The sequence below is a fragment of the Uloborus diversus genome, chromosome 6 (genome assembly GCF_026930045.1).
Source record: "Uloborus diversus isolate 005 chromosome 6, Udiv.v.3.1, whole genome shotgun sequence".
NCBI classification, from domain to species: domain Eukaryota; kingdom Metazoa; phylum Arthropoda; class Arachnida; order Araneae; family Uloboridae; genus Uloborus; species Uloborus diversus.
Genome location: NC_072736.1, coordinates 134,617,631 through 134,689,719, shown reverse-complemented (window position 1 = coordinate 134,689,719; position 72,089 = coordinate 134,617,631). Strand labels below are relative to the sequence as shown.

The 72,089-nt window shown below is 34.6% G+C and overlaps 1 protein-coding gene and 1 non-coding gene across 2 annotated transcripts; both read left to right on the top strand.

The window, feature by feature from the left end:
* The first annotated feature begins 11,608 nt into the window (after positions 1 to 11,608).
* LOC129224994 (uncharacterized) lies at positions 11,609 to 61,257 on the top strand. The gene is made up of 3 exons (XM_054859542.1): positions 11,609 to 11,622; positions 58,567 to 58,644; positions 60,924 to 61,257. The coding sequence occupies exons 2-3, from the start codon at positions 58,571 to 58,573 to the stop codon at positions 61,255 to 61,257; spliced, it is 408 nt and encodes a 135-aa protein (XP_054715517.1). The 5' UTR covers positions 11,609 to 11,622; positions 58,567 to 58,570.
* Positions 39,648 to 39,726, top strand: LOC129225328 (small nucleolar RNA SNORD82). Its single transcript, XR_008580737.1, has one exon. It is a non-coding gene; the product is annotated as a small nucleolar RNA SNORD82 (small nucleolar RNA).
* Positions 61,258 to 72,089: the final 10,832 nt, after the last annotated feature.

Sequence of the window (72,089 nt, the reverse complement as noted above, 5' to 3'; positions counted from 1 at the left end):
ATAACCAATATCATTTCAAGGTCATCAGAGGCAACCATTTCTGTCACAAGTTTCAAGAGAATCATTCAACTTCTAGAGATTTAGATCGAATCGAGTACGATTAACTGCATCTACTAATCGCGCAGCCAGAAATTTCTTTTGTCCTTCTCAAAAGGAGAATTCTCGCTACACTACTGGTGGATAGAATTCGATCTAATCGAGCAAAATTCAGTTGAATTTGTTGTTGCGTAATAAGACCATGATTGGCTTCATTAGGAGTTTTTCCTCTTATTAAGACTTTAAAAGATGGAGTGGAGGATATAATCCTGTGTTTCATAACCTTCCTCTATGTGCACGAACTGTGCACAAGAGCGACCAAAAAACATAAAATAACGCCTTATCAGTTCTTCAAACTAGACTATTGATCTTTCTCCTACCCATTCAAGTACATATGGAATTTTCGATCATGCTTTTGAGCTTATCAAATCTAGTTTAATGTGTTTTTATTATTGACAATAGAGATCTTTTCAATTTTTTTCAGTTTGATTGTATTCTTTGCCATTTTTTCAGAGCTGGTCTTAATGGGAACCCATGTTCTAAATAAAGACAAAATCGCCTTTTTGTTTTGTTTTTAAACTGCTGAAAAGCATAATAGAAACTTAGTTTTTCCCATAGAATATTTTGTTCTCATTTTATACGAGTCATGTAATAAATTTGCAAAATTGGAAGTCAATTGAGTAATAAATGAGGGAGATACTAGGTGATGAATTTAGGGTGACCTTATTTGGCGCACACTTACCTTAGTGTAAATCCTAGCAAGTATGCAAAGTAAAAAGTCATAATTTCAATCATTATAATAAACAAATTTTCAATTTAAAACACCATAAATGCCAATCTATTGAATAAATTATCACAGAAAAATGCTTCAAACATATCTTGGATAATTTTGTTTTGGCGACATCTACCCTTTATCTCCTAGGTACTAATGTATGGATATATACAAGGATAGAAGAATGGGTGAGCATAGCTCTCGATCAAGTAAGAGAGTTCCCCCTTCCCCTACCCTAGTTGGAGTGGCATGGGTACTTCTCGACTAATTAATAGAAAGCGAATGGTTTCAATGAGCAGAAAAATTATTCCAGAAAGTTCAAGACAAAAACTTAAGAAGAAAACTACAGTCAGAAGTTTAAGACCACTCATAGAAAAATCAGATTTTATGGTATTGCAGGTTTATAGGATAATAAACCAAATGCTTATTTAAACGTCGTGAAAGAGTACCCAAACTGATGATAGTACCTTTTGCTGACAGAGCAACTCTAATTCTACTACAGGAGGACGTTGACATTGAATGGCCATCTTCTAATCATACGATCACCACGTGACTAGTTTTTCTTGGACAACCACTTCTCTTAAGATCCTTATAATATCCCGAAGTTTTGAATTTACAGATAAATTGATGGATAGCTGTGTTGTTGAAACTTAATTTCTAACTTTTTTTACGTTCAGAAAATCCAACTTCATGCAGGGTTACTATTTTTACCCTTTTTTCTACAGTTAAGTAAAGATTTTTTACTCATTACAACAACTATACAACAGCCCTGTGCATGAAAAATCTGATAACCAACTGATAAACTAGATGGGCACGTTTATTTAGAGCAGTAGAAAGTGTCTGATGCAATTACGCATGAGGTAACGCAATCACGAGTGAAAATGATGATATCTGTTAAAATACAGGAAAACACAGTGACTATAGTCACTTTCGAAAGCCGGGCTGATGAGTGCTAATAAGCACGAAACTTCAGTCCTCGGTTGGAAATGACTGAGCTGGCGGTGTATTTCATGTATTTCTGCTTTAGCCCTGGCTAACGGGCCCGGTAATTTACTGAATATACCATGCCTTGTCTTCAATCTTCGAGTTGAACCGAAGCATTGTTTCGGTCACTTGTATGGGCTGTGCTAATTCTATATTAGCTCCCTGTTTGTTATGCACTCTTGGCTTCCTTAAGTTATTTTCCATCTCCAGCTCAGTCACTTTCCTATGCCGGACTGATGAGTGCTAATAAGCACGGAACTGCAGTCCTCGGTTGGAAATGACTGAGCTGGCGGTGTATTTCATGACTACTGGTCTTAAACTTTTGAAGGCGACTGTACAGTGCTGTTTGTCAGCTAATGAATTTGATTTTACATTGAATTAAGTAGGAAAAAAAAACACCAGATTCATTGCTTGTGTTTTAGGGGCAATTTTGGATGTTATAGTTACACTTTATCACTGCTTTAAATATTATTTCAGCATGAAGTGATTTGGGTCTACTCGGGAGACATATTGTCTCGATGATTTAAATAATCACAGAGTACGTTTAACTAAATTAGGTATTTTATTAGCTTGCCGCAACTCGCAGCATGGAAGAACTAGAGAACTGCCCACAACTCGTGAGGTTCCCGCTTTTATATAACGTAGAACATTCTAGAACATTCCGTTAGAAAGTGAAAGAAACTTACAGAACATTTTGGACACGGCTTAAATAAAAGCAATTTAAAAGTCCAAACACTGGAATGTCACAGCCGGGACCAGATCCTGGCTCCTACCAGCTCGAAGCCCCGCGCGCTGCCAACCGAGCCACACTGATTAACGTTTGCGCGGCATTACTCTCCTCTTAAAAAGACTGCGCCTCGCTGTCTAGCTGTTCTGGTTGACGAATCTTAGTTCTGGAACGGGTCAGAGGTCCTTTGGATGCATCTCTTTTGTCCGAAGGAGGAACATCTTGGTTGCTGTTTTCAATTTGCTGGTCTGGGTCCTGAAATTGTTTCATCCGTAGTACATGAACGACATCTCTTTTTTTCTTCTCCGCGATGCAGGATCAAAATCTTGCACTTCGTAAGTCACATCTGATAAGCGGCGTAAAACTTGATAGGGACCAAAGTACCTTCTTAAGAGCTTTTCGGAAAGACCAACTTTTCTAATTGGAGTATAAACCCACACGAGATCTCCTGGGGAATACATTACCATTCGATGTTTAGAGTCGTAACGTCGACGGTCTTTATCTTGAGCTTTCAGAGTTCGTATTCTAGCTAACTGTCTTGCTTCTTCAGCCCTGACAATCATTTCAGAAAGGTAGTTGTCGTCCACTTCATCTGGACAGAATGGTAACATTGTATCCAGCGTTGTCTCAGCTTCACGACCATGAAGTAAGTAAAAAGGGGTAAAACCTGACGTCTCCTGTTTAGCCGTGTTGTAAGCAAATGTCACGAATGGTAAGATTTCGTCCCAGTTCTTCTGCTCTATATCAACATACATGGATAACATGTCGGCCAATGTTTTATTGAAGCGTTCGGTCAATCCATTAGTTTGAGGATGATATGCTGTTGTCATACGATGATCGATGTTACACAGTTTGGCTAGAGATGAAACAAGTTTGGATTGAAAGACTTTTCCCCGATCAGTGATAATTACTCGAGGAGCTCCATGCCGCAAAAGAATTTCTTCGAGCACGAATTTTGCTATTTCCTCTGCTTCAGCAGTTGGTAAAGATTTAGTTACTGCAAAACGTGTCAAGTAATCCGTACAGACTATAATCCACTTGTTTCCGTTAGCGGATTTTGGAAATTGTCCCAGAAGGTCAAACCCAATGCGATGGAATAGGGCTATTGCTGGGGGAATGGAAATAAGGCGTCCAAGTGGTTGTTGAGGCACGGCTTTTCTCCGTTGGCATTCTCTGCAATGCATGACATATCGTACTATGCTTCGGTACATCCCTGGCCAATAAAATCTTTTGCGAATTCTGTCTACGTTTTTGCAAAACCAAGATGTCCGGCAGTAGGAGCGTCATGAAAATGACTAAGTATATCCGTCCGCAGATGCTTGGGAATGACTGGTAACCACTTCTTTCCAGTAGAATCAAAATTCTTTCTACACAAAACTCCGTCGACTAAAGCGAATTCGTTGTTATCCATAGAGAGGCGGGTCTTGGAAAGATTTATTTTTGCAAGGTTTTGGGTCTTTTTTCTGTTCGATGGCAAGGTTCATACTCGAAGTAACAGCCAAAAAATTTTCTGTCCCCTCAATTCTATCTTCAACTGGATTTCTCGAAAGAGCGTCGGCGTCTCTATGCTTCTGACCGCTTTTGTATTTTACAGAAAAATCATGTTCTTGCAATCGAAGCGCCCATCTTGCCAGTCTTCCTGAAGGATCCTTGAGGCTCATGAGCCAACACAGTGAATGATGGTCCATTACCACAGAAAAATGCTTTCCGAATAGGTAGAGTCAGAATTTGTTAATTGCCCACACAATGGCCAGGCATTCTCTTTCTGTTGTAGAGTAATTCCTTTCCGCTTTTGTCAAGGTTCGAGAAGCGTATGCTTTAACTTTTTCGACTGCATCCTGAACCTGTACCAGAACTGCTCCAAGGTCATAACCACTGGCATCGGTATGAATCTCCGTAGAACATTTTTCATCGTACAGTCCCAATACTGGATTAGAAGTAAGCGCTTTCTTAAGGTTATCAAAAGCTTCACTCTCTTTAGAACCCCCAACGAAATTTCACGTTGCCTTTTAACAGTAACTGCAAGGGCTCGGCGACGTAACAAAATCCTTTAATAAATCTACGGAAGTATGAGCAAAGTCCAAGGAAACTGCGTACGTCATGAACATTCTTTGGAACTGGAAAATTGTTTACAGCTTTCACTTTATCAGGGTCTGGTCTGAAGCCGGCACTAGATACCAGATGGCCCAGTATTTTTACTTCTTTAGCAGCAAAGAGGCATTTTTTTGGATTTAGTACAAGACCAGCTTCTTGAATACATTTCAGAACAGTACTTAACCGGTTAATGTGGTCTTCAAAAGTCTCCGAGAACACTATTATGTCGTCCAGGTAACAAAGACACACAGTCCATTTCAAATGGCGCAACAAATTATCCATCATTCTTTCGAAGGTCGCAGGCGCATTACAGAGTCCAAACGGCATAACTTTAAATTCGTACAAGCCTTCTGGAGTAATGAATGCCGTCTTTTCACGATCCGCTTCATCGATTTCTATCTACCAGTATCCAGAACAAAGGTCCATGGAAGAGAAAAACGTTGCGCCCCTCAGACAGTCCAGTGTATCATCTATCCGAGGCAGCGGATAGACGTCTTTTTTTGTAATGTTATTCAGTTTGCGATAATCGACACAAAAACGCCAGCTCAAATCTTTTTTTCTTACGAGTACGACGGGTGACGACCAGGGGCTTTCAGAAGGCTGGATGATGCCTTTATCAAGCATTTTGCCAACTTCTTCTCGAATAATGCTTCTTTCGGTCGGAGAGAGGCGGTAAGCTCTTTGTTTGATAGGTACGTGTTCACCAGTGTTAATCCTGTGCTTTACATTCGTGCGTGTGGCTGTTGACTTGTTAGATTTCAAGAAAACTTCAGAAAATGTTCGGAGCAATTCTGCCAGCTTTTGTTTTCGGTCGACGCTTAAATCGGGCGATATCATTGCTGAAGAGTCTACGAGGGGTTCCGATATTAAATTAAGGTCAACCATTTTTTCCGAAGCGGAAGCAATCGAACACAAATTTTCTTCATTTAGGAACTCGGCTCGACCTATGCACATTCCTTGGAGGATTATTCGTTTTTCGGACTGCATGATGGCAACCCAAATTTCACCTCTGCCATTATGGTGTAAAGTTATCATTGACGGTATAGCAATATCACGGTCGAAGAGCAAATTTTTATTGCCTTCTACTATTATGCTTAGATTTCTTTCAACTTGATAGCCTGATACTGGTATTTTAGTCATAGAATGGGATTGAAGTATACAGTCTTCTAAAGCACACAATTTCCACGTATCCCGTGCGCAGAGTTCGTGGTAAGCGTCGTCCAAAAATAACTCACTTCGACCACAGTCAATCACGGCTTGGGAGGTTTCTAGAAAGTCCCATCCAAGGATAAGGTCATGACTACAATGTCGTAACACCGTAAAATCAAACGGTATCAGTTGGTCTTCTACGCCTCGATCCGGAGAATACAATTACCTAACGGATAAACATAATCTCCATTAGCGACTTTTAAAACGACGTTCTGTTTTACAGGCAGCATAACTTTTCTTAGTTGACGGCGAAATTTCTCTGAGATGATGGAGAATGAAACCCCGGAATCAATAAGAGCACATACTGGGTGGTTGTCAACAGTTACTTTCAAATGATTACCTGACATTTTGGCGGCTGTTGAAGGATTTTTCGAGCAAGCGGCCTCACCCCCAACGAAGGACGCATGATCTAGTTTTCCTCATTTCTACGGCTAGGAGATTGACTGGATCGGCGATATGGGGACGGTGATCTGTAACGGCGTGTTGGGGATCGGCCTCGGGTTGGACTAGGCGTTGATCGGCGTGGGAAGTTTACACGTGGGAGATTGTCGGCGTTCAATTCGTTATCGTGTTGTCGGCGTGTTCTATAGTTGTCAAAAGCAGCTTTTCTCTCTCGGCAATAGCGCACAACATGTCCAGGTCTTCCACAATGGAAACACACTGGTCTGTTGTCGCTTGTTCTCCAAACATCAGTTTTTCTTGGCTGCACTGCCGGGCGTTGGTCAGAAACTCCAGATCTACTTGCCACCGTATAAGTTGGTCGGCGTCGGGTTTCCGTCCGTTTCTCCGATATAGGTGCCAAAGCCTTTTCAACTTCATCTTGGACTATTTCCTCCAGAGATTGAGAGTAGACCTTTATAGGCTCTTCAGTTCCATCAATCAACCGTCGAACTTCTTCTTGGACAATTCTGCGTATACGGGACTCCAGGTCTAACTCGTCCTCTATAGATGCAACCGGTACGACATTTGGAAGTCTTTCAAATTTTCGTCTTCCAACCCTCTTCTGCTTCATATCCTCGATGTAGCTGCACCATTTAATGAAATCCTCAGTCGTGGAAATTTCTTTTGTTAATAAGCTCTGATAAATGTCCTCTGCTATTCCCTTCATTAGATATGACACTTTTTCACTGTCGAGCATCGAGGGATTAACTTCCTGGCAAAGTCCGAGAACACTCTGTATGTAAGATTGTGTAGCTTCTCCTGAGTGCTGCGCTCTGTTCTTCAGTTGCTCTTCCGCCTTCCTGGCATATTTTTGCTTATCACCAAAGAGACCAGTTAATCCTGTTTGAAATCCCTGCCACGAATTTAAAGCATCTTCGTTGTTTATAAACCATTGCTTTGCTGTACCATCGAGAAAGAAATAAACATTGGCTAAACACATCATATCATCCCATCTGTTAAACTTAGCTACCCTATCGTATTCTTTAAGCCACTTCATAGGGTCTTCTCCAGCCTCTCCTCGGAAGGTCGACGGATTCCTTTGTTGCTGGAAATTAGGCGACACGATGACTGGTGTAGTGGTCTCTCCCGCCATTTTGCTTTCCGCCATTTTCTTTCTTTTAGGCAAGTGGAGTTCAAATTCAGGAGGTATTCCTTTTAAACGAAGGCTTCTGCGAAGGGCGTTGTTGGTATCCACGTTTATCAAACCGTTACCCGGCACTTCCACCAAATCTGTCACGATGATTTAAATAATCACAGAGGACGTTTAACTAAATTAGGTATTTTATTAGCTTGCCGCAACTCGCAGCATGGAAGAACTAGAGAACTGCCCACAACTCGTGAGGATCCCGCTTTTATATGAACGTAGAACATTCTAGAACATTCCGTTAGAAAGTGAAAGAAACTTACAGAACATTTTGGACACGGTGTAAATAAAAGCAATTTAAAAGTCCAAACATTGGAATGTCACAGCCGGGACCAGATCCTGGCTCCTACCTGCTCGAAGCCCCGCGCGCTGCCAACCGAGCCACACTGATTAACGTTTGCGCGGCAATATTATCGTGGTATCACAGACAGCAAAGCACCGCTATTTAGAATTTAAACAAATTCATGACCTTTATAAAGAAAAAAATTTTAAATATTAAAACGGTTTTAAGTTTGCAGTATCTGAAACTTTGATAAAAGTTTAATTTTACCATTTCAGCACTTATATTTTTACACCATAGTATTTCTCCTATCCACCTGGTATTCCTGGAAAAAATGGGCTGGAGTGGAGACGCTTACACTTTCTAGCACAAAGTTTATTGAAATTTAAAAGACATTGATATAAAAATAGAGAGCTGTTCAAATGTAAGACTAGTAATAGATCTCGAACTTAAAAACGGATTTTCTTCAAACAGACTTGTTTCGAAAAAGCTTTGAACGAACAACATATTCAAAAACGAACGTTCGAGAAGATTTACGATAAATATGGATCCTGAACTTAAAGGCATACTTGCTCGAAACAAAATTTGTTGGAAAACGCTTTTGACAAAGAATTCAATCGGCCCACTTGAATAAAAATGTAAGTCCCTCCGCGTTCTTTCTCGATTAAACCTGATTTTAAGCACCAATAAGAGATAGCTTAAATGGAGTAGAACTCTACAATCTTACTTATAAAAAGACTTCTTTGAATCAAAAGTCTTTATGTTCTCTACTTTGTGTTGTAAAAATATAACTTTTATGTCATCAGCAAGTTTTTTTTTCTGTTAATCGTTTTTTTTTTTTTTTTTTTTTTACTTTGACTAAAAAATAAATGATCCATATCATCAATATTTCCATTTTTGTGAATAATATTCATAGATTAAATCGGTTATTTCCATTACCCCATACTACCGTTTTTCAAAATTAGTTGAACTGGTGATTAATTCCCTTAGACTAGTTTAACTTAAACGTGCTTTCTCCTAAAACAGTAAGTTTAACAATGCGTCTCTACTTTAATCTTTCCATAGTCATATCATCCATCTTCAAGTCTTATTTTCAGGGTCGAATTACGAGTCATGAAAATGAACACTCACAAGCCCAAGTAATCATTTATTTTCCCACAATTTGGTTTCTTGCCAACAAATGTCTATCTGAGAACGCCTTTTGCTCACAGGTTTCGGTAATTATTATCTCGAATAAAGAATTGTGGGGGACAAATTTGCAGGCTTGTCGGATTGAATGAAATATCACTCTAAGGAAGCAGTTCTTATCTTTCTAAAGGCAAAATATATTCTCATTTCTGCAAAAACAAATACAAAAGTAACTGCAGTCTGACAATATCGGGAATTATACAACCATGTAAGAGCCATTATACTCCTGTATAGGACGTGAAGCATAATTCCCGCTCCTCTTGTTCACACTTGTCATCAATCAAATTTTGGGAGATTTTTGGATCATGTTCATAAAAAACAAACTATTTTATTGTTCTGCACAATGACACATTTTTACAGTATGGGCAGCAAATTTTATCTTTCTCCCGAATAGCAATCACAAAATTTTACTAAAAATGTTATCCCGCTATTCGGTCAGAATTTTTCGTAAAATAAATTTTTATTTTTGTGAAATCACTTTAAAAATTATTCACACGGCCAATTTTGCTTTTCTTAATGACTTTAAATCAAGTGCTTCAGCTACGTCTCGTAGCAGAAAGGTTCTGTCAGATCCCGATTCAGAAATATTTTTATATGTATTAGTTTATCTTGGAACGAAGCTGGAAAGTTGCTTTTAGAAATGAATTCGAATAATCTAGAAAAATTTAATACTTTTTCAAGATAAAACTGTAATTAATCATCATAGAATGGCGCCATAAAATTATTTCAAAGGATTCCCCAACAAATATATGATCCTTTCCTTGGCCTAATATCTGATATACAGCATGTAACAGAATTTTAAGTGCTAATCTTAAATGACATCTTTACTATTGTTATTTTAAAAAAAACAGGACTTTAATAACAAACGTTCGTATGCTTGGAAACTTTTTCAAAAACAACATAAAAACAGAAATCACAGGCAAGCGAATTGTTATTTAATCATCGGTTTAGTGAAAACAATTTAAAAAATTTTAAACTTTTTTAAACAAAGTAAGAATTGTTTCATTTTATCACTGGTGTACGTATATTTACAAAGTACCAACCATCTTTATATTAGGCTAGCTTACAGCTATATAACATATCGATATGTTTCTCCACATTTTAGTGATACAGTAATAAAGATGAAGTTCAAGGAAAACTAACATCTGCAGAATTTAAGATATTTTAAACCTAGTCCAAGGTACACACCGTTGGAACCAAGACGCAAAACCAGAGATGTAACTTTGTCCTACTTACATCATTTGAACTTTTAATAATTAGGCACCGAAATACTTCAATTAAAGTTCCAAAACATAAGCATATCATATATGAACAGCGAATGCATTGAGAGAAAGAAAATTTATTATTTCATTGCCAGTAAATATTAAGTCAATGGATAAAAGTAAAAATAGGTCCAAGGAAGGTACTACATCTTTTCGTATTGATAAAACGTAGTATGGTAAGTAAAAAAAATAGTATTCGCAAATACAGTGAAACCTGTGCAAGTTGACCACTTGCAGTGCAGTACTTTGTGGTCAATTTACAAAGAGTTTGCAGGGGTACCCTTCCACCCCTTAAGTTCAATAGCGCAAATTCCTTCCTAAAAATTTTGTCAACCCTCTTTCCCTTTATTATTTTTTATTTTCTAGCTCTCTTTTTTTTATTTATTTTTTAAATATGTTTTATTTATTTATTTATTTTTAAATATGTTTTATTTATTTATTTATTTTTAAATATTTTTTATTAATTTGTTTATTTATTTTTAATCAATATTATTATTTTATTACAGAATTCTGTGCTACGCCAATGACACACACACACAAACTAAATAAATAACTGAAATAAAATATATAAACAGAATAAAATAAAATAAATTAATTAAAAATAAATCAATAAATCAATTTAAATAAATAAATAAAAAAATTTAAAAATCCCCCCAAAAATTTTGATGGCGCAACTTGGGCCATAATCTCCTTCTGTGGGCACCCCTGAAAGTTTTTGTTATGATTCTCATCCAAATTTGATGCTTATTGGTGGTCAAGATAGACAGGTGATAAACTTATAAGGGTGGTCAATGGTACAGGTTTTACTGTAATTAGTATTCTTTATTTGTTCATTTCAGTAGAAAGGATAAGAATAATTTTGATAAAGACGAAAATAAAAGAAAACGTTGCACGTATTTAAAAATCACTTTAAACTCTTTAAAAATGGGCTGCTCATGCCTTCCAAAGGGAAAAACGGGCCCCCTTTCTCCCTGAAATGCTTCAGACCCCAGAACAATAGCCACTCCAAAATAAGAACAAAAACTGTCTCAAATTGCCCACCCCCTCCCCTAAAGATTTCAGAAAAAAAAAAAAAACGCTATGGACTTCCCTCGTAGGCACCCCGGCTCTAAACATATGTATTTTATCGACAACTTCTTTCTAAGAAAAGGAAAAAGCAACTTCCTTGAAAATTTCGTTACCGAATCTCAATTTCCGTTTCTAAATGCAGACTCTAAATTTTTCTCATCAAAGGAAACATATAAGGAAATTCAACGGTTTGTTAATATATTTTATCCTAAACCTAACAAAAGGAGTTACTGCTTTGACCTAACTTTCTCTTCAAAGAGAAACATCCGTCTACGCAAGCTCATAAACGTTTATTTCTACTCACAGACAATTAAAGCCTTGATTCTGGTTTATGGTCACATTTATAGCGGAACTTTGGACATAAATCTTTACAAAGAACATGCGGACTCTATCAAAAGCAAACTGTACCTCTAAGTGGTAAGTATGGAATTTTGTACACTTCTTTAGGCTGTTTTGTTTGTAAAATGGGTTCTTTGAAAAATAAAAAATAATTATTAAATAAAAACAAAAACCCGACTGCGTGAAAACCAAAAAAATAAAAAGAAAAAACTATAAACGCGTAGTTTAGAATTTAATTAAGTACTACTGAATAACTACACCATTGAAATAGTTTTTCAAAATCGATACACACTAAAGACCAATCATAAATTCAAATACAGAATAGAAAGATCAAAAGTCGGGGCCCATTCAAATTGACGGGGTTCTTTGATTGGTCAAAAAGGAATGGGCGCCGACTGTTGATCCTTCTATTCTGCTTTTGAATTTATGATTTGTCTTAAGTGTGTATCGATTTTAAAAACTATTTCAATGGTGTAGTTATTCAGTAGTACTTAATAAAATTTCAATCAACTGGGCTTATATTTTTTTTCTTTTTAGCTTTTTTGGTTTTTGCACAGTCGGGTTTTTTGTTTTTATTTAATAATTATTTTTTATTTTACAATTTTTAGTTAATTTTCATTGACTTAGTTATTATGATCATAAGATGGCAAATTTTGCCATCTTTTCATTTTATTGGAAGAGTTTATGTCGTGAGGATTATTAAGTAACTTGAGGTGGTCTAAGCTACTGATCGTTGTTATTAGTCCCTCTAGGGACCTAACTCGGCTTAAAGCTACTTATGCTTGACCTTTATCGAAAATGCGCGAACTGAAGTCAACCACATCTATATCAACAGCGTGGAAACGTTCGTCAGTCAAATCTTTCTCGCAAAGCTAAAAAAAAGCCCGTCAAGAAAGTACACGTCGCGAAACTCAGACCCCTGAATCACGACAAAAACAAATTCAACATGTTAGAGATGAAAATCGAATCAGTAGAATTAGTAAACAGAAAAATCAGGCAGTGAAAACGCTACCTGCATTTGTCGCACGCTGTGTAGCACGCAGGTAGCGTGCTACACAGCGTACGATCCCGAACTTACAAAATGGCGACTGGTTGTTGATTATGGGGAATTTTTATTACTGTCGTGGTTTCAGTGACACTCCCAAGGTTAAGACAAATCGATTGTATGTAAGAATAAAATCGGCCAAGGCGTTTAGCCTCTACAACGCTACATAGGAACAAACATACATACATAGACTCATAAACACATTACCCTTCTTTGCTTCGCACACGCGCAGTCAGGTAAAAATGATGTGAGCGAGGGGGAGGGGCGAATAATAGCCTTCTGCATTTAGAGATTTTTATTTTTAATTGAAATTTTGTCTTGATATATTCCGTTTAGAGAGTACTATATTATTTTCAGACACAAGGGGACTATCGCCCTTCCCCCCCCCCCCCCAGATATGTAGCTATGATACACTCACTAAGCACACAGAACTATGAAAGATTATGGATGTCATCCTCATTATATATATATATATATATATATATATAATAGCCAATGTTCTAGTGACGCTCCTGATGTCATCAGCAATGAAACACGTAATGATAATTTGATACTGTCCATCCACGGATTGTATGTGATTGGCAAACGTCCAGTTAAGACGAGTTTATCTGAAGGGGGGGGGGAGTACAAATTTGATGTGTTCCACTCATTTGAATGAGACTTGGCTTAACTTAAAGGCTAACATACATCTGCAAGCGCTGACATCCTTAAAACTAATAGATGCCTCCATTTCCGCTTGCAAACGGGATGTTTGCCTACCCATACAATCCGTGGTCAGACAGTAATGTGTTATGGCAATGTTTAAAATTCAGGGAAAGGCTTTATTGTGACAAGGTAGAACTGGATCAGGTAACTTAGCTGTTTTACTGGTAAGACAGTCCTTTCAGGGGGATGAAGAAACGAAAAAGTAGTCAACAATGAACTTTATCTACTGGAGTTTAGGGTTCATTCACTGGAGTTCGGGTTAAAATTTCAACTATCAAAATATCATCTAACAGGCCATAGTTTCATTCGAATGTAGAAGCAATTTTCAATCGTCATATCTTGACGGGCGACTTTCTAATTGTTTCAATTAGTTAGCAATTAAGTCCGGTCCGAAGATGTATCAGACAGACTGAAATCTGAATATTGTGAGTGCGGCGGTAGATAAATATCGATAGATGATGGTATATCCGCACACATCACCCAGCCCTAATGTCCACCCGTAAGCTGGTGGTATTGGTAACAATTTCATTCTAATGGATAATAATGGACGACTGCGGTTGTTGAAGATTATCTCGAGAGCCGTGGTTTGGAGCAATGGAATGGCTAGCTCAATCTCCAGACCTGAATCCAATAGATCATCTTCTTCTTTACTAATAATAAAGTTCAGAGTCTCTCTGTCTGGAGGATGTCTGTAGGATGTCTGGATCTCTGACGCGCATAGCGTCTAGACCGTTCGGCCGATTTTCATGAAATTTGGCACAAAGTTAGTTTGTAGCATGTGGGTGTGCACCTCGAAGCGATTTTTCGAAAATTCGATTTATTCTTTTTCTATTTCAATTTTAAGAACATTTTCCGGAGCAAAATTATCATAAGATGGACTAGTAAATAACGAAATTATCATGAAGAGGAATGGGAGAGCGAATGAACATAGCCAATTGGCGAGAAATTCGTCATCCATTATTTGTAAATATACAGGCAAACCGATGACCTTTTAATTTTAAACTACGGGCAAAGCCGTGCGGGTACCTCTAGTTGGAAATATTTTGCCTGACAGGTTGCTGGCTTCAAGTCTTTCTCGAAGGCCGCTACATGAAATCGAACAAGGCTTGATCCGTGTTTGGTCTTCACTTCCCACTTTGATGTCCGATAACTCAGTTGACAACATGTACAGTCGATGCCACTAATGCATTCAATTAAAAGGTGGACACATTCCTTATTGATCCTTTTTTGTAATGTTTCTTTGGTATTTTACTGCATAAAATTGTGATGTAGTATTTTCTTTAAAAATGGACTTTTTCAACAAGAGTGCTTTTCTTGTTGTAAATAATTTTGCATTAACCCTATGTAAACTTCTATTATCTAATCAATAGTTTAATGCGCAATTCTAAATTTGTTGTTTTTACATTTATTTATTAGCAATTTAGACGCAAAAAGTAATTTTACCTTCACTTTCGGGTGCCAACGCCTTAAAAAAAAAACTCTTAAAGGTTAAATATCTTTCATATCATGATATTCAGACTTCATCAGAAAAGAGGAAAGGAAAACTAATATGAAAATTCAACACTAAATCCCTTCATGCTAATGATTGTTCTTAGAAAATACGTTTCAAAATTATTTTCCATCTAAAACTGATGTAAGGAAAGTACGCTTCGAAAGCAGGAAGCTTCGCAATTTAAGAGAAAATGAAATTGGAAAATTTTAAAGCTTTCTCGACTGAAAGCTTTCAGAAACGCATTTACAATTCCCATTTGTGTGAATTTGGGAAATCTTGCGTAAAACGTAAACGAATTCCAAATGAGATGCAAATGATCTTACAGTTTACCTCAAGCCCCCAAAGCGCGCAAGTCTATTCAAAAAATGTGTACCTTATTCATAACGAAAACTAACGTTGGTTTGAAAAGGAATTTCGATGCGCAATCTGTATGTATTGCTACAATTAGCAATCTATTTGTTCCAACCAAATAATCCCCTTAAATACCTATTGTACGCTAAATTTCATTTATGCTTAAAGCCCGAGGGAATAATTTTCGGCTAACAATAGAAACCAAATTCCAGCTGTGATTTTAAGAATTGAATCAAGTCACCCACGCACGTAATTACTTTTGCAGCACTGAAAACTTTTAATCAAATCCTTTACTTTATAACTAGTGGTACCTGCACGGCTTTGCCCGTAGTTGAAAATTAAAAGGTCATTCGGTTCGCCTGTATAATAACAAATAATGGATGACGAATTTCTCGTCGATTGGCTATGTTCATTGGCTCTCCCATTCCACGTCATGATAATTTCGTAATTTACTTGTCCATCTTATGATAATTTTGCTCCGGAAAATGTTCTTAAATTTGAAATAGAAAAAGAATAAAATTGAATTTTTGAAAAATCGCTTCAAAGTGCACACCCCTATGCTACAAACTAACTTCATGCCAAATTTCACGAAAATCGGCCGAACGTTCTAGGCGCTATGCGCGTCACAGACATCCTACAGGCATCCAGACAGAGAGACTTTCCGCTTTATTATTAGTAAAGATTAGTTTCAGCAACAGCACCCTCTCTGTAGTTAAAGTAGAAGTTTTTATTAAAAATTTAAAATGAAAGATGATACTTTCATCGACACCTGCTTTTATTTAGTTAAGTGTAAATTCTGGCAGCAGGTTTGCATCACATATTCGAGCTTTGTATTATTTTATGTTAGTTATACCGAGGCACATTACGCTGAACAAAGAAAGAAATTGCTTAACGAATAGTTCTTGTGTGTATGTGTGCGCGTGACTGGAGAAGTTAATCTAGTTTAACGAAGCAGTTTTATGGAAGAGAAGTCAAGTAGTTCATGATGAAGTCGAGAACATCTTCCCATAAATAATAAATGCTGCTAAACAAAATTAAGTTAAGGCTGACCAGTAAACGAGCACTTAAGCATATTTTCATTTCAGAAATTCAAAATGTCATTAAATACCGTAGCAATTTTGGCGCTTTAGTTCAGAATAAAGCACGATTTTTCGCTCGCAAAAATATTATAAGGGACTGCATAAAAGATATAGTTCGCAAAATTTAATAGTAAACACTGAAGCCACTGCTTCATTATATTTTAAACCACAATTTCGAAGTTACCGCTTACATTGTCACCGCACATGGCTAAGAAGAAAAAACAGGCACAGTTCTTTTTTTTTTTTTTTCAACAACCAATGTTGCCATTTAAAAAGACGGAGGTAGTCATGGAGTAAGTACTAAACAGGACTTGATACACGCATTTTAGACATTGTGCAATTGTTAAAAAAGAAACTGGGAGAATTTCTGCTTCAGTTTTTTTTTAGAGGAGGGGGAGGGAGGTTGTTGAAAAATAGAGGAGCAATTCCACCAGTGCACAAACAAAAAAAGTTCTAAGGTTCTATAGTTGGGACAAACCTAACCTGCCAGCATTGTGAAGGCAACATCATAGCATTACGACGCTGCCAGGTTAGATTTGCCCCATTGAGTAAAGAAATTTAAATTTATAGGCCACGTCTGTCGTAAAAAGGACATGAAGTTGAAGAATAATGGGATACACCGGTGCGAATATGGGACGGAGTTATGATGACATGGTCGCTTCGCGAGAAGTTGGTTATCACCAATCTCGCGAAGGGACCAAATAAAGTAGCAGGCGAATTGGTTTGCCCATTTTGGTTTAGTTCACGTTTTAGTGCAATTTCAAAATTTCATAAACTTGCAACAATATCTAAGTTCAATTAACTACCAATTGAGATCCAATAATATTGAATCAAAATGAATCTCAGTATATTTAGAAAGAAGCTTAGGACCTTGGAATACATCGGTGCAACTTCCGGCTTCAATTTCTTAGCCACCTTATCTTACTCGATGGTTTGCCTCAACTGTAGTCGTTCATTTTTTGTAACTGTACAGAAGGAAATTAAAGTTGCCAGTTCATCTAAAAAAAAATATGACATTTTATTAAAAGAAAAAAATCATTCACTGAGGTGGATTCATTGGCTAGTCGGACTACCCTTCCATGACATAAAATATTGCCGTGTATACTCTCAAAACAGTGACAATTTCAATGAGATAGGAATAAGATTGAAACTCGAATTAATATATTTTAAAGAGAAATGTCTGCTGTAATACTTCTCTTAAAGTAATACTTAGTTACAAGTCTGTGATGAGAAAAAAAGAATAAGAGAAGGAAAAAACAACGTTAATTCACAAGAAAAAAATCAATAGAATGATTTAGAACACGAACAAATTAATTTCGTTTTTTAACGTGAGCTGTTTCAACATCTAACCTCCACGTAGCTGTTTGGTATGTAACTGCATGACACATAATATACGAGGGGTTTTTTTTTTTTCCAAGCTCCGTTTGGCTACTAAAAACGAGCTGATGTGTGGATCCCATAATTTCCTTTTACTCCAATTTTAATGTCATTTTCCCATTACAGTAAAACCTGTGAAGTTGACCACCCTTGTAAATTGACCACCTGTCTAAGTTGACCGCTTTTTTCAGGCACGGAATTAGTCCTTGTCATATAAATCAAACTTTTTAAGTTGACCATCTGTTTAAGTTGACCACTAAAGTAGTGCACCGCAAGTGTTCAACACAGGTTTCACTGTATTGGCAATTTTAATGTGATTCAATAGTTTACTCTCTAAATATTACCACAAGTGGCCAAATTAAAACCAGATTTTTTTTAAAAAATCGCCAAATTTGTCTCCAATTTGGAGACAAAACTTGGCAACCAAACCACTGGCGATATATTGCCAAGTGTCCGCCAAATTATAACACCACTTGAGTATACATCGAATTTAACGATGATTTCCCCCAAAAAGGGGCAAAAACACCCCTTTAGAAACACTCGAATGCAACCAAAAGGGGAGGTGCCCAACTATACCCCACTAAGAGTCTACGCACCAAATTTCAACTTTTAATCATACACGCCTCGCTACAGCCGTCTATTTATATTCGGTTAGATCTGCCGTTCAGAGCACGCTGCTCAGCATACGCATACGATACCGGTATGCAATTCTAAGCATTTGCATATCATGCTCTACTTTACATCTCCAGCAATTTTCAGCTCTCTCGCGTAAGTCCTTCGTGGTCTTGCAATTTTCACAAACAGGAGTGTATTTTATTTGTTTCTTTAAAAAATCAACCAGCCTTCTCTTAACTTGAGCATTATGTTTTTCTTAAGAGTACTAGTTCAGAACTTGTTCTTCGTGTCAATGTTGATAGCAGCTGCTCAGGTGTAAGAAAGTGATCACTGTCTCAGAATCAAAACGAAGCTGGCAATTTTTCAGTTAGAGAAAAAGCAACTGAAAAACTCTTCTAAACGGATTTGAAGCTGGTTAGACTGTAGTGAGCGCATAGCTTTCTCGGCTTGGGGAGTGTTTACTTCCTCCAAGAGCTTTCTTTTAGCATCCATAGGAGCAGTTTTTATCTTAAACGCTGTTGTTTACCAGGAAACATCCTGAGAAATTTTGTCTTCAGCATCTTTCATCTTCAACTTTGTACAAGCTCATCCATGGTAACTTTGTTAGCAGTGAGGGCACGGGAAAATTAGAAATTCTATATAAAAAGAAATTAGTTATTGACTTGCCACTCATTAAAAAAATATGGCGAATCCACCATGTTCTTTTTAACAGTTGAGAGTTATTATATTACTTTGAGAATTTCAAACTATTCTGTGGAACATAGGCCTTCAAAACTTTGAAGAATGACCAGTTATAGCAGAAATGCATGAGCAATGATAGTTTATATGAACATCATTCAACTTCATATAAACTGATTCATGATATGTTCGTCAGCAAGGAGGACATGGGAGAATTAGAAAGTCTATATAAAAAGCAATCAGACATTAGTTTGCAGCTCATTGACACAACATAGCGAATCCACCATGCTCTGTTTAACAGTTGTGAATTCTTATTATAAAACTTTAAAAGTTTCAAACTCTTCTGTGGAACGTAGGCCCTCAAAGCTTTGAAGAATGATCAGCTATAGAAGAAATGCATGAGTAATGGGTGTAATCTTAAACATCATTCAAATTCATATAAACTCATTCATGATATCTTCGTCAGCAAGGAGGACATGAGAGAATTAAAAATTCTACATAAAAAGTAATCAGACATTGGTTTGCCGCTCATTGACACAACATAGTAAATCCACCATGCTCTGTTTAACAGTTGTGAAATCGTATTACAGTGAAACCTGTGAAGTTGACAACCTGGCTAAGTTGACTGCTTTTTTTGAGGCGCGGAATTAGCCCTTACCATATAAATCAACCTCTGTAAGTTGACCACCTGTTTAAGTTGACCACTAAAGTAGTGCACCGTGAGTGGTCAACTTACACAGGTTTCACTGTATAAAACTTGGAAAGTTTCATACTCTTCTGTAGAACATAGGTCTTCAACGCTTTGAAGACGGACCAGCTACAGCAGAAATGCACGGGTAATGGGCAACTTTGAGCAGAAATGTGAACGCAATCGCCCAATTTGTCTTTAACGGATCCACAGATAGTCTTGCTTTCTGAAGTTTAGAAGGTTTCTAACCTTATCAGTATTCAAAACCTTGTTTAGAAGATGCTGCTTTTCTGACACATTGTATTAAACTCATAAACTTATACCCAACTGATAACTATGTCGGGGTAAGAGTTAACTGCATTATATTTATCTCATAACTTATTGAGTAATAAGTTATTCAAGAAAGTCAAGTTGCTTTAAAGCTGTTTCTTCTTTACAATAAAGACATACGCACCTACATACAGTCAAAGTGCCCAGCACAGTCTCTAAACATTGTACTTTATACAGCATGTAAGTGTTACAAAGTATACAAGGAACTTATTTTCAATTCAGGAAAAAGTTTCGAATTTCCGTACTCTAAGCAACTGCAACAACACTTCATTGCTACTTATGCTTCGTGCCAGTGATGAAGTAAAATTATGTGTTAAAGATGTGAGGTATCTAGAAGCAAAGGGGCGTATTTGAAATTTTAAAATGTGAAGATAACTAGTATCAATTGTGTGTGTGTGTGTGTGTGTGTGTATGAGAAAATCTCATCTGTTTTGAGGAAAGAGACGGTACTAGTATCCCTGTTTGGTGCTGCCGTACAGCACGATTTAAAAACACTTTTCAATAAAAGCCTATTTATGCTTTGAATTTTGCATGCATTTAAGTTACGACTCCAAAATGCTCCCTTACATCCTTTTGCCTCTCACTGCCATACATTAATATAGAAATATAGGGTAAATGACTAGTTATACCAGTAATGGGAAGGTTGGTCTCGCATTGTCAATATCAAGTTTAATCAATATTTCAGGAACACCACCTGTATGTGTGGATTCTCAAAACAGCAGCTTTGAAGAACAGCCCCTTCCCCACACACAGAGAGGGGGGGACTTTTCTAAACATAAGTGCCATCTATGCTTGGAAAGAATGTTCAGAAACGAAAAAAATTAATTTAGCTTTTTTTCTATAATATAGGTATATTTTTATCATTAATTAAGATCCTTTCAAGCAGATATGCTCATAAATAGTACCGTAAAAGTAAGTGTTTCAGTTATGGGCACATATGACCATAATTGATTTTTTAGCATGTCCTACTCAAAATTATTGTTTAGAATTGATGATAAAACATCATATAAATTTCGCAATTGATTAATGAAAAATAAAGCAGGAGAATACTGCCGTGGGCGGTAAGGTAAACTTTAGTATCTGCAGAAATGAGTTTTCGAGATATTTGAAGAAATGTGTGGTGGGTTCAGTACTAATAATAGGAAAATGTTGAAACCAGACTTTTTTTTTTTTTTTTTTTTTTTTCGCGCTTTTTTCAGCGGAAACCAAATAAGCGAGCTTGTACAATAAAGATAACGTACAATAGATGACAAAAATGAAAAAAAAATGCAGTTACTGCTCTTTACCTGCACACGGCAGAATAGTTCTTTTATGTATTTATTTTCATTTTTGTTATTGCGGTTCAGACGAACTTTCCAAAGCGATTTTTCAGAGAGCTATATCTATTTTTTTAATCTTGATGTTCTTCGAATTGATAATTTAAAATTTGATTGTACTGTAAGAAAAATGTGGTTAAAAACTTTGTGGCGGTATTTAAAAAGAAATTAAATTCAGCTAGCATAACCATTACTACTTGAAATACACCGCCAGCTCAGTCATTTCCAGCCGAGGACTGCAGTTTCGTGCTTATTAGCACTCATCATCCCGGCATAGGGAAGTGACTGAGCTGGAGATGGAAAACCTTTTAAGGAAGTCAAGAGTGCAAAACAAACTGGTAGCTAATACAGAATTAGCTCTGACCAGACGAGTGACCGAAGCTGTGCTAATTCTGTATTAGCTACCAGTTTGTTTGGCACTCTTGGCTTCCTTAAGAGGTTTTCCATCTCCAGCTCAATCACTTTCCTATGCCGGGTTGATGAGTGCTAATAAGCACGAAACTGCAGTCCTCGGCTGGAAATGACTGAGCTTGCGGTGTATTTCACGTATTTCTGCCTTAGCCCTGGCTATAGGGCGGTAACTTACTGAATAACCATTACTAGTTTTTAGCATACCCATAACAAAGCGAGTGTAATCACAAATGGTAAAATCACTTTATTCTAATTTATGTTAAAAATATATATCATAATTTATGTATTTATAAACTATAATAAACACTAATGAAACTTTCACAACTATAAAAGTGCAATTTCTAAGTTCCAACTCCGTGAGAATTCGTCTTTTCCATGAACTAGAACTGCAACAGCGCATTTCAACATCAGTCCATTTTTTTAAAACCCTTAACCATCCCTTTAACTAGTCATTTACCCTAAATGGTATTAAACATAAACTATTACATCATCTGATTCTGTCATATATTTGTATCAAATATAAAACGTGTGTCTTCTTCCACAAAAGAGATGACCAAAATCAATTCATGCTATTTTATTGAAAGATGAACTTAGCTGAACGCCAATCATATTTTGTTCTTAACTTATTTCAGCGCACAATGAATCAATAAATAAAAATATGCACGTAAATACTGCTGAAGAGCACGTAGATTGATCATATATAAGTTTCATGGAATATCATTTTCGCGTGCAGTCTCAGAAGCTGAATTGCATATGCAATCAGAAAAAGTCATTATTAATGTTCATATCAATATTCATGAGTTCGTGATCAACATGGAACGTTCACCACCAGGCTAGGCACTAGGACTCGACCGATGCATCGGCGCCGATGGTTCAACAATTTAGCCATCGGCATCGGCGGCCGATGCTAACTTGCAGGAAACATCGGCCCATCGGCCTTAAAAACATCGAAAAGCCGATGGAATTGGCCGATGGTTTCGAAAAAAAAAGACCTTTGCTGTTTTATTTTTTAATGCAAAGTAAAGGGAGTTATTGTTTTCATATAAAATTGTTTACTTTAACTTCAGTATGAATTTCTATTTTAGTCACCCCTGAAAGCGTTTTTAATACAGTACCCGCCGCGAATAAAATCACTGGATTATAAAATCAGCCGCTTTTTAAAATCAAATCTGGAAGAACAGAATCATTGCAATACCAAAACATGTTAAAACCATCTTTTAATAAAATCACTCTATCGCCGTTTTATAAAATCAACTTTTGAACATGATACGTAAGAATTTTTTAAAGAAGCACCAAGAAGTGAAGGAATCGGTCTCAGAAGGTAAGGAAATCTCAGAGTCAAATTTGCCTCTTCATTTTCAATAGATGTCAGAAAAGCGCTTGATAATGTACGATGCACTTTAGAACAAAGAGGAAAATATGTTGAATGTTACAAAACACTTTGTAAACTCTCAAACGATATTGAATCTTGGTTCTCCCAATTCTGCTAAGCAAACAACAATACACCTACATTTTAAGATCCTTGTGCAAATAATTATTTAAAAAAATGCACCTCATGTTTAGTTAAAATGATAACTGCCTTTTGAAATACTTAAAACAGAAATAAATGAAGTAATTCTCCCATTTTTAGAGTATTTAAACTTCAAAACCTTTCATTTTTTTGAATGCCGGATAATAAAATCAGCCGCTTTATAAAATCAAACATACCCCGAACGAATGTGATTTTAATAAGCGGCGAACACTGTACCGCATTCAGGTACCAAACAAGTTAATTATTGCGTTGTTTCTTGCGGCTGGATGTACGTATGTATCATCCTCATAAGTCATAACTCAACAAGAAGTTCTGTCTAGAACTAGACGAGTGTACTTTCCCGTATACCCATACTACTTTCTAGTACCTGATCAATATTCTCAAAAATAGCTAAAATCGCAAATTTTTTCAAACATATTTTTTTTAAATATTTTAAGCTGATTTCTAGGAATAAAATATTCCTTACTTTTCTTTAAAAAAACGAACAAATAAAATAGCAGCACCTTTTAAACAGAGCAGCTAATACACTTCTTTCCATTAAAAAAAAAATATTTAACAGCTTTCAAAACGAAAAAATAATAATAATAATTCATTAAAATAAATACATCATATTGAAAAAAATCGTTTCTTTTTCCCCTGTTGCCAAAAACAATTTTTTAAACGAATTAATGCACTTACCAAAATAAATAAAAACAATAAAATGTCAACTTAAAGAAATAGTTTTCATTGTCAAGAAAAAAAAAATCGTCGGCGCATATCTTTAATAAAAATGACTTCGAGTTTATTCGCCGAAAACTGAATACCTAAATTAAAACTTTAGCGTGAAAATAAAAACAAGTCATATGAACAATAACTATTTCACAGTTAAAACCACAGCAGCGGAGTCGGAGTCAATCTCATTTTTGGATAAAAGAGTCGGAGTCGAATATCCAAGAATCGGAGTCAGTCATTTGTTCTCCGTGTATAAATGTTTGCCAAAGCTACGAAGTCAGAGTCGAAGTCGGGGAGTCGAAGCCCGAATTATTGTCGAGCACAGGAATCAGAGTCGGAGTCAGGTGCCCCCAAATTCTCGGAGTCGGGAGTAGGTCGTCAAGAGCTATTTCCAACAAAGTTTGAAGTAAATCCGCCTTTAAGTTCGGAATCTATATTGACTTTCAGTTTCCCCTTAGGCGCTAATGTTAAGAGATTTGAACTGTCCAAAATTGAACGAAAACTTGTTTAAATCAAAAAGATATTTTCGATACATGTTTTTCATCAAAAGCTTTTCCCTACAAAGTTTGTTTGGAGCCACTTCGCTTCTAAGTTCAAGATTTATTTTTGATTTGAATTTCCCCGTAGGCGCTAAAGTTAAGTTTTTTTGAACTGTTCAAAATTGAAAGAAAAATTGTTCAAATCAAAAAATGAATTATGGGAATGAGATGTCCTCGCCGAGATCTTTCTAACAAAAAAAAAATTTGTTCGAATCGGACTATTCATTCAAAAGTTATTAGGGGGGGGGGGGGGACAGACAGACAGACCGACAGACAGACATTTTTCCCCATCTCAATACCCTACTTTCCAATTTTTGATTTTTCAATATTTATCTAACTATTTTATTTATTTTTGACTTTTTTTTGTTTTTCAGGATATTTTTAAGATGTATTAAGCCTTCTTTCATGCTTTTTTCTTCTTTCTCTGATTTTTACTGGGAAAGTAGGCTAAAAATGGTAAGCTGTAGAAGGTTAAAATTTCGCATGTGGAGTGTGCGTACGTTCCAGAAGTGCACTTCCCTTTTTCTTTTCGATCGGGTGTTCCAAAAAGCCTATTTACTCATTTTTTGGGGCTATTAATTACTTATTTCAATACAAAACTAATATAGTCTCAGACTGACGATCATTTGGTGATATATTGCAGAATTGGAGACCATGGAAGCAAATATAAGATGGCGAAACCGTTTTTTTGCGTCATTTTGTTTGATTCCCGTTGAACCGACGGTAATTTTTAGAACACTTGCCGTGCCCCCCCCCCCCCTCCCCTTCCCTGTATTTCTGAAATTAAACTCTAGTTGCAGTTCCCAGTTGTTTAAAAATTATCACTATTCATAAAATTAGACTTTTTTTTTCGAACTTAATCTATCGTTTAGGAAGAATTTAGAGCATTGATGAAAGATTGATTAAAGACGTTTTGAATGCTGACATAATTCGGAAATCAAAGGGACTTTTGAATTTTTTCTTCGGAAGTGCTCAGAAACTCTTCCGAGGCGTTGGTGGTAGCGGTTCTGTACTAAAGAAAGGAGGCCGATGTTGGGAACGAAGTTTAATTTTATGAGTGACTCCAAAATCAGCGGGTGACCCCCCCCCCCTCTTAAATATTTAGCGATTATTTATTTTGCTCAAGAAATGTCATTTTGCTTATTTCTCATTCTTGTTTCACCTTTATTTCGTAATGCGCCATTTTTTTGCATCATTTATAGCGATCGATTTTTTTTCTATTGTAAGTAACTATTTTCATGTATTTTTATAAAATCAATGAACAAGTTATTTTTGTTTTCATCATTTTTTTAATAATATGATATAGAAAAGTTTAAAGGATTTTCTATTAAGCAATTTTTTTATAGTTAAATTGAAAAATTTAATTTGAACTTGTTTGTAGTGCTTTATAAAAGATTTCAAACAGTCAAATTGTTCAATATTATGTGTGCAAACATCAGAGCAAGTAGTATATGTATTCAGTTATTATTAACTTGGAGTAAATATCGAGTTTGTTTATTGTACCTGCGTTTTAAGAACTTCACTCTTTTCATGGCTATTTCTTTTTTCAGAAAAATTTATGTCACTATTATAGCTTTTATGAAAAATGCAAATTTTTCTATTCATAAATTTTAAATAAGTATAAAAATATTCCTATTATGATTTAATATTGTAATTTATCTGTTACCTTTTTTGTTTAATTTCATGACTAAAAATGCAATCTTTCCACTTTAATTGCGTAGTTTGTTGACGGTTTCATATTTTTATTCTTAAAACTTTTTTTGAATGATTAAACAACGTAATTTAAAGTTTTTTAACTATGTATATAGTACATAATCCATACATTATTACGATATTGCTGAAATCTTAGTTATATGTTCAATTTAAAAAAAAAAATCAGTTGTTTATTAAACAGTCTTTGTTTTTCTTCCTTTTTTTTTTTTTGGCTGTTTTTCTTTTTCTATCATTATACAACAGTCAAAAAAGAGAAGCATAACTACATCCTATATAGATTGTACGTAGTACGAACCAAAATTTCGGGGACAAGCTGTATAAAACGTTACCCAGAATAGTTCACATTACCGAAGCACATCCACCTTCAAAGGGTCACCTTGAGGGACTATGTACTTCTGCCACTGTTCATATAACTTTTGAAATTACTCCTGGAAGCCTTTTTCGCAACCTACTATGATGCTTTATCTTCTCTTGACGGAAGAAAGCGGCGTCCATGAAAATGTTTTTTTTTTTTTTTTTTTGCTGGGAACAGGTAAGAGTCACACGGAGCTAAGTCCGACGAGACGTTATGTTATTTGTTTGTCATATCAGAGCATTGATCACTCAAACCGTGCATCCTCAACATGAAAGTCTCCTTCTTCCCCACGATGAAGTTAAAGCAGCAGCGCAAGAGGCCTTACAGGAGGTTGCGAAAAATGGCTGCCAGGAGTGCTTCTAAAAGCTATACGAAGAAAGCAGAAGTGCATAGTCGTTCAAAGTGATTATTTTGTAGATGGATGTGCTTCGGTAACGTGAACTATTCAGGGTAAGGTTTTATACTCCTTGTCCTCGAACTTTTAGATCATACTACGTACGAATGAATTTTCAACTTACTATTTCATGACGTTTCTGAGTGACGCAAGTTCACGCGTATGAAGACATCACAAGAGAACTTGCGATAAATAACTGAGGAGGTGTTCAAAATGGATATTTTGGTCATTTATATGTTCTTAGGTACATATACGTGTACAGATGTGCCGAAAAAACTTGTGAAGTTTAAATTGGAGATCGTAAAATAGAAATTAGGTCGAAATTTGATTTTTTTTTTTTTTTTTTTTTTTGATTACAAGTTCTATTTGTGGAAAGGAAGTAAAGTGAAATGAATAACTGATCCTTTAAATCCCTGACAATCTTATCAATTTATTTCCATTAGATTTTTTTTCCATCGGCCAACGGCATCGGCCATCGGCCATCGGCAATCGGCCATTTAGAGAAAAACAATCGGCAATCGGCCATCGGCCATCTTTGAACAATCGGCCAACAATCGGCATCGGCCCATCGGCCAAAAAATACCATCGGTCAAGCCCTACTAGGCACCACTACTAAGAAAGTAATGGGCGAAATCAGCAAAATGATTTGATTGCAAAGTAAGAGAATTGTAGGATATATTGTTGTTAACTTAGAAAAATTAAGCACTGCATTAAATATATAATACGTTGTCATGTGTTCTACTAGACGACAGTGAACAATATTTTCAAATGTTAAAGGAAGATCGAACATTCAAAATACTAAGATCTATGACACTGATTGTGTCTTCTTACATATCCTTAAAAGCACAAACTTTTCTCTAGAAGTGAAATTTTGATGAAGGACAATTAACTTATTAATGATTTGTTGGTCTCTACTCCCGTTTTTTCTTTCCCTGAGACACCTATTCTGCTAATATTTTAATTATGTGTTGATGTTCAAATATTTTACTGAACCGCTTTGCTTGACATAAATGCTAGTATTCCTGACAATTTTCAACACTTTCTGCGATCTCTTTCAGAAAAATAAAAAACACAGTTAAATTTTTGGTCAAATTATAATAGTAGCATGACATTTAAAGTTGATGATATTATGCTGTAAATTTCATTCCGTTAAGAACGTTACGTTAAAATATTTTGTTACAGTTATTTGAAAAGAAACTCAATGTTTGTACGTATCACATAAAGCAGTCATGTAAAAAGAACAACTAAAAGCTTTAAACCTCATGATTTTTGTTGTTTTACCTGTTCAAACTTGGATTTTCTGTAAAGAGATTCAAGATACTTTAAATTATGTATAAGATCTAACAAAACCGAAACCAAAAGAAGAAAAACATGCGTAACAAGAGCTATACAAGACAGTAAATTTTAACCTTTGAATATTTAATGAAAAGTATAACAAAACTAGTTCACTGCTTTACGAAGGAAATCAATAACCGTTTCCATTGTTATGTTTCAATTTTACTCTGTGTTTCAGTATTGTCTTATTGAAAGCAAGTATCCATGTTTTGTATTCCGTTTTAAATATGAATTCAGAGCACACAAATGAATATTCCTGTTGAAAGACAGTCACGTGGTTAGGAAGTACATTTAACAGCTTTCGGAATCAATAGCATAAAAGACAACTTATTTTTAATTTGTAATTGCTCACCGTATTTCGAGCAACAACATAAACAAGAAAAAAGTTATTGCTTAAACAGAAAACTTTCTTTTCTATTGTGAATAGGTTTTCCCACACTGTCTTTTAAAAAACAAGTATAAATATCTCGTATAACATTTCAAAAACGATTTTAGAACTTACGAATGATATTGAAAGATTCACTTGGTTGAAAACTACATTTAATAACTTTCAAATTCGATAAATTAAAGGTGAACTATTTTTAATTTGTAATGCGGTGGTTTCCGAAATTTCAATAGTATTTTTTTCTGAAAGAGCTTCTTAAAAACATAGGATTTGACCATTTTTTAAATAATTTGCCAAAATTTACTATTTTTAAAGAATTATTTAAATCAGTGCGCAGACTCGATTTCATTTCTTACGCTTCTACGCATGACATCACAAATGATGAACTGCCATTCACTGTTGCCATTAGCGCAGAGCGCAATATTTTAATTCACTTCTTTATTCTCGTGTACTGGCAACGATACAGTTGATAGCAAGCGTAGAGCGCAATATTTAATTCGCTTCTGAATCATCATAACGTGAAAACACGGTAGACAGCAAGCGTAAGCATTCAACGAAGATATGACGCATCTAAGGAATACGTATCTAAGTCCATCATTTGTGACGTTATAAAGACCACGCCTTTTTTCAAAAATCGGACATTTAAAACAAATAATTCAAAAATGAAAAGTGGAGAAAATGAAAGTTTTCTGGGTACATAATATTTTTCTTTTCTTTCTTTTTAATTTTCTTTTCAACGCACAACAATTTTTCTTTTCAACAACGCAAAAGTCGTCACGAGCTTTAAGAATTATTTGCGCTGTTTGGTTACATTTGACTTGCGTTTATACAGTTGGAATGCGAATTTTCAGAGCCCAGAAGTGTGATACACTATCTTGCAAAAGAGTGAGCATTTCAATCAGCATCTGGGGAATATGTATCCTGCTTCTTTATCATGCGTTGCGATACCACGAAGCTAAAATTCGAAAAAGTGTGCAACAATTTCAAGCAATCCCTCAGACGAACATTTGTTGAAGAAATAATAATCGGTTTTTTAACACTTTAACATGATTTGTAGTCATCCTATGGATTATATATCCATTGCGGATTTTTCTTTCCTCCAAGAAGGAAGGTATCATTACAGCCCGCTATCAAATGCTATTTGTTGGTGTAAATTTTTCCGCGCCTTACGAAATGAAATTTCTTTTACAAATAATAGCTGAAATTAACGTTATCTTATTTGATTCAGTATTAACCACAATATTCAACTTATTTATGACTACAAAATTTCTAGAGTTACGAAATTTTATTCAAGAAATAGACTTCAGTACTCGTTTTCTGGAACAAGAAAAGTCTCAGAAATATTTCTCAGCTAACTTCGTATCATCTTGTCAATACTATCAAAAGCTTGCTGCTTACCTTCAGTCTTCATTTTCGTTACCAATACTTTTTCAAACTTTGCTCCATTTTATTCTTTTTTATCTCTTTCTCTTCAGAATCAACGAGCTTACTCATGACTGGGATTTCGTATTTTTATCACGCTTATTTGCTCAGAACGCGTCTTTTGTGTCCATCCATGGTAATAGCAGCAGCGAAAGTACAAGAAAGTGGTTGCTGTCTCAAAGCGAAAATAAAACGATTGATTTTCAGTTTGAACAAAATGCAGAGGAAGAAATCTTCCATAATACTGATAAGAAATTGGTTAAATTCTAGTGAGACGATTGTCTTTTCGGCTTGGGGAGTGTTTACTTTGTCGAAAAACTTTCTTTTAGCATCTATAGGAGCTGTTTTTACCTTCCAACCCAGAAGAATGAGAACTATGCAAAAGTTTGAGCACAAATTAATGTTTCAAAAGGTAGTTGACAATCATCTGATGCATGAAATACACCGCCAAAGCTCAGTCAATTCCTGCCGAGGACTGCAGTTTCGTGCTTATTAGCATTCATCAGCCCGGCATAGGCAGTGCCTGAGCTGGAGGAAGAAGGCTTAAACCTCTTAAGAAAGCCAAGAGTGCCAAATAAAATGGGAGCTAATATAGAATAAGCACTGACCAGACGAATGACCGAAGCAATGGTTCGGTTCAACTCGAAGATTGATGGAAAGGCATGGTGTTATAAGTAAGTTACCGCCCTATAGCCAGGGTTAAGGCAGAAATGCATGAAATACACCGCCAGCTCAGTCAATTCCAGCCGAGGACTGCAGTTTCGTGCTTATTAGCACTCGTCAGCCCGGCATAGGAAGTGCCTGAGCTGGAGGTGGAAAACCTCTTAAGAAAGCCAAGAGTGCCAAACAATCTGAGAGCTAATACAGAATTAGCCCTAACCAAACTATGCAAAATGAGAACAAATTAATGTTTCAAAAGATAGTTAACAATCGTCAGATGGTCTTAATAAATTTTACTTTGACATGATGGAGAGCGAGGATTATTTAGAGGAAAAAACCAAGAGAAAGTACTTTTTCCATTTTATATTCACTTCATTTTCATATCCCCCCCTCCCCTCCAAGGTTCTTGATTGTTCATTAGTTACTTTTTCTCAGTTCATAAGCGTTTTAAAAGTGCGCGCCTGTAGTCTTTTCTCATATTCATTACCACTAACAAATACAAGTGCTATTTGTCATTAATTAAAACACATGGAGGAAGAAGCATCTGCTTCCATTAAAATAACTGTGTAATTAAAGTAACTGTGAGGGAGTGGCGGCCATACTGGGCGTTTCAAGAACTGGGAAAGGACTCGTATAGCGCAGGAGAAAATTTCGCGCGTTTTAATTTTCTAACTTCAATTGATAATGACTGTATTTACAGTAGACCCTCGTTTTACGCGGGTTAATTTTACGCGGTTTAAGATTTGACACCGTTGTTTTATTTTACGCGGATGAGTTTCGGTTTTACGTCGATGCTGCAATGCAAGCAGATAAAATTTTCCCCTCTTTCAAAATTCAAACTCCTAAAGATTGCCAATTACGCGTAATCAACTGCATTTCGGTTAGCTAATAATCGAGCTTAGGCCACTGGAGACATTTTATACGATTGTTTCCAAAGCTCTTTCCAGAAGTAAAGTTATTAAACTCACACAGTTCAGAACTCACTGGAAGAAGAGTTTTTAGGAGTGACAAAGGAAGCTAAAGCCAACGAGGATACCGTCACCGTCGGTGACGCACAACCAAAAACGTTCACATTGAAAATTTTGAGCCATTCCTAGACAATAGAAATGATCTTTCTGATCTGTTAGAGAAGGAAGATTCTATCATGGAAATGACGCAAGTGATCATGGATGCGTTAATGCTCTGCAAAGAGTTACAGAGAAAAAATTTTAACGACTGCCAGAAGACTATCATAGCCAGCTCCTCTTTATAAACAGAACACGAAATTAATTTATGTTTTCTCTATCCATGTTGTGCATAAAAGTCGTTACAAGTACACATTAAATTTATTATACAATTAATCATCACTAGAATGAAGTATTTTGTTATCTACGGAACTAAACCCCTATTTTAACACTAGTATTAAGTCTCAATTTACGCGGTTTCGAATTACGCGGCATTTCCGTTGAACGTAACCCCCGCGTAAAACGAGGGTCTACTGTATTACTTGTCTAGGAAAATAAAAACTAATGCCTAAAAGATAAAATAGAAATATCTTCATGTTTACTGGCCTGCAGGAGAAGTTACTTTTTTTAAGAATTTTTAATGCTACATTATGATGTTGGCAATATGTTACTGTAAATCCCCCTACGCATACTTCTTTCCCACTATTGCACTTATTTCAAATATTTTGCTCAAAAGCAGAAAATCAATTATATTTAAAGATTCTTTTTTTGACATTTTAGCACAATTTACAATTATATAATTGGTCAACTAAAATTGTCTCCCCCTTTTGCTCTGTTTTAAAGTCAAGGCCTTTTCCGCTACAAACTAATACTCCATATTCGAACTGTTATGTAATAACTTCACTATTCCAACTAATAAATGTTAAGTCATTGGAATAAAATAGTTAGTATAATCTATCAGTTTAACAACAGCATTAAACTGTTAAATCGAAGTACAATTCGCAACTTAAAAACTAATTAATCTAAAATTTAGTTGAGTTTAAAACTGTAATGTATATATATAAAAGAAAGCGTCTTGTTACTTCCTTTTACAAAAACGGAAGTATTGTAATCGCGAAAAAAATTTCACTCAAAAATCGGCCTTAATTTCCATTTTTCTCACCCCCGAATGAATGTTGAGTTTATTTTTCAACCCGACCACACGTGGATATATGCCTAGGAACGTGCAGACACCCGAAATATCCATTTTGACGATCTCCGAGTTAATTACAACGAGTTTTCTCGTGACGTCTGTATGTACGTATGTATGTGCGTATGTGTGTATGTATGTCGCATAACTCAAGAACGGAATGTGCTAGAAAGTTGAAATTTGGTATTTAGACTCCTAGTGGGGTCTAGTTGTGCACCTTCCGTTTTGGTTGCATTCGGATGCTCCAAAGGGGGTCTTTTGCCCCTTTTTGAGGGGAAATCATTGTTAATTGCAATGTAAACTCAAGTGGTGTTATAATTTGGCGGACACTTGGCGATATATCGCCAGTTTTTTTTAGTCGCCAACTTTCCGATAAATTTGGCGATTTTTTTTTAATTTTTTTTTTTTAAATCTGCTTTTAATTTGGCCACTGTTGGTGATATTTAGAGAGTAAACTATTGAATCATATTAAAACTGCCAATAATGAGAAAATGACATTAAGTTGGAGTAAAAGGAAGTCATGTGATGCACACATCAGCTCGTTTTTGCATCTGCTATTCTACCGTGCTAAGCCGTGATAAGCATAGATTCAGTATCTGCATGTTTTAGAAACAAATGAGTTATTGTCACCAGGAGGTTTATTAGTAATTCAATTTACCTTAATCTCAAGTTTTTTGGTGATTTGTGAATGCGAAGTATTTTAAAAAGCCTAAGCGAAAGAGTGGTACTATCTGTTATTTTGCGCAGTTTCTCTAATGATATTTAAACGTAAATTAAAAATACTAAGCATTTTAAGTGGTATCTGCAACAGTTCTCGTAATAAGGTAGATAAAACTTTTACACTTTAGTAAAGTATCATTGAATAATGTAGCAGTTCATTGGAACAGAGTACTAAAATTCAATTTACCTATAAACTGAGTAGTTGATGCAGGTCGATAATACTTACTAATACGACCTTACATAAATGTTCATGTAAAAATTCAACTTTATTTCTTAAATATTTATTTAAAGCGCAATTTACTAGAAATGTAATGCACGTATTAATGTCAAATTCATTTCAACAAAAAAAAAAGTATTTCATTCTACAGCTAAATAAAATTTTGTTTAAATAACGTCTGCTGTAAAAATTACCTTCACGATTAGTGAATGAATCTAGCAGATAAAAAATACAGGGTGTCCGAAAAATCCTTGACACATTTGAAAAAAAATCATAGAAAACCAACAAATTGTCGTATGAATTCGCGGTTTGCACCATAATACTTCACAGGTTCAAGAGTTTATGAAATTGAAAAAAAAAAATGAAAAGGGGAAAAAAAGAAGAAAAAAGTCATTTTGCAGCCAGGGAATCAGTATATGCTATGCTTGTAATTCTTCGTTTAGTTATTTAAAAGTTATTTAAATCGTTTTTGTTGACATGGGAAAACGCAAAAAGGAATGAAAATTACTAAAAGAAGAATTACAAGCATAGCATATACTGACACCCCGGCTGCGAAATGCCTTTTTTCTTCTTCTTTTTTCGATGTCATAAAAACTCTTGAACTTGTGAAGTATTATGATGCAAACCGCAAATTCATACGACAATTTGTTGGTTTTCTATGAATTTTTTAAATGTGTCAAGGACTTTTCGGACACCCTGTATTACTGTCAAATATAAATGATCGTTTAAAAACTCAGTTTTTTTAAATTAATCCTTGATTGTTTTAAAATTTCTTAGTTATAATATTTCTAAAATATTTAGGTCTGATTTATTTCGAAAAGAATCTGATAGTACGCTTTCTTCTCCTTGCTATTTTTTATTACGTAAATTTCTGCTGTCAAAACTAACTTAACTCAGTTAATGACCATAAACAACAAAACATAATTATGGTTTACACAGTTCTAGATGTCTGAAATTTAGAAGATGGCATTTTTTGGGAGCCAGGTTCTCTGATATTTGCATTTAATAAAATAAAGCATTTAGTTACACAAAGTAAGTAAACATTGCAAGATAAGAGCCTACTAAAGCTTTTCGTTCTTTGGAGATAATTAAAATAATTATCCACAAATATTTCAACTTTCTTATTTGGGGTCTCAGTACTTTTCCTGCGTTGACGATCATGCGAAAACAGCTCCGTTTTTTTTTTTTTTTTAAATTGTCTAGTTAAGGAAATATTTTGGCAAGTTGATTTTTTTGTGACTACAAATACATATATGAATTTATAATGTAGTACAGTGAAACCTGTGTAAGTTGACCACTCACGGTGCATTACTTTAGTGGTCAACTTAAGCAGGTGGTCAACTTACAGAGGTTGATTTATATGGTAAGGGGTAATTCTGTGCTTGAAAAAGGCGGTCAGCTTAGCCAGGTGGTCAACTTGCAAGGGTGGTCAACTTCACAGGTTTCACTGTACCTTCAAATTGATTTTTCACTCAAAAATATTAAGACTGATGCAATACGCAATATGATTTTCCTCCAAATCGTGAAAAATGAATATTTTGCTGCGCGCAGGATTCTAAATTAAACAGTGGGCTTACATTTTACAAAATTGGCTTAAACTACAGTCAAAAGTAACAGACACAAATGCTATACATCTTTTTTTTTTCTCATAAAGTGGTAATATTTTATATAGCAATAAGTGTTAAAATTTTGTATTAAAATCATAATTATGATAGAAAAAACTGTCCTTTAAAAAATGTTTTTCGACTAGTTTTACTTAAATTGATGTATAAGTCCTAGAATAGTCCCCAAAAATATGTACGCAAAACTTCAGAAGAATAGGAGAATAATTTGTTTAAATATGATGCAAATAGTCAGAAACTTGACGTTTTGAGAAAAACGAACGCGTTCAAAGTTAAAACTCACAAAGGTCCCGCGTGTAAACAGTTTCTACTATTTTAATACAATAGGATATCAGGGGGTCTCAGGATATACCAGTAAATCCTGAGACCCCTTATTAGAGTTTGTTTGTTTTTAAATCTCTAATTGAAATATACGTGAGAAATTAATTGCTTAAACAAAACAGAGCGAACTCCAGTCAGCGGATGAGTCATTTCATCATATAGTGCGCAATTACTCCAGAAATCAAACAAACAAATAAACAAGCTGAGCCATACATAAAAAGTAGTCGAAAACTTTGTACTGCATAGTGAATAAAATATGACAACGTATATAAAGTACAAATTCAAAATGAAAAAAGGTTAAAAAACCAGCAAACAGCTGTTTCGGCACTCTAAAATACAAGTGCCATCATCAGTGCAAATAAAAACGAAGACAGGTTCAACCCGACTAAAACACAGTCGAGGCGAACCTACGCTGAGCCATATTTGCAATTAATATCCGATTTTCAACAGCCACTGCTGAAATTCAGATGTTGTTATTCAAGTTAATAAATAACCTTCAAGTAACTCAGTTAACAATGTTGTGTTCATCATGACTTTTCATTCTCAAAGAGCAACAAACACGAATTTGGTTTTAATAACATAAAAGTTGACTTACCTATAAAATGTTAATCCATGGGGATCTTTTTTGAACGTCTATTTGTACAGTTGAAGTTTACACAAGTCGCCATCAAGTCGAAATTCCTTCTAATGTCGATAAAATAAAATGACAAATTCAGTATCTTACAACATACCGACAAAATTTCTTCGTGCACCTGAGATGGCGGCGCGGTTACGGTGATAACTTCAAAAAATTCACCCTGTATACTCCATCCCGTTATTCCTACATCCATGTGAACAGGTGCTGAAAGTTACCATCTATTTTTCATTTGCAGAATATGAATTTTCAAAGTTTTGGGTACATAAGTAAACAACAATTGTTCGGTTTGGGGAGGGGGGGAGGAAGAATTGATTGCTGGCTTATATGAATAGAAAATTAATTTTTTGACTCACATTTTCATTATTTTATCCTGAATATTTTTCAAAGCATGTGGAAGAAAGTATTGCTTTGGTAAAGCAACTACAAAATAACTTTTAGTAAAGCAAGGGTGTCTATCCCCCCCCCCCAAGACCAAGAGTGCACCCCTCCCCAGAAAAAAGAGAAAATACCTCTTAAGACACCCCGCCCCCACCCCGAAAAAAAATCAATGGTGCAGTCTGCACCATTACGCTCCCCTCCCCCCCCCCCCCAGGTGGGCGCCCCTGAGTGCTGTTGCTTAAGCAAAACAACTTTTCGACAGCCTGCGAAAAATATAAAAGTATATTGTTGCCTTTTCTATTTACTACTGACTTTTCGAATTAGACTATAACATTAAAATTCACTGGACTTCAAACCTTAAAACTGTTTTCAACTATCAATTTTTTATTTCGAGGTAACAAATTTGGCAAACCTTCTAATGTAAAACAGTTTCTTCGTTGTCAGTGTTTCTTTAAATAATGCACGATTACATAAAGTGCACATTTGAAAGGAAAAGTGGGGCAAAGTTGAGCCACTTTTAAACGACATTTAAAATTTCCTCCCCCCCTTTACTACATCAAAAGGTATTATTGAAACTGAAAAACACGGGCGGGGGGGGGGGCTGTGTCTGCGAAACTAGGGAGACACCTTACAAAAAAAAAAGAGTAATTTTGTCGCCTAGGGATAAGGGCAAAAATTAGAATTTCATTACTACACTAAAATGTGACCCTAATTACAATAATTTCAGATATTTACTTATTTCATGCAAAGCTATGAGTCATTCCGATTTTTGAAAAAAAAAATAAGATTTTAACCCCATGAAATTAAACAAAACGTTATTGACATTTGAAGGGTTTGCCGCAACAGAGTTAACTCCATTTTTTTTTTGTCGTTTGACTCAGCAAGGAGCTATCTCAAGTTGATAATTCTCAAGTTCATTTGGTTCAACAAGGAGTTATCTCGGGTTGACATCACGTTATTCGCTAGAATGAGTTAGCTGCTTCATTCGCTTGAGGCACGGAGTTAACTCCAGGAAATTTCCCACCAATAAAAAAAATGAATTTAACTCTTTGTTGCTGCAAACCCTCCATTTTCAAAAACTCTTCACATTTGAACTAAACAACCGATAGACAATAAATACAGCTTCAACTGCACGCTGTAACAATTAACGTAAATGACTGACTTTTTTTCATCAGACAGAATCACATATTACGCAAAAACCAGAGGAGTCGGTATGACCTGTCTGTGCGGTCTTGCCCTACTTCCCCCTCATCATGCCATGTCCACTTATTTTCATTTACGAAATCACTAGAATCTTCACTTATCTTTACTAATAATAAAGCTGAAAGTCTCTCTGTCCGGATATCTCTCTGTCTGGATCTCTGTAACGCGCATAGTGCCTAGACCGTTCAGCCGATTTTCATGAAATTTGGTACAAAATTAGTTTGTAGCATGGGGTGTGCACCTCGAAGCGATTTTTCAAAAATTCGATTTTGTTCTTTTTATATTCCAATTTTAAGAAAATTTTACCGATCAAATTATCACAATGTGGACGAATAAATTAAAAAATTATCATACCGTGGAACCGTAACATATGCAAGCAAATAAATATAGCAAATTGCCCAGAAATTCATTATCCATTATTTGTAAATATACAGGCAAACCGAATGACCTTTTAATTTTCTACTACGGGCAATGCCGTGCGGGTACCACTAGTTCCTTTATAAAGATTCAACACCTCAAACCATTTTCATTCTATATTCGCACTTGCATCTTTGCTCTTGCATTGAGTAAGTTTTTAATTTTCCGTAATTGAGAATCATCTAAAATATAAAAGCATTTGTACACTGAGTTTACGTTTGGCAGATTATAGTAACATGTCAGCAATAGCCGTCAGATATGAATACACGTGCCAGATTTAACCATTCTTTACTTCCAAAATAATCCTTGCTATAATATACTAGCCATACTACCATGAATGTAGAATGGTACGCATTTGACACTTTTTTAACCATTTCCAAGTTGCTAGCATATATTCGTAGCTAGCTTACCGACGAGCGGTACATCTCATACAGGCACCATAGTAGCACATCTCAAAAATTTAGGAAAACATACGAACTACTGATTTAAAATCTGAATTCAATGCTAATTCTTGACATAAAACTTGGAAAGTTAATTTATGTAAGTGACACATTATTAAAGTATCATAATTTAGAAGAAAAAAATTCAAAATGTAATTATACACTATTAATTCAGGCTAAAAAGACACCAGAAAACGAACATCGTAAATGGTTTGTTTATATTACAAACCATTCAATCATATCAAATATGTTTGTACATAATTGAGAATAAATCAGCCAAAAACTTTGTAAGACTTTTTTTCAATAAGATGTGCCATTATTCTGCCGTGCTAAGTGCTTTTATCTGCAGCTGAGTTCAAAGTGAGAAATTGCCGTTTAAAGTTGTGTGGCTCCATGTATTTGAGTCAGATGCAACTTTTTCAGAATTTTTTTAGGAATATTTCCCATACACAAATGACCATAAAACATTGTATTATGTGAGATATGTGACAAAGAACCACCTGCTGACTGTAACTCAATTTCTATAAAAAGTGCAGATACGACTTTTGTGGTTGGCACGGCAGTATTCTTGTCGGTAAGCTTTTTGACATTGTAGTGTATTTTCGAGCACAAACAACAAAGGGGAGTGCATTTATTTCTGACTAAGTACTTTCCCACGGGATATTTTATCCTGATAAATGCAGTATAATAAAATATCAGTTTGCTTTTTTCAATAATTTACAACAGTAGCAGAATGACGGAGGATAAGTAAAACTCCTGTATGTATTTAAGGAAAGACTTCAACATGAATTCATTATTAAAATGGATGAATTTCAGGTAAAAAGCCTTATGGATAAGTTTAGTGGCAACATTAATCTAGTGACACAATTTAAATCCCTATAAAAACACAAGTGATGTACTTTTTAGGTACTTAATACTGAGAAATGATTTTCTACTAATATTTCAAAACACAATTAGTGTGTTCAACAATTACAGCAATCAAGTAACTAATTGCAAGATTTATATATAACCACGCAATTTTTCGTACTTATCCTTAAATTGAACATTTACATGCAATTTTGCAAGTAGAAAAAAAAATTCGAAAAATTATTTTCGGTCATATTTTTATGATTTAAATATTTCTTATATGTCTGATCCAACTCTGTGAGTAAGGCTAGCTATTATCATAACTTATGGAAGGGTACCATGGTTGATTTTGTTATTGTATATTGATATTCATTTTGACCAGTACCTAATATCCAAGAAAGACCAATTAACAGAACAATAAACGCTTGATTCAAGATATACCCCAAAAGAAATGTTTCGTCAATTCCCCTAAACTTGCTTTTAACTATACATTTACGCAACTGGAGCATGTATTCTACAATTTGTCAAAACATTTTACTAAAACTTTAATGTCTGCTTAAACAAAGACATTACTTCTGCAGACATCATTAAACGAGGCGACTACGCTTCCTGAAATAATTACGCACAATATTTCAGGCAGAGAGGGAATATATAAATTAGTTTCATGAAAGGATTTTATTTAAAGCTAAATATTTTAATTCTCTATATTTTCCGATAATTCATTAATATTAGAAATTATTAATGAATTATCGGAATTAATACTGTTGAGCTAAAGATAAGTTGTGCCAGATTTAAGTAGGTATTAAGTAAATTAAAACTATAATATGAGGATTATTCCATTACCCATTTTATCTCCTGAATTGTTCCATCCTTAACTTCGCTATCTTGAATGTGTGACTGTTAATCAGGATTGAGCTTGAGAATGGTTGCTATGTTTGGCAAATATTAGCCAATTTGGCGTTGTTTTTTAAATCACACTTGGCAAATTAAAAGAATATCAAAGTACCAATTAGTGTGTCACTTTAAATGTTTTGTGGGGAAAATACGGGGAATGTGTAATAAAAATTCAACTTTGGTTATACCATTGAAGCTTTGAAAAATACCATGGACGAAATTTTAAACGCAAAGTGTCAAAGTTCTAATATTAGGTTTTATTATGGGTAATGATTGACTAAGTGTTATTATTTATATGTGTGTCTATTGAAATCTGAGGTACCATTCTTTTTTCTTAATCTGTTCATTTTTGTTCTTCGTATAGCATGACCATGAAAAGAAGGCGGATAGTCTTGAAGCAAAAACATCATTCGTATCATTTGTGATATGTTTCTGGTATTATTTTGGAATAAATAGGACTAGCGAGACCGTGCCTCTTATTACTTCGTAACTTTCTGGCAGAGTCTACCTATTACGAATGATACAAATGATTTTTCGCTTCAAGGTCATCTGCCATCCGTGGTCAAGCTTTAATAATCCAAACTGGTATTTATTTATTTATTTCAATGAGCATGCTGTTGCTCAAAATTCTAAAACTCTCCATTTTGAGGGGGGAATCTGATCTCCTTACGTAAGATTGAGATTGGTATAAAACGAGAGAAATGACAATGGCAGTGGACTGTGCAAATTTTCATTTCAAAAGATGGACTTTGACTAAACAAAGGTACTTCTTTTTCACTACGCATCAACTTTTATGAAAGTTACTTCCTGTTCTAAAGTGACGTTAAGGTAGGCGAACACCCTAATTTTCGAAAAAAAACCGATTTTGAAATTTTGAGAAATTTAGAGAGCCCCAGTGCTCTTCTTTCTAAATCAGTAATTGTTTTTTTTTTAATCGGTGAATTATTGAGAAGACTAGAAGAAATTTACTAAACTCAATTGCTCTGCTTATAACTGAAATTTACTTTTTCTTTCTTGATTTTCTCATAACCACGTTTTCAAGTTTTTATTTACGCCAACAGCTCTATCGAAAAAAGTATTAACTCTAACTACTTGAAACTTAGCAAACATGGTGATTGAACACATTGCTGTGATTATGAACCTCAAAAAGTTAATGTGCATGCAATATGTGGTTTTTAAATAATGATCAATTAAACTTAGACGGCAAAAAACACGTTTTTCGGTGGAAATTTTCAAGCATTTACCCATAAAACCTGTTTTTAGTTAATTATTTATAAATTGGAGGGTCATATCACTCTCTGGTATCTCACGAAGAGATAGACACAAAACGTTCTAAAAATAATTCAAAAGTGAATGCACTGGAAGTGTTAAGGTAATGGTAGTTTTTTGCTAAAAATACGGCTTTTTTAGTAAAAAAACACCTATCGATTTTTTTTTCAACAAACAAGTATTCAAAATATGTTATTTATGTCATATTTAATTATCGTATAAAGTTTTAGAAAGGTGCATTGAATATTGAAGAAAAAAATATTTAAAATGTTCGCCTACTTAAATGACTTACACCACTATCATTCTTAAATTTACGATGAGTGTACTGAAAGAAACTCAAATACATGCAAAGGCTGTTGTGGAGTGAGCGATGCGCCACCTACCCGAAAATTGTGACTGCTGTTAACAATCAACGGCCTGGAAACTGACTTACGCCACTGTAGTTATCACCTGAGCAGCAATTTTGGCTAATGGACAATTTTCTTGTGCTCCTATTGAACAATATAAAGTGTTTTTGCAATATTGGTACATTTAATAGTGGAGCTCAAGGGAAACCTAAATTCAAGCTTAACTCAATTTGTAAAATTTTTGGCACCTCTCTGTCATTTAAACCCCTGTTCATAACCATATTTATGAGTGAAATTCAGTTTTATAGTAAAATGCATAGTTTTTATTAAGTGTTATGTGTTATTATTCGTGAAGTAGTCTTTTCAGTAGAACTTGTAACATGCATGCAGCTTCTGTTCCATACACTGCACAGAAAGGAAAGAAAACACTTCAAAAATGCTTTGACATAATTCTTGCTGATTCTGATGTAAAATGGCCCCTGAATCCAAATATGACCTTCGTTTTCCTCAGTCACGTCCAACTTTTTAGAAATGGCGCCGTTTTTTTTTTTTTCTCTCCGATTGTTTTGTAGTCATTATTTTTATTTGAAGGCGAAGAGGGCATTATATTACCAATTAACTCTTGTAAGGGGCTACTGAAAAAAAAATGGGGGTTCCACTTCCAAAAAAAATATTATGTGATGGGGAAAAACGGTGGCCATATTTGGATTCAGAAGGTCATTTTATATGCTAGAATTAGCAGGAAATGTGTCAAAAGCATTTTGAAGGTTGTTGTTTTTTTTCCCGCGCGATTTTATTTCAAAGAAGTAATATTTTAGAATTTCATCCTCAAGAGGGAAAAAGACTGCTTTTTGAGACTTTATTACTTCTAAAAACTGAAAAAGTGAACTTAATTTTAAAAATAGTGATTGCTTCCGGCTGAAAAACCGACATATTCTTCCCTCCTTTTATTAGTGGTTTTGAAAAAAGGTTGCAAAAAAGTTTGAAGCTTCTTTGATATCAGTTAATAAAACCTTTCTGATTTATTAAAGGAGTGACATAAATAATGCATAAAGAGAAGAAATAAAAATATTTTCATTTTTGAAAATCAAACTGTAAGCTCTTTATCATTTTCATAAATTATTCAACATTTCAATTTATATTCATAAAGTTCTCAGAAAACTGCACCGTTCGCAGCATAAGATGAAATAGAGGTGCTGTATCTGCACAGAATTATCAACAAACGTGCTCAAGATTCAATTACATTTCAATTTGAAGTGAATAAATTTTATTTATTGAGATTTTGAAATTTGATGTAATTTTTTCTGAGCAGAATAGATTTTCTTTCTATTTAATATATCTCACTTGAATGCTTTCAGCTAATTTACAATGAAAATAAGTTGAAATCTTAATAACTTTATGAAATAATCTGAATAGTGAATGTTAGTGCATTTCAAGTTAAATACAATATAGTTAAGCATAATTTACTGGGAGTTTAACATAATTTAAAGAAAACTTAAAAAGAAAATACTTAAATATTCATGTGACAATATTCATACGTTATAAATTGTACAAATTCTTTCAGTGTGTATTTTTGCAAGGAATAACTATTTCTTCAGAAGAAACAATTTTTCAAAATGCATCACTTGCAGACCGTAAAATTTCAATATTCTTAAAGAAAGAAACTGAAACAACATATTCAGATCAAGATTAAAAATTGCATGTTTTGCAAAACTTGAAGCGTTATCGAAGCGTCTCTGAATTCAGCATTCCTATAAAATATAGTAACTCTCAAGCAACACTTATAAGTGTTGCTATGCAAATCTTCTGAATTTCAACTACAAAATGTGCTTTTAAATTATGGATGAATAATTAACGTATACATTCTAGTTACTTTATGTAGGGTTGTTTTCCCATTTTTGAATAATTGAAACGACAAAATGTATACCCTTTTTTACCAAATTCGAATAGAACAATACGTTACGTTAAACGAACAGTTTTCCCTAAACAAAAGTAAATGTTTCTCTCGTTTGCCTCGCAAACATTTCAATTTAAACATTTCTTTGTATTCACAGTGAGTTTGAACCCCTTTGGGAAATTAACGAATTCCTACCAAATCATAATATTTTCGTGTTTTACTGAATTCAAAATACGGAAAGTGCTTCTGAGCCACGTAAGTATTGTTCAAATAAAAGATCTATTTCAATACTTTAAAATTACTATTTTTAGAGAAAGTTAAAGGTACACAGAAAACGATAGTTTCTGAAAATGCCAAGATGTTTATGAGGAGTTTTAGGGGTAATAAATTGCTTAAATTGTGTTTTTTTTTTTTTTTTTTTAAATAAATTTTAAAAGCATGTTCAATTTTTTTCACGGTAAAGTACACCAAAAAAGGACGAAAAAATTATCTCTGTGATAATGCAAAATAATTTGCAAATTTATATTTATAAATTTTACAAGGACAAAATATTTTTCCTGAAAAATATTTTTTTTAATTTTCTTATTTATTTATTTATTTTGTTTAAGCGTTAAATTTACATTTTTTGTGTGTATGCGTGCGTATTTAAAAGACATTTTTAAGTTCCACAGTCTCACTACATTTTAAGTGAAATTTTTCTGCATCTTTACTAAAAATAAAGCTAAAAAGTCTCTCTGTCTTGATGTCTGTCTGTCTGGATTTCTGTGACGCGCATAGCGCGTAGACCGTTCCGCCGATTTTCATGAAATTTGGCACAGAATTAGTTTATAACATGGGGGTATGCACTTCGAAGTGATTTTTCGAAATTCTATTTAGTTCTTTATCTATTTCAATTTTAAGAAAATTTTACCGAGAAAATTATCACAACGTGGACGATTAAATTACCAAATTATCATAACGTGGAATCGTAACATGGGCAAGCAAATGAACCTAACAAATTGGCGAGAAATTCGCCATCCATTATTTGTAAATATACAGGCGAATCAAATGACCGTTTAATTTTCTACTACGAGCAAGGCCGTGCAGGTACCACTAGTATCAAAATAAATCATATAAAGAAATATTTTATCTTTTTTTTTTTCAATTTTAACTTATTTTACCGTTATTACATTGCAAAATACAAAAAAGCGGTTCAAGATCTATATGTGTGGTCAATATATTTATCAACTTCTCCCCCCCCCCCCGTCCTTTGAAATCAATTTAAATAATTTGCTTTGTTTAAAGTTAAACATATATTAGAAGAATATTAACAACGTTGAATGAAACTGCGCAAATAGCAATAAGAATTATTACATTTTTGACTTACCGCATAAAGCAGGGGTTCCCAAACTTTTTCAATTCATAGCACCCTTTGAAAAAATAGAAGTTTCTCACTGCACACACGTCTATCTCCATTATGAATATATATTAATACCGTGGACTCTTCGTGGAACCCCTCGTTTGCCCTTTCAACACTCCAGGGTGCGGTTGCATCCATTTTGAAACACCTCTGGCATAAAAGTTAAAAAATGCATTTGTAACTCACATACGTTTAACCTTAATTTTTCAGTTTTAAGTCTTCTTTAGAAATAAAACTTTTACGCTTAGCAATATTATGCAACCCCAGGTGGTTTCTTTCACAAAACAACGTCGTCACTCTTTGCACGTTAATGCAATTAAACTAACTTTTAACATTTCGCTAATTCTACACAAGTTCCCTCTTGAGTCAGAAACTAAAGTTCTATCCTTAATTTACAACACGGAGCAGAAACTAGATGAATAAAGTTTAGTAGATTTGTATCTTCAAATTATTTCCTACCTCTGTCTCGCTTTCTGTGAAGCGAAACATTTAATTCATAATGAGTATACATCTTCTGAAATACAGGGTGTCCAAAAAGTCCTTGACACATTTAAGAAATTCATAGGAAACCAACAAAATGTCGTATGAATTTGCGGTTTGCACCATAATACTTCACAGGTTCAAGAATTATAATGACATCGGGAAAAAAAATTGAAAAGGGGAAAAAAAGAGGAGGAAAAAAGGCATGTCGCAGCCAGAGTGTCAGTATATGCTATGCTCGTAATTCTTCGTTTAGTAATTTTCATTCCTTTTTGCGTTTTCCCATGTCAACAAAAGCGATTTAAAAGTAAATTCAAGTATGGGAAAATGCAAAAAGGAATGAGAATTACTAAACGAAGAATTACAAGTATAGCATATACTGACACCCTGGCTGCTACATGCCTTTTTTCTTTCTCTTTTTTTCCCCTTTTCATTTTTTTTTTTCCGATGTCACAAACATTCTTGAACTGTGAAGTAAAATGGTGCAAACCGCAAATTCATACGACAATTTGTTGGTTTTCTATTTATTTTTAAAAGGTGTCAAGGACCTTTTGGACACCCTGTATATTCAGTTGTAAAGAACTTTTGCTTAAAAAGATGTGTAAAATGTTTTGACGCACGGGTTACGTTCATATAAGATTTTAATCACAAAAGATGTTAGAGAACGATTTTTTTAACTAAAGTCTTAAGTGTTTATAAGTGCAAGATTCAAACTATACGTGCCTAAATATATTGTCTATAAAGAATTAAATAAAGTGGGCGGGTCAAATAAAGCCATGTAGACCAATAAGGCCCAACCCCAGTTTTCTATTCAGGATAGTAACAATTAGATAGATCGTCATTTTATCGTTCTCAAAAAGACTAACTAATGATTAGGACTTATAAACAAGCAGTTTGTCAAGCAAAACATATTTTAAAGGGGTGAGTTGATCATTGGGAATATTAGTTTCTTCTGCAACTTCCAAAAGTCGACATGGTAAACTGATTTTACACACTGGTGCTGTTTGGAGTGTTGGGTTGATTACCTCCGTAATCTCATAGACAGCTACGTTCTTAAAATGGCTTTTTTAGTGCTAATCAATAAATAAGCAAATTATAGTACTCAGATAGAGTGACAATTTAACTGTGTTGAGTATAAACTTCATTTCGAATCTTATTTCTTTAAACGAAAAAATTCCCATTTCGCGCCTGTATTTTTTTCGAAAGCAGTTAGTTTGAAACTTGATTCATCCTAATGTTGGTTTTATTGTAGAATATCTTTAACAAGTTTCGTTAGTTCAGTCAGCCAATGTGTCAATAATTTATGTTTTAATACTGACCTTTTTAGTACTAAAGTTGAGAACTGAGGCTTAATCGTTGATCTTAACAAATATTAATAAAGCAAGCGAATAATTTGATTTCCAAAATTTCATATTCGGAAATTAGTAAATATATCAGAAGTAAACTATTAAGAAGCATTAGTTCTACAAATACGTTATCTGAAAGTATTCCAATAAGTATCTAACTTCTGGTTATTCTTTCTCAATTTTTATGCTTTACTAAAGATTCAAGGATCCGATATTGCTTTAGCGAAATTTAATTTCAGGCATTGGTACTACTTCTTATTACTACCTCTAGCCAAATATTCAACTCACTCCAATACTGAGTGTGAAAATAAATGTCATGAAGATCTCAAGATTGCAGAATTCTCTTGTGAACGCTGCAATAATTATTTTTGTAAGTATAATGATGCGTAATTATTTTCGGTTTGAACTCTTAAATTCCCTTCTCTTATATCTTTTATCACAGAAGACTACTGAAAATGAAATATCCGACCACTGTATGATACATGACCGAACATTGCATCTCTATGGCAGACTACTGGAGCATATGCTAGTATGAAAAACAGCTTGAATTTTCGAAGAAAAATTTTGATGTTTCTGAAACAATCAATTGAAATAGAACCTGGGTAATATAGAATTCAGTTTTAAAATGTTTTTGCTGTAGTACTAATTGCTGAAATTCATACTGGTATACGAAAGTGCACAGTCGAGTTCTTAAAAGGCCAACTGCTGATGTTTTTACCCTATTTTGCTTTTCAGCACGAAGGAATTTCTTTCTTTCACGTTTTTTGACATTGCAATTTTTCAAACAGTATGTTTAAATTAAATTTACAACTGTGCATATATCTTACTGCATGGATCCCCAACATTTCGATGATGGCTTTGTGGCGTCATTTTACAGGGTTGGAATGTATTAGTAATCTTGTCGCATGATATTTACTGTAAATCTCTACATAGTATAAAATGAAGTGTCCAAAAAGCGTCTGTTTGTTTGAACTCGCAAAACTCGAGAACTACCCGGCCGATTTCGCTGAAATTTTCACAATTTCTTCCTTTAAGTTCTGAGAAGGTTTGCAGACCAGTTCGAAAACAATTCGATGAATAGTTCTTTTTTATTCCAATTTAGGCCCAATTTTCACATAAATTCCCGAATATGGGGGTGAAAAATTACTCGCAGTTAGTAATATTATATATCGTTGGAAAGGGAAGAATTTTCCGCGTTCTACGCAATTTGTTCCAACGCTCTAACTTAATTGCGGCGGGAGTTATTTACGATTTTAGCTCAAATTTGTTTAGGCTTAGCTGAAATTTAGGCACTACTTTCTTCATTTAATTTATCAATAAAAAGTGAAGGAATTGTCCTACAGTTTTCTTCTTGACACCATTGAAAAAAGCTACCTTTTTTACTCCAGATCTAACTCGACCTATGGTCGGAAGTTTAACCCTCTATCTCCATTAGAAAAAAAGTTACAAGCGAATGAAATGAAGTTCAAAAATCTGTTCTCTATTCAAGTTTTTAACCATTTTATTTTGCGTTTCCACGGTAACGCTTTTTGAATCCATTATTTGCATCTTTCTCATTTTCAATTCTGAAACTTATTTTATTTTGTGTTTCTATGGTTACACTTTTTAAATCCATCTTTCTCATTTTATTTTAATTTCTTAAAAGTATTTTAATATCTGTCGTCATTGTTTGGAGGGGAAATTTTGCATGATGATTTTTTGCTTTTATTTAAGCCTGATTGTTGAATATACGTCACTTGACACAATTTTCGTTTTCAAAATAGACCGGGAAAAGCCGGGCAACGCAGCTAGTAAACTATATGAACAGATAATAGGGAAAATGTGCAAAATTTTAGCTTATAAACACATAAAAATCAACTATAGAACATAGAAATCCAAATGGGGGGAAAAAGATTTTTCAAAAATACATAAAAACAGCAATGCTTAAAAATCAAATTAAAATCGTTGGTAGCAAAAACTTGAACTCGTCAGAAGCAAATACAAATTTCATCTATTTGGTCGTCTAGAAACACTTAATTTTGGTGTTTATATATCCTAAAACCCCTGCCTGCTGAATAAAATAGTAAACATTAAAAGGCTTAATTTCTAAGAAAAGATATACGTGAGTTCTATACAAAATTGAAAAAAAAAAGTACTGGGGCTGAACTTCCACGAGCTCGCAAGCAAATAAAACCTTGGGTAGAATCCATGTCTATTCTACAAGGGGCGTAACATGATGGTCTCGGATTTTATTGAATTTAACATATGTTAAAGTTCATACAAAATTAAGAAATACTTTTTTTTTTTTGTTTTTGTTTTTGTTTTGCCCAAAAAAATTCCTGAGCCAAGTTACAAGCCGCCAAAGATGGCGGTCCGGTCATGATTTCTCACTTGGAATTTTCGTCAAAATATTTAAAGTACATTATCTCAGAAACGGTAGAACACATTTTGTTGCGGTTTGTTTTATTTAAAAAGATTTTTTCCTGTTTAAAAACATATGCAACATTTTGAAAAATGTGCTTTAGTTTTTTTTTCCACAGTCTTTTGGAAAAAAACGTTTAAAATATTTTTTTTTTAATTTTTGTCAAAAATGTCAATTTTAAAAATTTTTATTTTTTACAATTTATTAAAGTTAGGGGCTACGTTTCCTGAAAAGGAGAGCTTCCACTTTTTCGTTTAACAGAATTTAGAGGCATTTGAAAAAAAATAGGGATTTTAAGGAACTCCTTTCGTAATGGCAGACCTAAAAATCAAAAAAAAAATCGCAACAAGTGGCCAGAAAACACTTTTAATTAAGTTATATAGCGAAATTTTCATTTTAAGTCTTCACTTTATCCAGGAGTTTTATTTTTTATGAAAACCAGAACGCGGTCTCCAGCCGATTCGCTGCATTTCCCCACGCAAACTTTCAGCGTAACGCCGAAAGAATCGTTAAGCGCAGGGGGTCATCTTGTTCTCATTAAACTCAATATCCTGTATAAAATGGCGACTCAAAATGAAAGTTTCGCTATATGACTGAATTAAGTGTTTTCTGGCTACCTGGTGCGAAAAAAAAAATTTGAAATTTCGGGTCTGCCTTTACGTAAAAGTTCATTAGAAACCCTCATTTTTTCAAATGCCTCTAAAATCTGTTAAACCAAAAAGTTGAAGCTTTTCTTTTCAGGGAACATAGTGCTCAGTAGTACTAATAAACTAAAAAAAAAAATGAAAATTTTTGAAATTGACATTTTTGAGAACAATCAAAAAAATTATCTCAAAAAAATTATCAAAAAATTAACTTTTTTTCTTTCAAAGGACTGTAGGGGGAAAAAACTAAAGTACATATTTCAAAATGTTGCATGTGTTTTTAAACGAAACAAAATACCCTTTTAAGTAAAAGAAATCGCAACAAAATATGTTCTACCGTTCCTGAGATAATGTATACTTTAAAGATTTTGACGAAAATCCCAAGTGAGAAATCATGACAGGACCGCCATCTTTGGCGAACTGTATCTCAGCCCAGGAATTAGGCCAAACAAAAAAAAGTATTTCTTAATTTTTAATGAATTTTAACGTATGTTAAATTCAAAAAAATCCGAGATGTTACAACTCTTGTTGAATTGACATGGATTCTATCCTTGGATAAATAATATTCGACTACTGCTGAACATAATTTAAATACTTTTCAATTGAAGTAAACGCTCTTCTTTGGAAAACTAAAGTTAACACTTGAGTTGAGCAAATGGTTTTCCAATGCAGTTTCTCAGAATAACATTCTTTGCCGTGCTTTTATCTAACATCTTCTCTTCACAGAAAAGATTCAGAATTCCTCGCCTCTGTTACTCTGTTTGATATCAATGCATGGATATTGATTTCCTCCGCATTTCACAAAGACCGTTACTTACAATAAAGCCTCTGTTTAATCTTGAAATATTGAGTATGGGGAGTGTTCGAAAACTTCTCGATGGGAATAAATTACGAGTGAAGTACGGAGACATGTAAAGGAAGGAAACATCCTTTTGACAGGTTGCTCAGCCCTGACGAAGATTGAAGTTCAAGGAAATGGGTCTTCGGGAACATTGATAAAAATGGAAACTAATCGCCTTGAGCCGTTTTAAGTAATTTTAATGTATTTGCAGCAGAATAATCGATGACAATATTCGAAAATTACTAAAATTTAATTTGAGAGTGATTGATCATCAGTAAACAACGGTATTTTATTCAAAAAATTGTATGCTTGTTCATTAACTATGTCTCTTTTAACATTTAATTAGGATATTATATTTTAAGGTTCAAAGCAAAAATGAACATGGCGTACCATACGCTTTATGTGTCATAAAATAAGAATAATTTCGTTTCCAAAACATTCAAGAATTTAAATTTTACATAAAGGATTGGAATATCTTCCTAACTGTAATTAATCATCTATCGGAAGGAATTACAAACGCATTCAACAATTTATTTCTTAAAACATTCATTATTATTTATTTTTGCTTGCCAACAAAAGAAGGTTATCACAAAACTAATTTCAATATTCATTTTCTCAAAATAATACTTTCGAAGGAAATATAACAGAATCGTCGTCAAAACAGTTTTGATGAGGTGGAAGTTTTAAAAATTGGTTCAATTATGAACAAGGAAGAAACACATGGAATGCCCTTCTCAAATAATTAAGTTCACGCAATGATTTTTTTTCTTTTTTTTTCCAGTAATGTAGGTCACATTGCGTGATTGGTATTTATTTTATTATGAAGTAAATAAGTAAACACAAAACTTTTTTTCGTGAGGAATTCTTAACTTTCGTTTATTGTCCGTTTTCCACGAGAAGGCACTTGAATCCGCCTTCGTCACGTGGTATCCGATGATTCCATTTCGCTGTTTTCAACAGAAGGCATATTCGGATCATAGCATTTTTTCGGAAAAGCAGCAGTTTTTAAAATGTAAATAGAACTCTGCGTTCGAGAAGGCGGGGTGAAGTTCCTTCTCGTGGGAAACACCCAATACCATCTGTGAAGGTATTATTAATTGATATTTTACATCAACCAAAATTGATGCTGGACTATATTTCCCACGAAAATATTCGTCTTTTCCTTCTTCTTCTCCTCCTCCTCCTCGTCTTATTTTTCTCCTCCTCTTCCTCCTGCTCATCATCATCATCATTTTCTCCTTCTTCTTTTCCTCCTCCTCTTCCTTTTTGTCTTCCTTTTCTTCTTACCCTCCTCTTATTCTTCTTCTTCTTCTACTCCTTCTCTTATTCTTCTTACACCTTCTATTTATTCGTGTTCTCCTCCTCCTCATCCTCTTCCTCTTCTTCGTCTTCGAAACACTGAATGAAATTCTCTTCTTCTAGGCGCCATATTAAAGTTTGTTCGGTTAAAACTATCGTATTTCAAAATGATGACTTGCAACAGTATTTGAATTCTTTTAAAAGGTTTTGAAGTGTTAATATTAGTGTCATTTAAACTCTACAAAACATAATTTAAAAAGAAATACTTTTAGCAGTTTACTTGACTAAAACTACTAGTACTTGTAATAATTCTTGTGTGCTTCCATAATCAAATTAATACGCATAACATGTTTAACTGTTTTACTTGGAAAACGATGCAAAAAGTTTTGCCTATTTCAGATTTTAATACCCCTCTCTTTAAATGAACCCAAAAACGAACAAATGCGAAATGTTTGGAACAAAATACAGTCGGACCCAGATTTAACGAATTCATCGGGACCAAAACTTTTATACGTTGAATCGGGGTTATTCGTAATATCGGGGTGCGATTTCTTTTAACTGCACTTACTTTATCTAAAAGCTACAATAAGTAACTGCACAAAAATATCCAGAATTAGAAAGTGTACACTTTTTATTCAGCACCCGCGACTTATTACACTCTAGTAAATTTGAAATTTCACTGTGCTGAGTAATAGATGTTTGACAATTTCCTTGATATTTGACTGAGAAATAGATCTCTTTCGACTTAATGGACAGAAGAAAGTACTGTTTGATTTACAGCCTGCTGCATGAGATATGATTTTACTTTCCATTCCGTGTAAAGTATTAGTAAAAGTAACTGTAAGTTTTAACGAGTTTCCTTCTCGGCTTTCTGCAACAGAATCGGTATTCTTTGGTTGCCCCCTTGCCCAAACATTGTAGATTCCAAGAAAAGTCTATTTTTGCTTCGGACAAGATGGATACATTATTTGGAAAACAATCCAAAATTTCCAAACTCAAATGAACAAAAAAAAAATTTTCGGCTGTTAAAATACTTCGTTAATTCGGGGTTTATTATTCGGTAAATAGGGGGTTTTGCCTTCATTTTAGTCGGGGAAAAAGAAAAATTATTTAAACCGCGAAATTTGTTAAACAGAGGTTGGTTAAATCCGCGTCCGACTGTAATCTATTTAAAAGAACCAAAAGGCTTGCTTTTTGGCACCTTTGAACGTGTAAAATTCCGTATGAGTATGACTGACATTTTTGATCCAAAAAAAAGAACTGAAGTGAAGATGTGAGCGAAAAATATGTACTTTTTTTTCTTTATACATCGTACTTTTAAAACTCAAAGATCGCAAAATACGAAGAAACTATTTCTAAATTTCGTTCCTTGAATTGTTTAATGTGTTTGTTTGACACTTTTGTGTCAGAAATGTCATTCTGTCATATATCTAACAATGCGCGAAAAAAAAGATAAAATAAAACATTTGAAATTCTTATTGTCAATAATTCGTCGTCTTTGAATTGTGTGTACTGACAATGATGTGGGAAAATACATGTTCGAATGAGCTTCACTTGAGAAACTTCAATTTTCATTCTAAGTAAGAAATGTCATTCCAATACGAATGAACGCGCGATAATCAATAAAATACATTTCCAATATTTCATTACATCAAATTATGAGTGTGCGATTTATAGAAAGCATCAAAGGCTTGATAAAAATGGCTTTTTAACCAATAAACCATATTTATAGCAGGGGTGCCCCCCTAGGAGCAAAGGTGCACCCCCTAAATATTGCGATGACTCCCCCTTAAAGAACAAGAGCCCCCAAAGTGAAAAATACCCCTCAAAACACCCCCCCCCCTGAAAATTTCAATGGCACAGTCTGCGCCATGACTCCCTATCCGTTGTTTTCACTTTAAAAAAAAAAATTCCCATTTTAAATTATAAATTAAGTATTTTTCTTCACAGTGGTCAGACAATAAACCTTCATGTTTTGATTATCACTTTAAAAAAAATAAATAAATAAAAACTGATACCATAATCCATGATTATTTTATTGCACCAATGACAATCCAGTTTATTATCTATATACTGTATGAGCTTAAATTAACCTGTTTTTTGTACTTATTCCTAGATATTCTCTCAGATTATAAAGAACTACTCTTAAAACATATTTCCTTAATAATTCATGTAACACACTTAAAATACAGAAATATTCTGAAATGTATTGTTATCACGTGTGAAATTCTAAGATTTACGTTTAATTTCCCATTGTCGTTCCTCTGAATAGAGCTATACTTTCCACTTCATGAGCTTGATGGTGATTCTTTAATTTAACAAGCACAAGCAAAGGATTAAGGCAAAACATCTATCACACGCATTGCAGATGACCCAAAATGTAAATGAAATGCCTTGCAAGCTGCAGACGAATGAAATAGCGATGTTTTAAATTTCTTGCCAAGTCTTTAAATTTAGCGATTTTTCTTGGGATTTTAGTAGACTTTAAGACCCCATATCTCGAAAACGAGGGGACGAGGACACACAGTTCATGGGACAAAAAAATGTCTAAATATGCTCTTTCGAATGCGACCATTTTGAACTTTTTTCATGTTACTGAAGCCGTGCAGTTCCCTGGTAAGAATTTCATTCATATTTGAAGTAAGTCCCAAAAATACTCTATAAAATGTATTTATTAAGGAATGGTGAAAAAGCACAATACATTTATCATAACTTTTATTTTAATCTTATATTCTTTTTTCGTGAGATAATTTAAAACCTCCTCTTCATATACATGAATGACTTTAAAAATATCAAATGCTAGCTTGTACCTGTTTCGATCTTTCTATGAGCCAAGGCAGGAATTTTCTCTCTAGAGGTTTCCTAATAAAGATTTTTGCAGCGTTGGAAGTGCTGATCAAACCATGATCCCCTTCTGCACTTTAATAAGACCTTTCTAGCCCTCTTAGGGCTAAAATTAAGGGTACCTATCAAGAAATATTACTTCTATGTTTTAGAATTTGAATGCATTTTGTAAATGCTTCCTAAACTATAAGCAGTTCACTGTTTTGTTGAAATCTAACCAGCTTGGGAAAGCTTAAATACTGTTTTTTCTTCTTTGATTTGCAAGGGGAAATCATGCACTGGACTTCTAGCAAGGGATTTAACCCCGAACCCCTTCCGTGGCTGTTCCAATGCCTGCCGCTTTCACTCAGCAATTTTTCAAGTTTTATAATTAGCTTCAGCAATAAAAACCCAGAATTAGGGTGGTTTTTCCTTTCCCCAGAAATTTCCGCTCGGGTCCAATGCCCCTGCTTGCTCCCCCTTAAATCCGGCATTGGATTTCGGCCAACTTTCCCCTACAATTTAATTTAGCTGAAACTAAGAGAAAAGTAATATTGAAATAAAATGGACAGATTTGTAGACGAGCGTGATTAAATTTACGGGGAAACAAGACATTTGAGGCAGTGAGAAGCAAAGGGATGCAAGTGGACATTTTCAAGTTTTGAGTGAAACACGTTTAACGATAACGTACTAGGTAGAGTGTCATTGAATTTCTTTCTAAACCATGCTGTAGAGCTGCACGTACCAGGGCTACTAGTACCATCTCTTGCCCCAAGACAGAGGAGAGGTTCGCCTACTAATTGTACTTGTTGTCTCTAAACTTTTAATTTTGCCACTTACATCCCTTTGCTTCTCAATGCCTCATTTGTATTAAGTAACTGTGTAATACGTAATTTAGAGGCTCCTTTGCTAGTTCGGGGGCCCTGGTAAAATGATTCGAATATTCTCCCGCCTATCAGTTCCTGTTTGCATTTTTCATTTCAAAAATAAGCAGAAAATCACAAAAAGATATTAACAATCCGTCGTTATACATTAAACGAGACCAACAATGCACGATTGTTGACACTTACCACAACAATTCAAAAACCGGTTTAACTGTTGCTTGTTTGTTGCAACAATGCTTGGTTTCTACAACAGAGTAAAAAAAATTTCAACTCGTCACTTTTGAGTGGATGGGATAACTTGCTGTTTGAATTCCAACTCATGCGATTAAAATTTCAACTTTTTGTGGAAAATCTGCGAAAAATTGTGAGTATAAGCTTTTTTTTTTTTTTTTTGCAATGATGCAAGACTGTTTTATAGTTTTAATTTTAGCATTTATTAAAATATTTATATTGAATTGACATTTTCCGGGCCTAGGAATTTCAGATCCACATGAATGACCGGCCGTCAATAGAAATCAGTATACTGTAATGAAATAATTAAAATTTTATTTTCTGTGAATCTGTCAATAGTTTACAGTGAGAAGAATTATATTTTTCAAACGTGTCAAATTAAATTTTATGATAATGAAAACTACTTATGCTTTTGAATGTGCTGGTTTGAAGCATGGGCGTCCATTTTAAAGGGCAGTGGGTGCTCAAGCCCCCCCCCCCCCCCCACCCCCTTAGAAATTAGAACTTCCTTGCTTTAAGTACTTTTTCTCTTCACAAAAATGTAAAAACATTTCGTCTCCAGCCATTAATGAATAAGTTATTGAAAATGTCAAATTTTAATAACTGTACTCTGTACTGAAATCGGTTTTCATGGGGAAAATATCCTGCTAAAGCATTGGGAAAATATCTGAGCCGCCTCCCTCCCCCTTAAAATTTTGCATATGGACGCCCATGGTTTGAAGTGTTTTAAGCGCGGTATAATGCAAAAAATACGACTATTTCAGTTTCTATCTTTAATAGTAGTTAAAAAAAAAAACTGATGTAAACATTTGAAGGTCGATGGGTTTAGTTTCAAAGTCTTCGACCTCCGACCCACTTGGGGAAGTCGAAGATGTGACACTGGCTGTAACCAATATCAAACGATTTTAATCTCTATCTTCATACCAAACTTGCCACACACAATCGGGTGTATTTGCGGATTCTTTTCATATTTTAACTTTGATGGCATTTTTTGACTAGTGAATTAGCCCCCCCCCCTTCCAGACAAAACTCTAACTCCTCCGCACGAGTAACTAACTAAACTAAAACCCGCGAGTCTTTTATCGCTTCTGTCGGTGTCCACAAATGTTAATTTTACTGGTCTTTGCAAGCAAAAAGTCAAATCCTCTCTGAAGAAATACATTATTTGTTGTGATCCTATTTGGGAAAAGCTCTCTGTGTGTGTCTCTCGACTCGTTTTATTTAAAAATAGCTAAAAGAGACAAAATAAAAACGTGTGTCACAGTCAGTAACATGGCAAGATACTTCTCCGCTAGCCGAGCGCAAGCGATAATCGCCAAATAATTGCGCCCAACTCCAAGTGGTTATTTTCCAAATTGATGTAGAAATCAGCCAATTTTCCTACAATTTTTTCTGAGCGTATTCGCTTGTCGTTGGGCGTAATCATTTGACGATTTTCGCTTGCTCTCGGCTATCGGATAAGTAAGTACCCATGGCAACAAATATTACGGCAGCAGTACAGTTACAAAATGTCGCCAAACGGAATATCCTTAGTTTACAATACAAATACATCATGTTCCCAATCAGGGTTGCCAGACGTCACGGATTTCAAGGGCCAGTCCCGTGTTTTGAAATATTGTCCCTCGTCCCGGAGAACTTCCATACGGGGCGGCTAATGACCGCTAGCTGATAACAGTATTTTACAGATCGAGAAATTATTTTAAGGAAAAAATTAAGTAGAACAAAAAATGTGAAATAATGAGCAATAAGAAAATCATGTGGCAGCAAACGCAAAAATTACTTTTCTTTTGATTTGGTTTGTATGTTTTTGTTTTAACGGCAGACCATGAGGAACCGAATGGTTGCTTCTTCTTTGATTATTGACTAATGTTGGAAATATATCTCTGCGCATGCGTCGTCAATCGCAATGAAAACGATTTTAAAATTTTGATAGGTGACATTTTGTGAGGATTAATGCTTTGCTGCGAATGAATTTTTCAGATTTATCATGAATAAACGTCTCAAAAATCCACTCCCCCCCCCCCTTGTTTTTTTCCTGTCCCGTGTTTACTCTTCTTAATTCTGACAACCCTGTTCCCAATGTACCCCTTGTTCTAGCCCTGCTCTACCCCAATCTACTCTAGCCCTGCAGCTCTTCACAATTCTTATGTCTGTTAACGGATTAAAAATAAATTACTCATACGATTTTTTTTTTTTTACAGGAAAATGATCTTCATTCGTAAATCTCCATCGGGCATCTACGGGATGACCGTGAAATCTTCTTATGACGACAATCGCAGGTAAGTCAAAAATTTAAAAAATCATTTAAAACTATTGTAAATACTGCATGTCCACTTTAACATCACTCTGATAAGAAGAGTATTGGCCGAGTTTATTTCTGCAAGATTTGAAACAGTAGGATTGTTAATATTAATAACGCCCAACAACTGTTGTGGGCCAAAGCAAACCGGCTTCGCTCACAATAGGGAAGTTTTCGATTTTCCAATTTGTTTTTTATATGATAGAGTAACATGTATGAACATCATAGGCGAAAAAAATTGTGCGATACGATAAGTAGTTTTTTTTTTAAATTATTTTTTAATGTTCAAGCGATTGTGACGTCAAATGGCACAGGAAGTGACGTCATACGCTCTTCCGCCACAGGAGAAGCCGAAGGACGTGCAGTTGGCTTCGAAGACGAAACGTAAGGCTTACCTCCTCGCGTTTCTGGAACATTAAACCTCTCATCCTCCCGGAAATATTCGAATACCATCATTAATGTTACTTGAGGAAGATTATTAGATTGTGCTTTAACGAATCCGGTCTCCATAATGTGTTCAAAAGGGTTATTGAGTATCTAAAAAATAAAAATATCAGCGCGCTCAAAATGTCCGTAGCGAAAACAAGGGATCTTGGGCGGAAGGCTGCCCATTAGTGCCCTGTGACGTAAGCTCGTGACGTTTCAGAAGAGCGCACTTTTGCGCGTGGATTTTTAAAAATTCATTAAAAATCAATCACGGTGTTTTAAAATTCGGCGATGGTGAATTTTTTAGTTTTTAGGGTCAATTAACAATATCCAATAGTCAAAATATGAACATTTAATAGGTTGCAATCGGTTGCTCATCGGAGCTCTGTTCAAATTATTAGAGCCTCACTATAGCAACCGTGGTTCCGTTTCGCTTCTGAGTGTAATGACTGAGAATTATTGAACAAGAATTTTCATACCGTTCAACAAGTATTCAAGTTTCAAACACGAGTTTGGAATAAAATAATGCTTAAAAAAATTGTTCTTTTTATCTTAGTGACAGATGAATATGAAACAACAGAAAAAAAAAAGTTGTTTAAAAGAACTTTTAAAACTCAAATTCTTAACGTAACACATAAATCTTTTCGATATTTATGGTTTCGTAAATTTTGTTGTATTCAGTTGAAAAAATTAGTTTCATCGGGAAAAAAAAGAAAGCTCTAAACTTATTTGGGAAAGAAACTAAAATTTAACAGAAACATCGTTACATTTTGGCCATTGAAAGATTTACTGCAAAAAAGAAGTAGCTCCAATTTTTAATTTTCAAAAAAATCCGCCCATTAAAGTTCAAAAAACGCATCAAATTTTTTTTCATAACTTCTCCTGTACTTGGGAGCATATACGGAGAGCTACACTTACTGGCCAATAAATTAGAAACCTTTGAGAGGAACTTCTTGCCTTTCTTGCACTGTGCAAGGGTCTGAAGGGAGTATCATGATATGGAACATGTTCTGCTGGCATGGAAGTGGTGCCCTGGTGTTCCTCGAGGGTAAACAAACAGCCATGCGATTCCTAGATATAATGGCAGATCAAGTGCACGTTGCATATAACATTTTTATCCTGTTAGCGACGGATACTTCATAGACGATAATACAACTTTACATCGTGCCAGAAGTGTTGAAAATTGGTTCACTGAGCATCAGGTGACTTCCAACCCCTTTCCTGGCCACCGCATAGCTCGGCTTTTAACCCCATAGCAAGTGTGTGGGATATGGTGGAAATACGCATCCGACAGCACTCTCCTCTTCCATCTAATTTAAAAGATCTAAAAAGCTGCATAGCCAATGCATTTATACTCTGGATGTAAACCAGAAGCTTGTAGACTCGTTGCCCAAAGGAATCAGAGCAGCTATCCATGCAAAATTTGGTCCAATAAAATATTGATCTTGGGTTTCTAATTTATTGGCGAATGAGTGTATTAAGATATCATAAAGAAAAAAGTGGATTTGTGTTTAAAGCTTTAAATAAAACCTTTCAAAAATTTTGAAAACGTTGCTACTCCGTTTTGCAGCAAACCCTTCAATTGGTTAACTATGATTAATTTCGAAAAGCAGAAACCACGCCTTCTAGTTCTCATTATGGGTCATCAGGTATGTTAATCGTAGTCCCTTTCAAAGCTAAAACCGCTGTGATACATATGGAAACTAGAAACACTACATGATAAGAGCATAAAAATTCTTAGAACAAATAAATTTACCAAGTTTCAAAAAATTTAAATCGTGCAATTTAACTCATACTTGGGTTTAAACCTTTCTCTTTCTATTTTTTTTATAGCTTCAATGGATTAAAAGTTACAAAACTTATTCCTGGATCTCCTGCTGCGGACTATCTTGCTGAAGGGGACGTTATTACACAAGTCAACTACACTAAACTCCACCAACTAAATATTTTCTTTGCTCTCAAGGAATTCCGCCGGGAATCTAAAAAGCCAAAACTCATACTTAAAATCACAGAAAACAAAGCAAAAAATATCATTCTGGATGACGTTCAACTTATCTTAAAAGACATGGTTCGACTTGCGGATTTAGAAGCCCAATTCGCTACAAGAATGGATGAATTGAATTCCATAAATATCAACAATTCTGGCTCAACCCTTGAGCCAGACTAACGACCAACAAAACACTAAAAAATCAAAACACAAACCGGCGAAGTCCAAAGTTGCAGCAACATTTAGAAGGTAAATTTGATTTCTTTCTTTAAATTAAATTGTTTTGATGTGACAGTAGAACTAATTCAGTAATATTACTTACACCAGGGGTTCCAAAACTTTTCCGATTCACGGCACCCTTAGAAGAATTAGCATTTACTCACGGCACTCTAGTGACCCTAGTCTATATCTATTGTATTATACATATTGATATCGTGGATTCTTCGCGGTACTTCTCCCCCCCCCAGGAGTGTCCCGAACACAAATTTTTGGGAGGGATGAAATACTCAGTTTGCCAAATGGGACTCCAAATTTCGCCGAATGATGATGATTTTGCTAAATATTCAGACTAAAATTGCCGAATAACGAATTTTTAGGAGGTCACACTGACCTCCCATGACCTCTCATCGGGACGGCCCTGGATCCCTCTGCGGCACCCACTTTGAGAACTCCTGACTTAAACTTTTCTCACGAATAAATTAATGCTTCCCTATAGATATATCTGCTTTCAAATGTATTCCAACAAAAACAAATACTCTTGTGGTACTCATTAACATAAAATATACAGTACTTATTAACATCAAATATGATATTAATAGCATCATATTATTTCGTGAAATAAAAACTACAAAACATATATAATAACCTCGACAAAAAATGTCGGCATTAGACCTTCTACAAGTAAGGGCAAAACTGGAGAATTCTTTAGTCACCACTGGTCGGTTAGCCGAATGCCATCAGTCGTCACTTTTTGCTAAAGTGACCATTTTTTTGAAACTCCAAGTGCTGAACGGTTTATTTCTTTATTCGCTGAAATTAATAATCTTTGAATGCATTAATTGATGTAATATTCATATGTTTTAAATAAATTAGTTCATACAAGGCAGACTCTTGATTTTGGTGGAAAAGATCTTTCCGATTGTTTGATGCCTTTTGTTCGCTTCCAAGTCATTCATTTATTTTTTGAAGTTGCAATCAAGTGACGATTGACAAATGGTTTTTTTTATCGCTATTTTCCACTTTGTTGCCTTCTGCCCGGAGACTGCAGCTGATTTTGTCCTTTACTCAACAATTTATTTTGTCAACTAAACAGGCGAAATAAAATACGACTGATTTCTTTGTCGACGAAACGTATAAACTGCACCCGTGTTTAGTTAATTTATGTCCGAAAAGGAAACTTTTATATAAAAAGAATTGATGAGATTTAAACTCAGAATGTTGTTGTTGAATCGTTTCGGATAATCAGCGATTCGGATAATTGGAATTCTACTATACCAGTTTGGTTCAGCTCCTTATTTTAAACACTTTTGGGAATGCATTTGAGAGTATTTTTTGAGCACTGCCACATAATCCTTCTTTCAGAACACTTCTTTGCACTTTTGGAACACTTCTTTTAGTTTACCAGTGGTTTTTGCTGGCAATTTTACAGCAATCTCGTGAGGAAGCTGTCAACCACAGCCGGAAAATGGACGGTCTTCGACCAGGGGGCAGGTCATCTTTATTGATGGTATTCGCGATACCAACCGACAGCGATTCTTCGCAGAAACCTTCTAGGAATGTAATATATATTGTGCAATTCTGTTGACTGGTAGTTAAAGAAAGAAGTTGAAATTATATTTGCATGTAAGACAGCGATGATTTCAAAAGTACGCTCAAACGCGTTTCCAATCTGTTCTCAAATGTCCCCCACTCTGTTCTCAAATGTTCCCCCAATCTGTTCTCAAATGTTCCTCCCAATCTGTTCTGAAACTTGTTCCAAAGTTTCAATGTAACAAATATTCTGAGCGGGATACATTCAGAACAGATTCAAGGCATATTTCTGTGCATTTTCGTTTTGGCGAAGCACATTCGTGACCCATTTCAGTGCGCATTCAGGCAACTGGAACTTTTTCTGAATTAAAGTGTTCCAAACGTGTTTCCAATGTTTCCAGAGAACGTGTAATGCACGTCTCGAAACTTTAAGCACGCCGCTAGATTCGACGCAAAATTTTCTTTTTTGGAAATGTTTCAAATGCCTCATGTTGTCCTTCTGGGGAAAATTCTCACAGATAAGTAACGTTGAATGAGTAAGAAAAGCTCTATTTCCATTGATAATACACTGCTCAAAACAATTAGGGGAACACGGAGCAATCACACAAAAGTGAAGAAATCGTTGTGAGGTAGCCTTGCAAAGACATAAAATAGAGTATACACGTGCATTAAGATGCAATACAGCAAAAAAGAAGCAGAAAACATTTGACTGGGAACTATACTCCTCTAGAACAGTGAAACGGACATGAAATTATGCATCTCCAGCATCGTCTGCTACAGTTCTTTCTGTTTGGCCCAATTCCAGTCCCACGATAAATGTCAAGCCATGGAATCTGGTAAATTAGTGTCGTAGAATTTTTCAATAGAAAAAAAAATGAAAGGTTGAATTTTGCAGCTCAAATAGTGAAAAAATGGGCTTCTGTCAAACCGCGATCTCTTCACTTGTATCCTTTTTCTGCTTTTCGACGACAGAAACGTTGATTTGCTTCTAAACTTTACGTTTTATTCTCATGTTTTCTGAAAACATTGAGGTTCTATGGGAAATTAGTTTCTGCAATAATATTTTTCTCAATTTTGTAAAAACCATGTGATTACTTTTTTTTTTTTTTTTTTTTTTTTTTTGAGCAGTGTAAATCACCAGTAAAATGCTCCATCACAAAAATATTACGCTCTTAAAAAATTGCTGCACATAACATTTTTTGCTCTTTTAATCACATTTAAAAGAAATTGCTTATAATTATCTTTCTTTCATTTCAGATTGGTTGCTGCTGTTAAAAAATTCAAACAGATGACTACCCTTAAGAAAATGATCTCATGATGGCTATATTTTTAGAACGTCTGAAAAGAGCTGGTCATATATACCCCCCATGAACATATAAGATCTAGGATGATCAGCTTGGGGGCCGCAGCCGCAAAGGGGGTGCTGGGGCGGCCCCACAAGGGGAGTTCTCCCGCGCTAAGCATAAAAGTGGTGTCTGCAGCTGAACGCAAATGAGAAATTGCTTTCTAAATTTTTACGCATCAATATCCTTGATTCAAATACCAGATTTTCAGAATTTTCCTTCAAATATTTCGCACTCCCAAATGGTGATGAAACAATGTATTTAGGAAGAATATATTACAAAACCACTGGGTGACAATAACTCATTTTTAATTTAAAAAAAACTGCAGATTCAACTATTGTGATTAGCACGGCAGTGTTATAGCTTTCTTCTGGACGCGGTCAGCAAGAATCTACTTGCGAGAGGACGTCGTTTTGTCTTCAGGGAAATTTACTTTAACTAAAATTTTAATGCATTGGTATGCTGCAGACGACAAAATGGCGTCAGTTTTGAATGATTTTGACAATGAGCTACAATGATGACTGGAACGATGTCTCAACGGAATTGGGGAAAAATAGAGTACTCATGCCATTCACCATTCTCACGCATGGAACATTAAGCTACACTGAATAAGTACATGAAATCGAAAATTCATAGTTTTAATATTAATATCCAAACGCATTAACCAAATTTAAAAATTGCAACGCTGAATTTTATTTATTTTTTTCACCTAACCTTCTGCAGCTTAAATTACTATTTCCTGTAGGAAAAAAAAAACATTTATTTACACAGAATGTTAAAGAATAATGCATTCAACACACAATGTGGATTTTTGTTTCAAAATTTGTTTACATTTTCAAAACAAGTTTGTGACTCTGCGGCTGACCTAAATGTAAAGTGGTCATGTTGAACCACTAAAGTCACACTGGTCAAAAAATAAATAATACTCTTATACGGTAATTAATGATGAAACTTGATGTGAACCTCCGAGTCACAGGAGGCAGTAGAAGGTAAAAATATCATAAAACAGACAAAGTTTACCCTTCTCACTCCTAACTCATAACAAGTTTTAAAATCAACTTTAGAAGACTATTACACCTACACTGTGAAAAATCTCGGAAACCTCTCTGAATATACAAAAAAGCTTTCCGTAATAAACAGATTCGTACGCCCTCAGCAGTTTTCTGCTCTTATCAAATACCTTTCCCGTTTAACAAGAAAGTAAGAGTCGACGCCTGCGCAGCTCACACGGCAATTTTATAGTCCAGCACCAAATCCAATTTGATAAGAGCAGAAACCTCAGCAGTTTTCTGCTCTTATCAAATACCTTTCCCGTTTAACAAGAAAGTAAGAGTCGACGCCTGCGCAGCTCACACGGCAATTTTACAGTCCAGCACCAAATCCAAACTGAAACTCGTGAAAGCACGCAATGAAAACCAAAAATCTTATTGCGCAAGAAAAAAAATCGGTATTTTTTTTTTTTTTTTTTTTTTTTTTTTTTTTTTTGTCTTAGAGAAAAATTCTTTGGAATAAACAAAATCCTCCTGTCAAATGCATTTTTCTGATCTAAAGCAATAAGTTGTTCTTCTCTCTAGTAAGAGGAAGTGGATGACTCATGTGCGAAGTAACACTCATCAAGGCCATTAGTAGAAGTTCTGTTCCTCGCATGAATTCACTGAAGATAATTTTAAAGTCTTATATTTTCTTGCTAATGTATCGTCATGAGATTGAATTTGAAGCTATGTCACTTATTTTTAAGTACGAAGTGCAACTTCTCGACGCATGCTCGCGGAAGGAATACAAACTGAAATTAAAAACCAAATAACTGCCTAGAGGACGCCATGCAGATTCGTTGCGTCGCATAACTTGTGTAGGTAATTTACTTTTTTCTTGGATACCTTTCTTTTTTCTACCAAATGGATTATTTTTGTAGGCAGAATTTTATTCTGTCATAAAAATCACCTTTTTGGTGACCAAAGCCTGCAAAAGACCACAACCGACGAATAGGTAAGTCGCTTTGCAACTCTATTACTTTAAAGTGATTTAGTTCATATAAATCTCGTTAAAAAAGACTATTTTCCTCAGTATCATTTTTTCGTTGTGAACTATTGCAATTTGAAAATATTTTACATTACATAGAACACATATTTAAAGTGCAAGTGTGTCTAGATTTATTCTGTAAAATTTATGAATTGAAGATTATAAAAAACTTTAAATAAGTGTTATTGTGCACTTTGTTTTTATGTGTCAATCTCAGTTAATATTTGGCTGAACATTTATGTATCAAGCATTATGAATTAAATGTTATAATATGCAAATTGTCAGATTTGATAGTTCGTCTTTAAGGTTGCATGTTTTCATTCTCTTGTAAACAGTGTAGCTAGATTGTATGAAGTAAAAAAAGAACTATCTCTTGTAATTAAGAACATAGTGCTTCAGTATTATCTAAATGACGATATCTCTTTAAATATTTGCATTAGCGAAACGCTTTAAATTAGTTAAATGTGTATTAATTTCTTTAACAAATAGATTCATATATGTATTTAAAAGTGTCTTCATTTTTTTCGTTTTACGAGCCTCAATTTTACCAAAAGCAAATAAAAAAAAAAGACTTAATAAAATAAATAATTTTGTATTTTTGCACCATATTAATGTATTTGACTTATAATTTAAATGATACTTTGATTTATAATGTATATGATAATTTGATTTATAATTTATATTATACATGAAATATTATTTATCTCAGCAGAGCTTCATTAGTACGATTTATTTTAATTGCAATGTACCTGCCCTTACGGGAAAGAAGCTGCAAATATAACAAACAAGAATTATTTCTCAATAATATATTTTTGTATATATATGAAATACACAAGCAATGAATAGCAATGAGAAAAAGAAAATTAAAAGTAGCAATTATTAGAATAAAGTTGAAAAGTTAAATTCGGAGCTCATCAGCGGTGGAAGATTCGATAAATATGGTCAAAAGACCAAAAGATATTAAACTACTTACTAAAGAGAGTGTTTAAGCTCTATAATATATGCATTACATTGGGCCAAACGCACCATATGCTAAACTATATGCAATAAACAAGAGCTTAAACCTAAAATTAAAAGTAGCGGTTTTTTACCTCAGCTGAATTAAGAAACAAGTCCCTATAATTTGTCTTCCTCGGTACAGTACCTACTGCATGCATACTAGTTTAATGTAGGACAGTCAGGAGGAATGAGTCAGTGGCAAAAATGGAACAGCTGCATTTACATGCCAAAATAAAAAGTAATATTATTTCATGTCATTGTTTTAAAAGTGATCATTTTTAAAAAAACTATGTTATTAATATACAATGTACATATGGGGAGAAGACGAGGGGCGTTCACCACGCAGACTGTGCCATTGACATTTTCAGGGGGTTGCTTTTTTAAGGGGGGGGGCGCTTTATAGCATTTTATGGGTGCACCATCACTCTTATGGTGGGGGGGGGGGATTCTCGTATATGTGAAATGGAATAATCATGTAATAGAGTTCAATGTTTTAATAAATAAAATATATATTGCATTTTGCGCACACTGTAAAAATAAAATCAGTAACCTATTTTGAATAAGTATTTATATTTGTGATGAGCTGGAAAAGTGCAAGAACAGAAGAATCAACCCGAATGGTTCCAGCAGGAGGACTTGGTGTCATATTTAAATTCATCAATTTCTCTGTTGGTACTTTTCGGTACACTTTGTTCGTCAGAGAAATTGACTTGAGGTGAACGAATTCCGGAACGCGAAGGGTAGGTAAGTCCTGTCAAATTTTATCCGAAGATAAAAGCTATCAAGTTTGATACAAGATATGTTTTTAAGTTCTGCATTAAAAATACAATATGTTGATAGTTTTGTTTTGAAAATATTGACAGAAAAACTGAAGTTTAAGATTGTTTAACAAACAATCCCTACTTTTCAGAAGGTACCCCCCTCCAATTCCCCGACGATTTTGTGATTAGGAATGAAACTACTAGATTATTTCATAATTTTTCAAAAATTTATAACTGTGCATATGTTATGCTGTTAACCACGAATGATTCTAAAATTGCTTGTATTATTGCTCTTAGATATAAAAGAATTGAAACTGATATGGTATGCAATACTATAATAAAGAATTATATTTTAGAAAAAATCACGGAAAAAGGATTCCGAAATTCTCGGAAACGTTTTTGAAAATTGTTGTAGAATTCCGAAATACTCGGAAACGTTTTCGAAACTTTCATGAACCACAACTGCACAGAATACTCAGAAACATTTCTGGAAATTACGGAAAGAGGATTCCGAAATACTCAGACACGTTTCTGAAAATTACAGAAAGAGGATTCCGAAATACTCAGAAACGTTTCTGGACATTACAGAAAGAGGATTCCGAAATACTCAGAAACGTTTCTGAAAATTACAGAAAGAGGATTCCGAAATACTCAGAAACGTTTTTGAAACTTTCATGAACCACAGCTGCACGATATACTCAGAAACGTTTCCGGATTTTTTTTACAGTGTAGCATCGATGCAAAGAAACATCGTTTTGTCCCTTTTCTACAATCGCATTTCATCCCTCCAGTTCCATTGTAGCTCAGTGGTGCCGAGTTCAGAAAAAAGTTTGCGGAAGCCCACCTCCACGTGATACTCCCTGAGCAACGCTGTCAACTGTTGTACCGACAGCGGCTGAGAGGCTTCCGCTCAGTAAATGTTTTTGGTTTTCTTTATTTAATTGCAAAAAATCATCTTGCTCTTAGTATTTTCCAAGATAACAACTGGCGCAAAAATAAAATAATTCTGTTCTCTCTTTTCTTTCGTGATTGTAATTTGTGTATGATGTCATTTATTTGCATAATATATAAAGGTGTCAAGGCAACACGGTACAATTTTTAACCTACATTCTTGTAAAAGTAAAAGAAAGAAAAAAAAAATCTGGTGTGAGCCCCACACTACTTTCCTTTTACGTCTACTAAATGATCGGCTTTTAATACTAAAAAATAGGGTCCGTGTTCTTATGTATGAGTGCTAAAAGCAAGTTTATGAATGATTATCTTTCACCTAAATGTTGTAAAAAGTTTTTCTCAAAACTAAAAGAGGTAGCTATCGTTTTCACGTAAAGTTTTTTTTTTTTTTTTTTTCCAAGTTCGTTATTTGCAACTCCAGAGTTTGAATACGCCACTTTAGATGATTAAAAATACTACCGAAAAAGGTAAAACATTCCGTTCTACGTTTTTTCTTTGGGGTAAATTATAAGCTTCAGGCAGTTTCTGGTGTAATGTAGTTTCAGAAAAATAGAAAAGAAAGCTTCCCATAAACACGATGAAAAATTACTGCGATTCACAAAGCGTCAAAGCAAGTTATAAGTTACAGCATTTGTTTGTTTTACCTTTTTCATCCGCCATTAGACAGTGGCTGAAGCGCCCCCTATAGTTTATTGGAGTTGCGAATATTCATTCATATAAACTGTAAATTTAATTTTTGCTGCCCAGTTTCCCATTGTGAGCTTCGGAAGACATTTTGCACCTTAACTTTCGTTACACATCAACATTTCCCATTTAAACGTTATCGCATTGAAATGAGTTGGAACGAAAAAAAAACCATTGCCCATTCGAAGGCGTTTAAATTTTTATATGCACAAGGATATGTGATAGAACTGGAGTACAAAAGAGTATTTTAATAAAATGATCGCATGCTTTGTTCAATGTAGAAAATCTTAACATTAACGATCAAAATTTTCATAGACATTTTCACTTCAATGTCAAGCTATTCCAACTTGGTTAGGAAGACAAGCAATATTGCACATTTCTGCGAGTTCAAAAAAATTTTGAAATTACTGTACAACCATGGATTGTATGGAATTAGCAAACGCCCAATTGAGACTAAGTCTATCTGAATGAGGGTAAAAGTAAATATTTGATGCGCGTGTTCCGCTCATTCAAATGAGACTATGCTTAATTTAGCGGCTAACATACATCTGCAAAAGCAGACATCCCTTAAAACTAATAGATGCGTCCATTTCCGCCTCTAAACCGGATGTTATATAGCCTACAACCTTCCTCAATAAATGGACTATTCAACACAAAAAGAACTTTTCAATCCGAACCAGTAGTTCCTGAGATTAGTACATTCAAACAAACAAACTCTTCAGCTTTATATTATTAGTATAGATTTTAGCAGATGGAAAATGCATCTGCTAAAAATGGAAAATTCATTAATTACTGCTGACAAATTTTTGTACGTCGAATCCTGTCTTTGTTTTTTAAACGTTAATTTCAGAAATATTATTATTGAATGACTGTATGAAGTGTGAGAGGGTTACTTAAGTTTGTCAAAGTGTTTTACATTTGGAAGTGTGTAAAAATGCGAACTTACCCATACCGCGTTAGCCTAAATTTAAACCTAAATTTGTAAGAAAAAATATTTCTTGTGTATAGTGTTCAGCTCTAAATTCATTCAACCCACCACCAGAGGGCGCAAACGTGCGCCACTACGCAACTACGCAACATTGCGCGCGCGTAACTAGCAACATTGATGTAACCTTGAGTGTAGATGTTTTTTCTTTCCAATAAAGATGTTCAAAATCCGTGCTGCTCTTTCCATCGTACGAACATGGTCCGTCGAGCCACAGCGATAATCAATCAAGTTTAGGATGATGTGTAGCAGTCAACGTGCAAACAGTTATGAAACAAGAAGTTCATATTCATCATTCTTGAATGAGTAAAGCAAAAGACGAAACAAGCATCGCACTCATTGAGGAAGGTCACGTCCTTAACATGGAGCCCCTCTTAAAGAGAAAAAAAAATAACAAAAGGTAAGCTAACTAGATTAACTACCCAAGTAAAGAATTCGCAAGTCAAGGGTATTTCTCTGTCTAATATGGAAGTATTCGAAAATAGTGCTATTTCTTTAGATAAAGAGATAAATTTTTAAATGATGAAATTCTAACAACTTGTTCAGACACAGAATTTGATAAATATGAACAAGAAATGCATGAATGCTTTCAAAATTAGATGAGTTAAAAATCACTTTAAAAAATGAACAAAAGAAATGTGTAAACGATAACACTGTTAACGACATTAATTTAAATACACCTCAAAACACAGTAAATTCAGATGTCAATAGCTTAATTCAAGGTGGGCGGATAATATTTCAAGGTGGGCGGCATGTTCAGTCCTAAATTCATTCAACCCAATACCAGAAGGCGCAAACGTGCGCCACTACGCAACTACGCAACATTGCGCGCGCGTAACTAGCAACACTGTTGTAACCTTGAGTGTAGATGTTTTTTCTTTCCAATAAAGATGTTCAAAACCAAAACCCGTGCTGCTCTTTCCATCGTACGAACATATAGATTGATTTTTAATTTATTCATCTATTTGCTTTTATTTACTTAGTTATTTAACTTAATTATTAAATTGATTTATTCAATGACTTTTGGCCGTATAGACAAAAAAAAAACTTAATTCCATACATTAATCATACACTTCCTTGTAAAAGATTATAACAATTTTGTCAATGCAATAAAGCTGAAAGGAATGAATATAAGCTTCATTTCCTCTTTAAAAAAACTGTTCCTCAAAGCTGAGGAAAAAGACCTTGCGCAAAGCATTCTCGTAAAAGTAATAACCATATGTCAGGGTGAAAGAACAGGCGAGAATATTACATTACATAAAATAAATTGCTTTAAAAAAGATTTTTTGATGAAGTTTTCAACTTTGTAATTTAAACTCTTGCGCTAGCGTAGGAAAAGAAAAAAAAAACTTTTCCGCATGAAGAAAAATACATCGAGTTTTCTTTTCCTGTAAAATAAAAAAAAACAGTTTTGGTTTAGAAGGGATGAAAGTAGATCACTGCTGATGTAAGAGAAATTTAAAAGCATACACATAATATCTTGGGTTTAATGCTACAACTAAAAAAAACAACAATTCAGTT

Excerpts from the sequence above, each read along its gene's own strand:
- LOC129224994 (XM_054859542.1), top strand. The coding sequence starts at position 58,571 with ATGATCTTCATTCGTAAATCTCCATCGGGCATCTACGGGATGACCGTG. Across the intron at positions 58,645-60,923 it reads TCTTATGACGACAATCGCAG|CTTCAATGGATTAAAAGTTA; the intron begins GTAAGTCAAAAA and ends TTTTTTTTATAG.